This window comes from Platalea leucorodia, assembly GCF_965183815.1.
Source record: "Platalea leucorodia genome assembly, chromosome: W".
Lineage (NCBI taxonomy): Eukaryota > Metazoa > Chordata > Aves > Pelecaniformes > Threskiornithidae > Platalea > Platalea leucorodia.
In genome coordinates, this window is record NC_138859.1 from 3011182 (window position 1) to 3080579 (window position 69398).

The window sequence follows — 69398 nt, forward strand, 5'->3', positions numbered from 1 at the left end:
GCATCCAGAGATCAAAACGCAGGGTTCATCCCACCACAGGTCTGGATCCTGTCCTGGGGCTGGGTGGCCGAGCCGCCCCGCAGCGCAGCGGGGCTGGGGCAGCGGCAGCCTGTGCCGCAGCGGGGCTGGGGACGGACTCGCCTCCTCCCAAACTCCTTCTAATTCCAGGGTTCAGCAAAAACCAACAGCCCAGAGATCGTTTTCAATAACAGCCCCCTTCCATCTCTGCACAGAGTCATTAACATCCCGCTCTGCAGCAGGGCTCTAACTCAGCCTGTTATTAATGTCAGTTCCGCTGCAAACCTATTCCTGTGCAAATTAATCCTTCAGAGAGCGGAAACCTCCCGGGCTATGGATGTCTGTGCACAAGACGCGCTCCCTGCAACCCGGCCATTGCAAGCGCTCCCCGGTTTGCACTCCCAGTCCAGTCCCTTTGCAGAAAGTCACCCCAAGGGGAATGGGGGGGCCGAGCCAGCCTGCACCCATCTGCACGGCGAGGCAGAGCCTGCATGGCCGAGGAGGGGGAGCCAGGGGCCACGGACCTGGCTGGCAGCTGCTGTAAGTCAGCGTGACAGCCCTGGCCTCAGGCTGTGCCGGCCAAGAGCCTGACCTTCCTCCCCGCTGAGCTCTTCTTCCTCCAGGTCACCCCTTTCCCAGCACCTCCCCACCACCCCACCAGCCTCCGCACGCCCCCAGCACATCTGCTGCTGCTAGAGGACCTGCAGATAACTCTGGTTTTCCTTTTTCTGCGGCTTTTTGCCCCGTTTGGCCAGGACTGCATTTTTTTCACCGTTATGATCTGATGCAAGTATAATAAATTGCAGGCCTTCCATCCCTCCAGAGAAAGCCCAGAGCACAGCAGAAACAAAACCAAGTCCCCAGGCTGAGCAGAAGCAGCTTCATGTCACGTTCTGCGGCTGCATCACGCCGGGGTTTGGTCACAATGCTGGAGGAGGGTCCAACCCTGGAGGCAGGAGCAGGGAAGGGGGCTTAAGGAAGGGAAGGGAAGGTATAAAGACCAGATATCCCCATCCTATGACTTCTCCTCCACCAGGGAACGACCTGGTGGCACCAACTGATCCATCTCAGCATCTTCCTGGAGCTCCCCGGTCGCTGCTGAGCCACCCACAGAGCCACCATGAATTTCAGTGGAAAGGCAGAGGCTGGTGGCAGTGGTCCCTGGCTTCCAGCCCCCCATGGCACACGGACACCTCGGGGTGCTGGGGGGACCCCAAAGCCCTGCCAAAAGCAGGGGAGACCTTTCCAAGCTTCCCACCCACGCATGCAGAGGCAGGACTCTCCCTCCTGTGCTTTGCATTTACTTCTCTCTCAAAATAGTTCAGCAGATGGTCAATCCCTTTAAAACAATCCAAGCAATCCCTCTGAGGTCCCGACACTACAGCCGTGCCTTCCAAGAGGGTTATTCATGGTTTTCAACCCAACGTCTGCAGGACAGGGTGGTGGGCGAAGGGGAAGCCATGAATCTCTTCAGGTTTCAGTAGCAGGACAGTAATTTGGGAAGGCAACAGCTTCGCCCCTACTATTGCACAGGGATTGCTTGGGATAAATCACGGCTGTTGTGTCCTGCCAGCTCGGAGGCAGGGGGCTGCGGATGCTGGCCGGGGGTCGAGGACCCACGCAATGCCTTTTTGCCTCTTATTAATGCAGGGAAACAGAGGGGGATCGAGTGCAATTAGAAAGAAGGAACGAAAGAGGGAATGGGGGAGAAAGGAGGGAAGGAAGGGAGATTAACAAACAAACAAAAATCCCCAAATCCATCACAGCGGAGGCTACAAAACAAATTAAAGTTGTTATGGCAACTGGTGTGTGTGGGCAGCAACACACGTCTCCGAACGCACGGAATTAAAACAAGCGTCATGTTCAGCAGCTAATTAAATACCGCCGGCCAAGCCCGCTGCCTCGCGGCGCGGCCGGCTCGCCGGGACACCTCCGCGCTGCCGGGGCCAGCGCGATGCAGCTGGGCTCTGGCTCACCCTTGGGCGTGCGTGATGGTTTCCAGATGCCCGTCCTGCCGGGGTGAGCTGCGGGTTTGCTTCCTAAAAAGCTCAGCCGGCGGTTGGGTTAGGTAGGGTGAGCAACGTGCGTGCATCGACATCTCCCTGGGTACCTGCAGGGTACCCTCTCGGTGCCCCCCAGCATCGTCCAGGCACGGGGAGGATTTGGGAGCCACAGCAGACCCGGGTGGGAAATGCCAAGCCTTACCATCCCCATGTCCTCCCCTTCCCCACGCACTTGATTTTCTCCAAAAACGACCATGCAAGGTCACCGAAAGGACCCTGAGGCCGCAGAGCCCAAAGGAAACAGTGAAGCCCTTGTTCCTCCCGTGCCCCCTCGTCTGCACAACAAGCCGGGGGACGGATGCTCTGCAAAATGCTGCCTTTATGCGGTGAGGTCTGGGAATGGGGATTTCTGGGGCTGGAGCACCCAGCCCCATTTATCAGCACCCAAGCAAAACAGAGCTGCAACCAAGACACCTTAACCAGTTCACTGCCGGCCTGGGGGTTTTCCCTTCTTGGAAGCACCAGAAAGCGGAGCGGCCCGTGCTCCTCCAAGAGCAGCGATGGGGAGCATGGATGATGCTTTTAGAGCAGCCGGTTTTTGCTCCAGCAAGGTCCACCAACAGCTTCGCCGTGCACGCAAGGAGGGTTTGCAATTCATACTGCAACCACCTGTGACTTCCCAGCTCTCTACTTAATCCTCCTTGACATCCCAGTGGCTGCTGCTTCTATAATGAATATACAGACAGGGAATTAGAAGAGCCTGCACTCGGTTTTATTTTACCCACTGAGTCTAATTAACGTATGCAAAGATGCATCACTCGAGCAGGCATCGAGGAATAATTCACGAGGACGCGGCCGGGCAGGAGGGAACAGCATTGCTCCTGCACGTGCCTTGCCCTGGCTTTGCCCAGAGCAGCAAAACCTTGCAGCCACTTACTGCAGAGGATTTAAACAGTTTTTTCCAAATTTTACAGCCCTTGAAAATATCCCAGCTAAACCGAATGGATTCCTTTACTGAACGAGCCTGCCGGTTGTCCCACCTAACACCCTGGGGTAACGCGCCGTATATCACAGCTGTCAGAGAATTACTACAAGCACATTTCATAATTTGCTTTATTTAACCCTATGGAAAGCCCCGGAGCTTCTTCTCACGGCCATGCATTTCTTCCCAAGGCCGAAGGTTAAACAAAGGAGCTTTGGTGGTTGTAATTTTTCCTGGTAGAGGACGAGGGGTTTGTTCTTTCAGTACAGCCACCAGAAGGGCAGTTTTACCGGGATTTAAATCTCCTCTTCTCCCGTGGAAGGTTTGGTCTGTCCCACAAAGTTACCCATCTTGGGAAATAAGGAGGTGAAGCATTGGTGATGTTTCCTCCTAAATCTCAAGCGGCTGGAAAGCCTTGCATCCCTCCTCCACCCTTTTTTACCCCCGTTACTGCTTTCGCAGGACTCGGAGCTGCCCAGGAGCTGCCACATGCTGCCCTCCCAGCAGGGACCCCCCAGACCTTGCTGTTCTTCCCATAAACCACTCCAGTGAACAACGACTCTTCATAGAAAGTTAGTAAAACCAATTTTCTAGAAATTGCTTTTTCCCCCCGAGTTTGATGGTACCTTAGTTCTGTACATTCGTATTTTTGGTACAAACGGAAGCTATTTTTAAAAATGTCTCTTGAAAACACTTTTTCTTCTATTTTTTTTTTTTTTTCCTCAGCGCTCCCACCGGTTGGCATTTCCTGCAAGGAGCACAGAGAGTTTTTCACTGCTTAAAAAGCCTGTCTGCAGAAAGCCGCCTCGACCAGACCTCATGCCAGCGCTGAGCTGGATTTACGGCAGCGAGCGGCAGAGCATAGGTGAGTGCCCCAGGGAGGAAGAGAAAAAAAAAACCCAGCAAGCCAGGATGCTGAAGGTGAAATCGTTAGCGGGCACAAGGTTCCCATCCCCTCTGCCCCTGCCCTGTCCCCAAGTGTCCCTTGCTGCTCCCCGGGTGTCTGGGGGCACAGAGCAGTTGGCTGCTCCTTTGATGGCCAGGAGCAAAGAGCTTGGAAATTTATGCACAACATTAAGCAAGATGCTTTGGTCTCCAACTAGGTTAAATGGCTTTCTATATTTAAATTGCCTGCTAGCTGGTCAGATGCGAGGCACAGCTGTGAAATGGAGACTTCCATCCAGTAAATAGAGGAGGAAATCCTAATGGATTAATCTGTTATAATTAGACGATTTGCGGCAATTTTGACGCTGCTCTCGCAGGAGCGCTGGGTGGGAAAGTCAGAGGAGCCGCTGCAAAGGGCGATGCATCGGGTGCTGGGTGCCAGCCCTGGGTGAAACGCAGAAGCAGCCATCGCACACTGATGCTCCCAGTTGCAAACTCTTCCTTTAAGCCCACCTTGCTCCCCTGAAGTTGCAAACAAGCCAGCACAAACGCTGCATTTCACAGCACGGTGTTTCTTGTGCTGCTATTCAGAGCAAACCCTGCTTTGCCAGGGCAGCGTTGCCTCCGGGCCGTAGCCGTGACGTTTGCACCCTGCCTCTGCCAGGCTTGCTAAGCAGCGCAGAGCACTATTTCCACCCCCTACCAAGATGCAACGCACAGGAGTGTAAGTGCCAAGCTGTACCCTGTAACTCTAGAGCAAGAGTTAAAATACAATTTATTCCCTGGCTCCTTATCCAAGGAAGGGGAGGCTCTCTCCGGGAAAGATTTAGCAGTTTTCTTCAATTATTGTTTTATGCAACATAAAAAAAAAAAATAGTGTTTTCAGCACTTTCTCATATCAAGGAAGTAATTGAGTCAAAATGAAGAAGAAATTATCTATGAAGTTAATTATCTAGCAGACATGTTTTACACTCAGTCATTTTTCACTACTACGCAGTAACTGGAAGCACAGGCATTTTTCTTTCCTGTAATTAATGTACTCGGAATATACTCGAGAAAGTATCGGGGGTTAGTTTTTGGTTGGAGGAGCGTGTGTTGGAGGTGAGCTATTAGCCACCCAAGTGGAGAGGGGACGGGGACGCCAGGAAAGCGGAGCGAGCCTGGCCAGGCTGTTTTTAAGCCTGGCTGGGCTGTTTTTAAGCCTGGCTTGGATGACTCCTGCGCCCAGGCAGAGGGATGAGATCGCCCCAAACCCGGCCGGGCTTGGTTTCGGAGCTGCCTGTCAGCAAGCGGAGCGAGTCCGTGCGAGGGGCCAGCACGGGGACCTCTGCTCCAACCGGGAGCTTCTCCACGCCAGGAAAAAGGAAACCTGGAGCTCTTGCCAGCCTGATACAGAGTGGCCCTTAAATTTGCACAAGCTGAAGCGGCGGTTTGCTTGCTGGCAGCCTGTTTGTGCATGGTAACTGGTCTGTGCTTCCAGCAAGCAGAAGTAGCTGCTGTCATCGGTCCAGAGTTTCCAAGCATCTTCCTGAGTCAGGGGGATACGAGCAGCCTCCTCGACGCCTTCCCTCCCTGTGGCCAGTTTCCACAGAGGAGATTTTTCCAGCACGGATGAAGTGACCCTTTCAGCCCCATCCCCGTGCAGGGGATGCCCGAGCACAGGCATGGCCCCTCGCCTCCCCGGCCGGAGGCCACCAGCGCCGGGCTGCCCAGGGTTGCTCTGCCCAGGCAGGGCACCGCAGGAGAAACCCAAAGCCGCTGCTAAACACACGTTAAAGTCCCCTTTCTCCAGCTTTGCCAACCGCTTGACAGCAAAAGCAGAAGAGCATCCCCGTGGCAGAGCCTTGTAACGTCCCGCACTCCATGCCAGGCATGGAGACCCTCAGTAAATACGGAGTGCATCTGTTCAAAGCAGGAAAGCAAACACAAGCAAGGATGCTAGCAAGCTTTGAGGAGAAAGGGGTTCCACATTGCTCTTCCAAAGCCCCTTTGCTCCTGCAAAGCTGCAGCCAGCGGCCCGAGGGAAGGGAGCACTCCCCTCTTTTTGGCTCCAGTGGGGCTGTCTGGGTACCAGCATGTTGAAGGGGCTGGGATGGTGCCTTGCTGTAGGAGCACGTGGCTATGAGTAAGTGAAATCTGCTTTAAAATAAAAATCACCTTCCACTTCCATAAGGTCCCACAGCAGAGGCGTGACGTGTCCCTCCATCCACCACCAGCTCGGAGCCACCAGCTCTCTGCCTCGCGATGGGCAGCCCGGGCGGCTGTCCCTGTGCTGGGGTCTCGCTCCAGCTGTGGATTTTGTTTCTGATCATAAGTACATTGGAAATCATCTCTGTGCACAGAGGCTGCTGCATCGCTCGAGCAGCTCTGCGGTCTCTAGAGGAGCTCGTGCTGCACCTGCATGGCAGCAGGGCGATGCTGCAGGGACCTACCTGGGTGCTTACCTGCACCTTTTCATGCTGGGGCTAGGAGGTTCCTCGCCATCCCTGCTGACATCCCTTTCCCAAAGAAGCAGCTTCAAAAGAGAAAAGCCTTGAGCAAGCCAGAAGGATTGCCTACCTCCAGAGAGACAGAGCTGTGACCCTGGCAGCAGCACACAACTGGTGTCTCGCCCTGCCTTTCTCCTTGATTTAATTCCTTGTTCATTTACTACGGTAATTATATCAGGAAAGTGTAATGCAGGACACAGGAGTCCCTCGGAGGCTGCTAATTGTTGCTGGAATGAGGCTGTTCAGGTGGTAATTGAGAGAAACGCGGTCGATCCTACAGCCCGGCTCCCCATGGGGAAACGCTGCAGCTGAGACCACTTGGGGCAAAGCCCCGCACCACCGCTGCGGCCCCGGGCTCCTTAGCCACCTCCTTCATTGCCCGGCAAGATCAGGGGGTGTCACTGAAATAAACTTTCTTTTTTTTTTTATGGGGGGGGTTTAGAGCTCACTCATGCTGATGAGAAAATCACATTTTTATATGGATATGTATAGCAGGACCCCTCCGTGATTTCAAGCCATTCCCCATGAGCTTTGGGGTCTTCTTGGGCACCCCCTGAGTCCTTCTTCTCCTGGGACAGTGCTTGAGGACAACGGCTGCAGCTGGATGAGTCCAAGTTCCCTTTTGCCTCCCCAGTGTCCCCAGCCCCGGCAGCACTGGGATACCGCTCGTGGGGCAGAGCCCCCCTTTGCCACCCCCCAAAGCACCTCTCCAGCCGCTCCCTCAGATTGAAGCTGAGGGTCCTGGTTTTCCTGCTGCGTGGCATCCCGCTGCCCCAAATCCTTGAAATCTCACGTGGTCATCCGAGGCCCCAGGACCCGTGAGAGTCTCCTGAGCTTCACTTACAATATTAAAGATAAGAAAATAAATAAATTCTGCTTTCCTCTCCTTGTCAGAGACCTCACCAAGCCTCCTGCTGGCTTCCTGCTCTGGTGAGGTTATCCCAGATAACGATGATGGGTGATCTGAGGAGATGAGACATTTGGTACCTCACTGGAATTGCTCCTATTTAACAAAAGGGACCGGTTTCCTACATCCTCCTCTTTCTTTTTCTCTGCTCACTGGAACAACATCAAATGAACTTCTGGGCTCGAGGATCAAGAGGTTTCTAAACTTGAGCATCCCGGCTCCATGCACATCCCCATCCCTGACCCGCAGCTCCGCTCATCTCCACGCGGTCGGCAAGAGGTTATTTTTATGTCTTTAAAATTAAATGCAACACAATGGGGGGAAAAAAAGTATTTCTTGTGAAGCGAAGCAGCTCGGGAAAGTTAATGAGGCAAAAGTACCTGCTCATGAGAAACCTGGAGGTGTCAGGAGTGCCCAAGGTGATAACTTATTTAACGGAGGATTAAGAAGAGGGAGGAGGAAGACGACACTTGCCCGACCACGCTGGCTCGGGTGCTTATTAAAGCCTAAAGGAGAACATCAAATTAATTATAGAGGGCAAAGGTGCCATCCCACCTATTTTTAATCACCTTCCATGTTGGAAAAGTCTTTCCGTGCCACTGCAGCTGCCCTTGCCGTGAGATACGGGCCAAAATCCAACGGGTTGTACCACGGGTGACCGAACCCCCAACCAGCGCACCAGAAAACTTGATCTTAGAGAAATGAACTGCCCTTAATCCCTTTTTTTTCTCTTTTTTGCAAGTGAGTCGGAGCGAAGGGAGAGCCGTGGAGAGAGGATGGGAACGGATGGGGGGTACCACAGAATCGGGCAGGGACGGAGTTAGTGCACACCGGCTGCACACGGGATGCTGGCTTAGGGTATTCCCCAGGATTTGGGAAGCCATGGCAGACACCTCCTTGCAGCATCTTGCTTGCGTATCTGGGTTAGTAGAGGAAAAAGAGAAGGAAAAATCCCCTGTTTGCAGCCAGTCCTGGTCCCCTGCACTTTACAACCCTTGGGTAGGTGCAAGTCCTGCAGCTGCTGGACCCCACGCTCAGCTGGGACATCTGGAAACCATTAGATCCATACAGCTTCTTGGGGCTGTGCCCACAGGTGGATTTTGCAGGCTGGTTTCTGTTCCTCTGGTCACACCAAAGCTGCAATTATCCCAAAACCACCAGAGCATCTCTGCTGCCTGCATACCCGTGTCCAGCACGCGGGACCCATCCTTACTGCAACGATTTGCATGGACAAGGGTTGCAGCGGTTTGGAGCAGAACCGTCCATGCTGCAGTTTGCAATCCAGCCCCGGGAGAGCCTGCACGAGGCCTCCAAACACCCCTCCGGTGTACAGGGTCTCTCCAAATCCAGACGAGATGAGGCTTGGCTCTGGTTGAGAGGGGCTGGAGACCCCCAGACCCACACAGCTCCTCGAAAAGGACCGTTCCCAAAACAACGCCATGCAAATGAAATCCTCGTATACATCACATAGCTTCTGCCAGCAGGAAAGGCAGCGATTTAGCACGCTGCATTAGCTCCGCTGCATCCTCCAGAACAATTTCCCACAGCCTCCTTCAGCCGCTTCACACGCAGATAGTGTCTCGTCCCCTTGCCCTCCTTCCAGGAAAGGCTTTGTGTTTGGAGAGAAAGACTTAGCCAGGCTTTGGGAGGATAACTCACCAGGATTTTGCTTCTCAGACTCGGCATCCCCAGCCTCAGGATCAGCACTTCCACCTTGAAGAGCTTTGCTTTCAGCAGCTCGAGCTACGAGGCACCTGGATGAAGGCGGCATGCTTATCAGCACAGCTAATGCCTTCATCCCGAAAGTATGAATATTCAGCAGCTCCAGCACAATCTCTGCACCTAGGACCCAGCCGGGGGGGGGGGTACAGCCAGGATCCGGGGTGCTCCCAGCACAGCAGCTCCCCATCCCTGCTGCAGCCGGCAGCTCCAGGCGCTGCCCTGCCTCTCACCCCACGGCCACGGCCACGGATGCTCGGGGAGGGCACAACACTGCCACCCCCCCCCCGAGAGCAAGGGGGCAACTCTTAACTGAGGTTTATTCGAAGCTCTTTGCTTTCTGCTGATGCCTCCTTAGCTGGAAGGCCTGAGGAGCTCCAGGGAGCGGGATGGACATCTGCGGATGGGGTACAGGTACCCAGTGGGCAGCAGATGTGGCATCAGCTACTGGATGGAGATGTTTTTCCCTGACCTTTCCTAGCAGTGGAAGCAAAAGGAGTTCATACTCCCTTTGGAAAAGCCCCAGGTGTTTCTAGCCTTCTCAGGGAAGAAGGAAATCAAACCACCACCAAAAAAACCAAACTCCACTGTATTTTACAGCCCTTTTCCTAAAGAAACACAGTGCCAGTGCTCAGACGGTCCATGTACCTCTGCCAAAACTTCAAACCCATGGCAGAAGCAGTAGGATGGCTGGGAGCAGCCGGGATTTCGGCTCACCCCATGCACGAGGGACCCCAAAGTTGGCTGGAGAGCCCCTCGAACGCCGCCCTCCACGCCTAGATGCTTTTTTCAGTGCCAAACTGCTCCGCACATCTGGCTCTCTAGTTCAGAGCTGTCATTTTCCTGGCTGTTAGAGGAGAGAATATGGTAAAGAGCAGCCTGGGTTTGCAACGTGACTCCTGCGAGAGACGTGACATGTTTATTTTCCCTGCGCCAACTTCCACATCAAACGTGTTTTCTTTTTCCGTGCTGCAAAAGGGAATATATATCCATCCCTCCCCTATCCACCAGCGCCCAGCTCCCTGCAAGCAGCCCAGCCGGTCCTTCAGCTCAGATTTTGGCATCCCCAGGTCCCCAAGATGCCCCTGACATCCCATTTTCCGTGGGCAGAGCTGGATGGGGGTTGACACTTCTGCTGCCTGACACAAGCAGTAAAGTGGGGGGAAAAATAAAAAAGAAAGGAAAAAAAAAAATCAAGAAACTTGATGTTTTGTGTGACCCAAATCTCAATGTTTCCTTTTGGTTTTAAGCGCTGTCAGGTTGCTTGGGGGAGAGAAAAAAAAAGACATTAAGGAAAGGGGATGGTATTTTCAAAAACAAAGTTATTGCACATAAATAAAAACCCTGCCACATGGGAACTTGTCAGCTCCTTTGAAATGTTTGCTTGTTTGCTTGTCTCCCAGAGCAAAACAGTCAGGGAATTGTTCGCAGCATTGCAAAATATTTAGACTGACCCAAATCCCTGCGTTTCTGCAGCTGAAGGGCCACCGCGTCCCCCCCGGGCTCGGGATGCTCGGGCGGACACACACCCCGGCACAGGTGGATGCTCGGCAGAGCTCGGCTTTCGGTGCTGCTTCGTTCCTTGGTTGGTTGTTCTTGGTTTATTTTTTTTTTTTTCCATTATAGACATTATTAAAAAAAATAAACTTTACAATAATACATTTTTAAGTTGTTGTTGCCATTTGAGCATTTTTTTTTTAAAAAGAAAGGAAAAAAGGAAATTAAAAAAGCCACACTGTAGATGTATATGGTTATGTATATACATACATATATGTAGGTATAGGTGAATGGTATATACATACACTATATATGTATATATAAAAGAAAGAAAACAGAGAGGAACATATAGAGGTTTCCGACCATCGATGGGTCGGATCCCATCCCAACCCAAATTCAACCAGACGAAGATTAAAAAAAAAAAGAAAAAAGAAAAATCTCCCCCTCCAAGTGACAGATTGAAAACATCAGGACAACCTCACAACGTTTGAACAGTAGTTTCTTTTCTCTTCCATTTTAAAACTCTCGCCAACCACGGGAAAGAAAAAAAAAAAACAAAACAAAAACCCCAATAACAATGTCAAGAGCTCGAGCGAGTCCCCTCGAAGGATGCAGAAGAGCCTCCCGACAGCAAGTCCATCCTCTGGGATGCTCCGATGTGGAAACCTCGCCGTCCCCACGGCCACCCCAGAGCAACCTGGGCTGATGGGTCCTGGAAAATAACCTCTGCCAAAGCTCTGCTCAATGCTTATTTTCCCTCCCCAGTGCTGCTCGCAGCTCTGGATCCCCTGTTGCAGGGCGCGTGGGGGGGTTTCGCCACGAGCCGTGGGCTCCTACTTTAGAAAAGAAACCCAACGCACGATAAAAGACAAAAAAAAAAAAAAAAGGAAAAATGAAAATAATAGGAAGAAAACCACCAAAGTTTCCCAGCGTGGTGAGGGTCCTCTTGCCGCCCAGCGTGCCCGGGCTCGGCATTCCCGGTGTTTCTGAGCGTTTCAGTCTCTGGCACAAGGTGGTCCTTCCCTTCCCCATCGCCTCAGCAGGAACCGAGGCGAGAGCGAGCGTGCCGGCAGGCGCTGCCGGTGCGCGCTTGTGCGCGCTCAAGCGTCCCCGTCCCGCCGGCCGCTGCCTTCCTCGCCCCTCTATAACGCCAGCTTCAGCAGGAGGATGGGCACAACGGGCAGGATCCGGCCTGCCCAGTGTCGGCTGCCGCCTGCCTTCTGATCCACGAACGTCTTCTGGTCTGGCATGATGTCCGTGGTCAGCTGGGTCTGCGGGCGAGGGGAGAGAGAAGGGTTTCATCAGGGTCCTTTTTGGAGGAAAATCATCCAACCTTGCAAAACACCTATTTTTGCCCTCTGGCCAGCAAAGCCAGCGGTCCCCAGGACGGCACTTGTCTGGCACGTCCTTCCCGAGCCATCTGCAGTGGGAAACAGCTCCCAGCCCCAGGACCCCCCTTCCCGTGCTCCCCCTCCACCCCAAACGTACCTCTGAGTAGCACAGACTCTGCTCTTTGGACTTGTTTAGCTTCGGTCCATGCTCCTGGAGAGGAGAAAGGAGAAAGGAGAAAGGCTTAGGGCAGGTATGTGCACCCAGGACTGCTCCTGCCTGGGGTCGCACCCCAGGATTTGGGCTCCTCAAATTCCCCCGGGAGCTGCGGAGCCGCCCTGCAAGGGCACGGGGTGATGCCTGCAGCCCTATGCATGGGGCACTGGAAATCACGGCTCAGAGCAGCCGGCTGGTGTTGAAGCACGAAGTCTCTCCATGCGCTTCTCAAACACCCAGGGCAGTCAGAAGAGCTTTGTGAAAGGTGAGAAGGAAGAAAAGGGGCTCATCCCTTCTCCCCGGGCAGCTCAGGCTCTTTGCTGGGCTCCCACCTGAAGCAGGAGAGAGTGCAAACAACATAACGCTGCAAGCACTCGTGCAGATTCATCCCAGCCCCAGGTTCGCTCCCCCCGTGCGCCCTGCTGCAAATGCTCCCGCCGAGGACCCTGCCTACACCCGTGACACCCACCGGCCACGGTCCCGCTGTCCCGCTCCTCTCCCGGCAGTACCTTACCTCCCAAGGAGCAAAGTGTGAACCCACAAGCCCAGCACAATGCAAGAAAACATGTATTTTTCAGATTTCCCACAGGGAATTCAAGCTGTTTTCACCCCGAACAAGCCAGGGGCAGAAGCTGGGCTCGGGGCAGCTACACCAGCTCACCCTGCCCTGGGCACAGAGCTGTGCCAGGCAGGGGATGATGGGGACGATGCCCCAAGCGAGGGAAGGGGATGGGCAGGGCATGGATCCCTCCCTTCCCCACGCCAGGCCCCCGGGCACTGCCCAGACCACCAGTTACCAGGGATGCCCGGATCCTGCTGGGCACCTGGGTACCAACACTGCATCCAGACCGAGATGCATGCACTGAGCAGGACTTTTTGCTGCCCACAGGCTGCCGTCGATCTCCTGGCTGATGGACCCATCGAGGGTCCAGACCAGTACCCCCAGTTTGCAGCAGCAACCGGGCTTGGGTCCTACCTGGATGGAGGTGCAGGTGGTGATGACGCTCGTGTCGTACATGGTGTTGCTGTCGTTGATGTCATCTGGCAAGGCAGGGCTCTTCTCCGTCTTCGGTGGCAGGGTGACGGGGGGTGAGGGGTTCTTGGGGGCGAGGTTCACATCGGTGCCGTTGCCGAAGGCTTGGATGGCATTTCCTGGGGGCAGGAGATGTTTATGGGGGGCTGCACCCCAGCGGTGACAGGACAGGGTGAGGAGGGGGACAGGGAAGCGCCTTACGGAGACAGGGGTTTTCCGTGAAGTCTCGGAGGAACTTCTCGCACTCCTCCTCCATGTTGCCGCTGCCTTTGCAGGAGCACCAGGGTGAGATGGTGATGCTGGTGGTGCTGGCGTCAACGTAGTTGGGCGTCATATCAAAGCCTGCTCCCGGGCGAGGAGAAGGAAGAGGGATGAGGGGCCACGGTGGGAGAGACCCTGCACCATCCCGACCCCCCGGCACTCACCGATGAGCCCCGCGTAGGAGCCCAGGCACGCCTGGTAGTTGTCCCCGGGGCAGCTCGTCAGGGACTGGAAGGAGGCTTGGCAGTTGGTGTGGAAATCAGCCAGCCGGGACCTGGGTGCAAAGAGCAAGAGGGAGAGGGACGGGATTTCACCGCTGCTCCCGGCACAGAGCAACTCAGCAGCAAGGAGCATCATTTAAAAAAAAAAATAAAGGCGGGAAAAGAGGATAAATGGGATAGAGAGAGATCGAAATGAGATCTAGACTCAGGAGGTGCAACTTCTTGTCTCGCCTCCGGTCGCCCCAGCCTGGCGGAGAGTCACGGGCAAGGGAGGGGTGCCTGCCTGCGGCTGGGTACCCCTTTGGGGATGAGCCCCCGAGCGTGGGACCCTCGTTCCTCCGTCCTTTACTGCTCCCCACCTCCCCAGCCCTTTCCGAGCGCCGCTCGACTGGCAGAGCACACCATAAACTTCACAACCTCATTTGGCCGCGCTGCTCCCGGCGTCATTACACGACTGTAAAATTTCACTGCTTGTTTTTATCTTCCCCTTGAAACGTTAAAGCTTAGAGTGCAATTAAAATGCCTGAGCTTGGGGGTTACATTTTCCTTTCTTCTTTTGCAGCTGAGAAGGGAAAAAAACCCAAAAGGAAGCCTCACAGAGACCCTGGGGACCGAGATGCTCGTGCCCTGCCTGCCCTCCTGCCAGACTCGGCTCTGGGGGCAGAGCGGCGGCAGAAAGAGCAGAGATGGGGAGAACGGCAGCAGGACCAGGAGGAATAAAGAAGGGACAAGAGGAGCTGATTTCCACTCCTAACCCGATTACTGGCTTGGTTACCCCTTCTCATTTTCTCTCGCCGCCCGGTGTAACGCACAGAAAAAGCACAAGGAGCAATGGAAGCACAGTTATTTCCAGGTGTATCGGTAATCAGGCTCTGCTGACACAAACCCACGCTTTCCATGCGATGCTCTGGGGATTTTTCTTGCGATGAACCGAATCAGCGAGGCAGAAGGATAAAGAAATGGGAAGGATGTAGAAGAGGATGGACAGATGGACCAGGTGGACAGATGGATGGGCAGCAGTTTTCCAAACTGACTCAGTCATTAAATGAATAGACACGAGGCTGAATTGTGGCCCAGGCTGGATCTCAATCACAGGGAGGAATTGCTGCGAAGCAGCCAAGTTGCTGACACTGTAGATGAGACCTGCATTTCACAACAGAAAATCTCCTCAGCTCTTTTTTTCTGCACTTCATATAGAAAGAAGAAGGCATACATTATTTTCTTTAGCTTCCTTTTCCTTCCTTCTTAATTAAATGTCATCTTTGTCCAACCAGTGATTGAATCATCCAACAGTACCTGCCTAAAGCCATAAGAACTGACGAAAATAAAGGGTAGAAATTGTGTTATTTTTTTTTTTAATAGGAATGATTTGTTTTCAGGAGGTTTTGATCAAATTAAACGGAGCAACAAATGAAGCAGTGATTGAATGAAGTAGAAGGGATCTGCAGTGATACCTTATATCCAGCCAGCACTTTTCATCACGCTCCATCTCTAGCACTAAGGGGAGCAGGTACCACCGAAACGCAGCCAGCACCGGGGAGGAGCAGAGATGCTGCTGCTGAGCCCACAGCCTGAAGGCCACTGCGGTTTCATGGGCTACGTACTGGGGAAAGGACAGAAGAGGGAATAAAGCCCAGCTGCTCGGGGCTGGACCAGAGCACTGGATGCTCCATGGGGGAATGCCGCAGTTTCTTGGAGACTTTTAGCTGTTTCCAGCCATCCGTGACTGGGGCTTTTTCCAGGTCAGGGGGTCTCACAGCCACCGATGCAACCATCTTCTGTGGAGCAGCTGAGCCTCTTCTGGGGACTCCCGGGTCCTTTGGGGACCCCAGCATCACCCCACAGTGAGTTTGGCAAGGTACCACTTGGTACCTTCTTTTGGCTGCTTCCCCGCGGCCCGGCATGCAGGTTGCGCTCAGTTTTTGCCTGCTGACGGGCTGCCAGCAGTGTGAACTGGATTATTTTCCCACTTACACCAGCTGCCTGACCCACTTACAGCCTCCCGACAGGCTGCAAATTTCCAGGGCAAGGTCAGCCTCTTCAACTGGGTTATTCAAGCACTCCCGATGAGAAGACAGGACCCCTGGGCACCGCTGTGCTCTTCTACACGTTGGACACTAATAAATAGCAATAACACAACTGCCATCACCTCTCCCTCCCCTTCCTCCTGCAAATAAAACTCACCCAGCCCATGTGCAGGTTATTTTGGCCAAACCCACATTTATTTTCCTCCCTAGTGATTTAGAAAGTCCCCAGGCCAGTGGTGCAGAGAGAAGCCGGGGGCTCCCATCCTGCACCCATTCCTGGGGCTGATGCTCAGCTCTCAGCACATGGTCTCCCTTGCTGGAGCTGTGTCCAAAGCCCAGCATGTGCAGAAAAGCTTTGCCAGGGGACTTTTGCAGGGCTCAGCCCTCCCTGCAGCCAAAACCAGCCTCGGGTCAAGGGGTGTTGCTCCCCACTTGCAAGGTGGGAGCAGAGGGGGAGAGCCCAGGGTGGGCGTTGCAGAGCAGAAAAGCTCTCATTCCGCTCCTTTCACACAATCCTCATCACAGGAAGGTATTTGGACTCCCTCCTCCTCCCCTCCACGGGAGATAAATAAAGTTTCCGACAGCATTTCCCCTCTCCCCAAATTAGAGGCGAAGGCACGTCAATTCTCTTAAAGAACTGTGGCAAGTTCATCACCGAGCGCCACAAAAATTTGTCACGCTGCTCCCTGGGGCCCTGCTCCTGGCTTGTAGCATCCTCTAAGGCAAATGTTATTCTTCTCATAATACATGACAAGCCAGCTGGTAATCTTTCCAGAATATCCAAGCCAGATGTCACTCTTTCCGTTGTACACAATGAGTTTGCAGTCGCTGGATGAGACCTCTCACCGCCAGGAATAAACCTTACTGGAGCCGGGCCATAGCTTCTCGGATTTCTGCTTTTAAGTGCCCGGGCAAAAAAAAAGGAGAGGGAGCCAAGTCCATCTTAGCAGAAACAGGAGGAATTGGTGCCAAATTGCTGGCTGGCAGCTCGAGGCAGCAGGTGGGTCTGGCCAGTCTCTGCCTGCAAACGCCAGACCTGGGCTGGGAAGAGCTGGGCTGGCAGCTGGGTCAGGGATGGGGAAGGAGGACGACGGCGCGGGGAGCTGCAGAGCACAGCACGTTATTTTCCTGAAAGGCCTCCAAGTCAAAAAAAAAAAAGGAGTGAAAAAGGGATTAACAAAAATTAGTTTTATATACATACACATATATCATATCCCAAAACCGCTCTGAGCGCTGGATTTCAAAGTTAGGGGTTTCCAAGCTGTTTCTCTTTGATGCATCCAGAAATACGTCTGATTTCTGGGTGAAAAGACCAGGACGACGCCAAGGGAAGGCAGCTCCAGGGATCCGGGGGCTTTAATACTTCTCTTTCTCCCTGCCCAACTCCAGACCCCTCCCAGGGACCTGGGTCCCTGCAGTGCACGTACACCCCTGGTGCATATAGCCCCTGTTTAGGGGACTTTGTGCATCGCTGCAGGGACCATCCCATCAGCTCCTGGCTGCTAACTCATCTCCTAGCCTTGTTATCATGCAGGAATTCAGAAGCAGCTTGCCAGTGCCAGCAAGACACCCTCGCTCTGACATTAAAAGTTACCTACACAGCAGAGGATTTGTGATTGGTTTTTTTTTCCGCTTGTTGGTCCGTTGCAATTTTTTAAGCAGAAAAATCCCCAGAACAGATGCAAGGTGCCTAATTGGGTGCTAATTGTTCCCATCACCGCATGCCTATGAGAAGTCCAAGCCCGGCACTGGTAATAACTCATCACCCATCAAAGCGAACAGTATCAGGCTCTTGAATATTTCATGCAGAAAACGTCCGAGATGCGGAGATTACTCAAGACGTGTTTTTCACAGGCAATTTACAGGGACCAAGGAAAAATGGCTTTAATAGACAGGAGCGTCGAGAAGCAGCTTGGAAACGCGCCTCTCCCCCCTGCAGAGCAGCGGATGTTCAAGAAGCTGCGACAACATGCAAAATCTCAGCAAGACACGAAAAACCCGCGGGCCCGCTGGGCATCCTCCTCCCAACACTCGCTCTGCCTGCTCGTCCTGCTGGAGATGAATGCTTTCGAAGCCAGGAGATGCTGAGATAAAAAAAAAAAAATTAGCCTCAAATACCAAGAACAGTGGCCAGGTAGTTCAAAGAGCCCTGGGGATGGGGATCAGCTAAAGAAACGAGGGAAGCTGGAGCAAAACTCCACTTTTCTGGATGACCCTCTACCAAAGCTAGTAAATAGTTCACAAGGGAAAAAAGATCAGTGGAAATATTTGTTTTATCCAGGAAAAGTTATCTGCCACCTCTGGAGACTGGAGTCGCCTGTTCTGGTATGAGCCAGGAGGGTTTTATTCCTGCTTTTAGTGAAAAGCATATCCCTGCAGTAGCACAGCATCTCTCTGTAGGATGAGGGCTGGTCCCCCATCCCAAAGCTGCCCCTCGCCCAGGGAGATGGGGGCAGCAGAAAAGAGGTAAAAAGAGAACGAACCAGAGAGAAGCAAAGGCGAAATCCCCAAATTAGAGTCAGCAGAGCTAAGCCAGCGAGAGGAAAAAAAAAAAACCGAAAAGAAACAGCCAACAGACCAACTGCTAAGTTAGAAGTCGTTAATTAAGAAGTTTAGTTACCCGTATGTATTTTTAGGACACGGCATTTCGATTCATCACAGATAAGAGCAGTTGAAAGACTCGGTTTTGTCATCCCCTTGCCTATGCTCAAACCCTATCATTACCCGGTAAGAGAAGGGAAGAATTAAACGCACGCATCATTTGATTTTAATTGAAGGACTGTTCTATTTCATTGAACTGCTAACTAAGCCGAACAGGAGATTGTGTTTACATAAGCAAACCCTGAGTCAGTATAGACTTGCTGTCACATTAAGTCAATACTTATGAAGGCTCTCTATTTAATTATTCAGTGCGAATTGACTTATTATTGTGTTAAGAGCGCGGTTAGCCTTGAGCAAGGTGGCCGCCGAGCTGAGAGATCCCTTCCAGCTGCCTTTGCATGTGGGTGCCCATGGGGGCCCGGGGGAGAGGTACCCGGGGGGTGCTGCCCCACTGGCCCCCTCCCTCTGTCCCCCCCCATAGTGGGAAGCCAAAGCCACCAATTTTTGCAGATTTGCTAATTTAAGGTCGGATTCAGAGGCTTCCCCCGGCGGGTTATTGCAGCCCCGGTTGCCCAGCCCCGGTGCGGCCACCCACCCTGGGCACCCATCAGCCGTGCGCTGTCCTGCTCCAGACACAAGCGTTGCTCCCCTCCACCAGCTCCCAGAGCCGCTGTTAAATCCAGGAGCATTTTTCCCTCCTCCTTCTTCTTCCCCGACAACTACGCGGACAGCCGAGCCGTACTTCTGAGCCACTCTCATTACACCACGTAATGAGAAAGTTGAGCTGCCGCTCCACTGTTTATCAAGGAAACATCCATTATAGATGGCATTTTGTCTGTGCTAAACAAAGGGCGTGAAGACGAGGACGTGGGTTTAAAAAAAAAAAAGCGTTTTGTTCCCATGTTTGGTGTTTAATCAATACCAAGCCAGCCTGGATCCGTTCCTTCCCTCGCACACACCCCGAGCCAAGGCTCCCTGGCGGGAGCAAGGCTTCCCCTCCCCGGAGCATCGCTCCTGCGTTAGCATCCCAACCCCAGCCAAAGAGAGATGCTTTCTGCCGTGCAGAAATGCACCTCAGCAATGCACACAGACACAGGGGTCCTGCGAGGAGCTGAGCAGGATCCGTCCCCCTCCCAGCCACAAATAGACTGAAAACAGGGAGAAAACTCCGGCAAATGAAACATCACCCTGCTTTTGGATGCTGAGGAGCTACAGCCAGTGGAGGCTGGGAAATTCTTCAGCACCAGCATCACTGAAGCATATAAGACCAGATTATTTGTGTTCCTGACTTGCTGATGCAAGATGAAAAATACAGCAAACTGCAGCTGCTGAAATCAGCTCTTTTCTCCCCTTTCCTTCCCTTTCCCCTTAGCTGAGGTTAGTGTTTTGCAAAAGGGTTTTATATTCTGGGAGCTAAAACCTGTCCATTGCAATCAGACACAAAGCTCAGGGAGTTTGTCAGGCTCCTCCATCGCGCTGGGAAAAGCTTCCCAGCACAAAAAGCTTCACAAATTGCAGCGATCTGAGCCTGATTGCTCCTGCTCTCGCGGCCGGGAGCTGGGCAAAGGGGCTTGGCCATCTCATGGGGGATTTTTAGCAGCCTCACAGGTCAAGGCCATTCAAATTGCTTTGTCCAGAGCAAAGCCCAGGATTTGAGCCCAGAATAACCCACATTCTGCACCCTTCTCCCGGGAAGGGAAGGACCTGAGCCCGGGCAGGGATGCACGGGAGCTCGGGGGCCGCATCCTGGCCCCTTCGTGTCCGCAGCCTCTCTGTGCAGTGTAGAACAGAGGGGCTGCACAGCACCCTCCTCCTAGCCGTGAGGACCCCCGGGTGACCCGGAGCCCACTCCGTGCCGGTATGCAGCCCACTGGTTTAAATACCCCAGTCCGAAGCATTCAGAAAACATCACCTTCCATTCCTGGTGATGGAAGAACTGGTGGCTTTTATCTCTCCAACTTTGTGATCACTGATGGGGCAGGGGCTGGTATTCAACAGCCATTTAACCACCAGCCCTCAGCAGCTGGAAAGCAGCAGCAGAAAGCCACAAAAACTTCTAGAATGACTGTTTTCCATGCTGGACCATTAATTTGCCCTCTTCCCCAACTCCTCTTCTTCTTTTGGGAAGGAAGCAATGCGACCTCAGCGTGGGTTGTGTCCTGCAGGAGCAGCAGCCCCTCTGAGGAGCAGCCCCGTGCACCCAGCTCAGCACCGACCGCAGCGAGATGGCAGCAAAAATCTCCCTGCAAAGTCCTGTCCTGGTACCAAGGGCTTTGCCATTCATTAGGCGTTCAGCCAGGAGGCTTAATTACGTGAGGGAACATTATCTCATCTCCTGTCACCGCTGGGTTTCGGAGCAGCTTGCCGATCTGCTTCTGAGTTCAATGCCCTTGCCAGTCCTGCATTCAGATAAGGATGAGCATCGGTCCGTGATGCCAACCTGATAAGCGCAGGCATCAACGGGGAATCCCACAGCAGACCCCAGCCTTGCCTTGCCCACAGGCAGGGGCTTGGGATGACGGGACACGGAGGGGTTTCATGCCCGGTTGCTCCTGGGTGGAGGCTGGTGGGTGCAGATGCCACGGGAAGGAGGACAAAGCCTGCACACTCTATTTATACACATTCCCGGCACCTGGTGATGATCTTGGCAGCGTCTGCCTGCCAATGCTTTGTTATTTATAAACACAAGAGAGCCTTGGAGAGGCAGGAGAAGGAGCGGAGAGGCCCCCCAGCACCAGGCAGCCCTGTAGACCACCCTGTCCCTGCAAAACACGCCCAGAGCCGCTCGGCAAAGGGGATGCCAAACAACCAAACTTACCCAGCCTGCACACGGATGCAACTCCCCTGGGCTTTTGCAGAAGAGCAGAGCAAGCTGCTTGCCAGGAGCAGGACCAGCAGCATCTCAAGGGTTCCTGGAGCCCCGCACCAGAGTTGGCAGGTTGGGTGCAGCCCTGTCTGCACAGCAGCTCCAAGCACCAAGCCTGCAGCAGGGACCTCTGCATCACTGCTGAATGAGACCCCCTTGCACCAAGCTGAATCCACCCTACACATGGCACCTCCACGTCGGTTAATACCCTCCGACAAAGCCCAAACAGCAGCTGCCGGAGGAGTTTGCGTTACCCACATGGTGCTAAGACAGCCTAGATTTCATTCAGCTCCTGAGCCTTTCCAGGCTCGCTGGCTGCTCTTGGCCTGGAGCAGCTTGGAAATGCCGGGAATGCACATGGAGGAGGAGACGAGGCTGTGGGAGAAGGGGTTCAGCTGGTGAGTACATCCATGCCCAGCTTTAATTTGGGAAACTAGACCCACAGCAATGGGAGCTGTGACTCCCTGCCCATGTTTGGGGCAGCGCCAGGGCAGACAGACTCACAGCCGCTGGACAGTCAGGCAGCTCGTGTCAAGCAGACAGGGCAGCAGGCTCTCCGACAAGTCTCTTGTTAACGATGGTTTTCCTTGACCACCTCTCCTCCACATCCTTTCCCCATGGGCCAGGGGACACGATGCCCATGCGTGCATCAGGAACAGCATGCAGGGCCCTTCCTTCATCCCTGGGGAAGACGTGCCAGCAGGAGACCTCCAGACGGAGATGGACGGGAGAAAACAGCAGCGAGGACCATAAAATGCAGCCTGCATGTGCACACTCGCTCCCAGGGAAAGCACAGTGCACACACAGCCCCTGCTAGAAGGCTCTGCCAGAGCCATCTCCATCCCAAAAGCCAGGGAGAAAAAAGCCAGACCCAATCTCACTTGAAAGGCAACATCAATAGAGAAAAATTGTTATTTTTTTTCCCCTCTCAGCTCAGGTGCCAGGCACGGCTCACCCCAGGTAGGTCACTGCTTCTAAACACTTTCGCAGCTGCGAACACAAGGAGGTCAAGTGAGCTGCTGGAGCACGTCGGCATCTCAGAGCATCCCCAGGCACCGGCTCATCCCTGCAGGCTCTTAACCCTTCTTGCACCCTGGTGCCACAGCCTGGTTAATGCAACCCCTTTTAACGGGGGGTTTGGAGCAAACCCGCCTGCCGGAGCCTCGGGAGCGCTGCCGGATCCCTCCCAGGGCAGAGCCGTGGGAGGGGAGCGGCTGGGATGCGACCTTCTCTTGCAAGCCCAGATCTAAGGAGTGCATCCATGCACAGTCCCGCAACACCCCATCACGGGGAGAGAACAGCCGAGGTTAAGGCAAAACTCTGCAAACCAATGCCCAAAGCTGGATGCATAAATAAATGCCGGATTCGGGTGCTTGGCAGAACGAGAGCCCCCGGCCAGGGCTGCCTCTCTCCAGCCGGGCAGCATCCACGCTGCTGCTGAAAAAATGCATTTCCAACTCGGAGCAAACAGCCAAAGCAGCTGCCACACGCTTCCCCCTTTGCTGCTTCACCTCTTTCTGGTGGAATTTCATTTCAAGCAGGAACGGGCTTATAATTAGTGCTCGGCAGCTCCGTGGCCTCTCCGGTCCCCCCCAACGCGCTGCTAATGCAGGTTATCCCCCTCCGTGAGTGGATGTATCTGCAGCATTTAATGTCTGAGCAAGCATCAGGCCTGCTGACGGAGAGGTGCTACCATTAATTTGGCCACGACTCAGCGCAGCCCTGGTATCTTTTATTCATAGACATTGGCTTATTGTATTACTTTTTGATAAAAAGCCACATTCCCACATTTCAAACACATTCGCTTGCAGCCAGAGGAGGACCTGAAGCTGCGTTATTTATTTATTTCGCCACCAGGCTCTGGGAAACTCCATCACCTCGATGGCAAAAAGACCCTCCTCCTTGTAGGAAACATATACTTTATGAGGTTGATCCAGCCCCTGGAGGGCGACAGGAGGTTTTTTGCTGTATGAATAATGAGTTTCATAACGGAACAAAAGCCTAGCTCCCAACTTCGCTCTGCCACGGGGAAAAGAGCGGATTTCACCAGCCATGAAGTTTCGCTGGGGATGCTGAAAGCACACCGAGGGATTTTGCTGCTTGCAGGGCACGGGTGCCTCCGCTACCACGGTGCCTTTTGCACATTCATCCCCTCCACAGCTTGGGGAGATGGAGCAGTGGGGAATACAGACGACGTGGCCCCTGGGGACTCAGCTCCACCGTTCATAGCAGAAAGGCAGCTCCGTCCCTGCTGCTCTGGTTCTGCCCCGCGTCTCTACCCCACCCGAGCGCTGCCGGAGGGCATCGCCCCACTGCAGCCTCCCGGGCCAAGCACGGGGAATGGCAGAGCTGTGGTTTTGCACTGGGGGTTTTGGAGCTCGGTGGGGGGCTCGGTTGGCAGCCCCCCATGCTTGCAAACCACACGCAACCCCGCACAAACCCACGCGTTCACCCCACAGCAAGGGGGGACCAAACTCAAGGCCACACCTCAGCCTCTCCATGAGCAGCCAAAAACCATTAACTCTGCCCCATTTTACGCACAGACCCAGCCAGCAAGTGCCACGTGGCATTGGGAAGATGCAACCGATAAACTTGGAATAGGATCATGCAACAAGAGAGCGCTGCAAACCTGGCCACGGCCCCACAGAAACCTCCTCTACGGTCTGCAGGTCTCCCCCCGGCACCGGGAACGGCTGGGAAAAGCCCACACAGAGCTCGGCACAGCCCTTACCGGCAAAGGTGATCCGTCCGGCACGTGTTGCGCAGATCCAGGCAGTTGGGTTTCTCCTTGTCCTCGTAGGAGCAGGAGGGGACGATGGTTTGCCGCCGACGCTCGGCACAAGCCTGGTCCTTGCAGGAGCAGAAGAGGAGGCGGTAGGTGTACTCGCTGGGGACGCGGTCGAAGAACTGGCGCAGAGCCTTGTGGCATTTCCTCCGGCTGCAGTGCTCGGTGGCCGAGACCTTGCTGCAGGTGGAGATGTAGCCCGAGCGCAGGCGCTTGCAGTTGTCGTTCAGGTTGCAGGCTTTGGCCGCATCAAGGCAGTGGTTGCTTTTGGAGTTGGTGGCGGGGTCCATTCCTGCCCAGAGAGCAAGAGGGAGAAAGGGTGAGTGTGACACTGAGGGATGGGGAGATGCCCCCAACCTGGGGAGATGCTACGGGGAAGAGGGCTGGCATTGGTGTCACCCCCTGGCATCTCCGGCACGGCCTGTCCCTGCCCTGCTAGCAGCAGGGACGGGGCTGGATCCACTGCTGCTGTTACCCCTGCTTCATCCCCATCCCGCTGCACGATTTAGAGGTCCTCCTCCAGCACGGAAGGGGTTAATGCACACCGATTACAGTGGGGGGGACCTGGGCAAACAGTCTTCAGTGCATAATTCATGCCATGAATTTGCAATATTTTTTTCTTGTCAATTATTCAAAGAATAATTATTATTAATTATTCAGCCTGCTCCAAAGCAGAATAATCTGCTAAGCTGCACAGGGCCCCCCAGCCCCTACATCCTCTCCGGGGGCTCCCCAAAACCAGGTCACCCCCAGCGAGCCCCCCCCCAGGCCTGAGCACTGCCCAGGCAGGGATGATGGGGACAAGGCTGCCACCGGAGCTGGGCACCGGCCACCTGCCAGATCCCGTATCCGTCCTGGGAATCCCAGCCATCAGCAAATACAGCAAACGGGGAGAGGACGGACGAAGCCAAACCACCCCACGGGAACAAATGCTGAATTTTCTCTTTTTTTTGTCAAAATGATGGATCACCCTCAGCAGCCCAGGTGTTATTTTAGAAGCCACCTGACTGCACCAGCCATCGCATCCCTAATTTCCTCCCCTCCGCAGCCCAGCCAAGTCCATGGATTCCACCATTGTCTCCCAGCTTCTGCTGGCAAAGAGAAACGACAGCATCGAGGAGGGTTTCCTAACAGACACATTTGTAGGGCCCTGCTAATTAGCAAATGGCAAGCAGCTGCCTGGGCCAGGATCGTCCCCCGCCTCCCTCTGCTCCCCCAGCTGCTCATGGGGGCCGCCCTGCAGGCGAGCAGCTTTTTGGGGTGTCGTTTGCAGCACAGGACCCGACTTCATCTCATTTTCCCATGGTCTTATCCAACTCGGCATGAGCCTCCGAGCCGGGAGCCACCAGCACGGCACTGCCTACGTTAACTGGTCTCAAATAAAGGCGAAGCTGGAAGCCCCCGCCGGTGCCGAGCCATGCAAATCCAACCCATATCTCACTGCCCTTGGGGGACGTTTGCAGCTGCTGGGGGCTCGGTGCCACCAGTCCTGACCCAAGCTGTGACGACTGTGGGGTCCCTGCAGCATCCTTCACCCAGGGCCAGCACCCCCCGGCTGGGCTGCGATGCCATCGGACCCCAGAGCTGGGCGGGTAAAGCTGTTTGAAGAGAGCCCTCCAAATGCCAAATGTGTCATCCCAATGATGAACACCCACCGTGGAGATCTAGCAAGGACGGGGGAGTTCGATAAGACATACGTAAAGTGAATACTTCTTATGATATATGATTTATAAGTAGATCTGCCTTGAAAAATAGTGCAAGAGGCAAGAAGATTGCCTGAGCTAAGAGAGACGTTTGAGCTGACGGATAGTCAGAGCGTGAACCGGCGCTGCGCTGGGGGGGAATCCTCCTCCCGGCTCCTCGTGGAGCCCTGTTTGGAATAAAGCTGGGGAGAAAGGAGGTGAAGACCCGTCCTTTGGGGCTTCACACCCTCCCCAAGGATGGGACAGGGCAGAAATTGCCATTTCACAGCAGGAACCCCCCAGCCCTGGTGATGCTACAGGGTCCCTAGGGCTGAGGATGGAGACAGCTCATGACACTGATGTCAGAGGAGCAGAAGGGGAAAACGATGCTTGAAGAGGATGGGGGACACATGGCTTGCTTTTCTCCTTGCCCAGACCAGCTCCTGGTTTTGGGGGGATGCACCGAGCACTCTCTGCACCCCGGTGTGCTGGCAGCCGCCCCGGCTCCGAGCCCTGCGAGCGGTTAACAGCCAGTGTGGCGGCTCTCCAGCACAAGCGTGGGATCTGTGCAAAGTGCCAGCTTATTGTCTAATCCTCTGGAGCATCGTTCCTGCCCTGCCTGAGACCTGCAGGGACCTGGATGCATTTTAATAGAGCCGATGCTTGAAAGCGCAGGGTTTCTGGGGAGCTCATTAATAAAGCGCAAGCATGAAAATTTCATGAGGCAAGAAGGAAATCGGGGGCCAAGGAGCCAGGGAGGGGACGGCGCTGGGAGACCTGGTGCCACCAGCTGTCCCCTTGGCAGGCTCTGCCTGGCCTCTCGGTGCAGGATGGGGTCAGGGGCAGAGGAAGAAGAGGGCGATGGGGAAGGCAGTGCTGCTGCAAGCTCCGTGCCGTGCAGCGGGGGCTGAGTCTGGGGGTCTGATGCCCCCTCGCCTCTTGGGTGCTGCTGCCCCGTGTTGGCGCCCACGTGGGCAGAAACACAGCGTGGGGCTAGTTTCCCAACTGGAGCTTCTTCCCTCTTCCCTGCAGGCTGTGGTTTCCACAGGGAAGGCTCCAGCACCCTTTGGCACGGCAGAGCATCCTCACCGCCGGCCCGGGATGCTCTGCTCCATAGAGGGGTCTGGGAGCCCAAAGCTCCATGCACGGGGAGGGCTGCGGTGCTCGCTCGTGGTGCTCGCTCGCGGTGCTCGCTTGCGATGCTCGCTCCTGGTGCCGCCAGCCCCCCCCGGTCCCGGCAGGCTGCCCATCGAGGGCGCGAGCAATCAGAGCGCGGCAGCGTGCATCTCCGGTCTCCTCACTTACACAGCCCCTTCTTTCTAGAAAGGTAAGGTAATCCCTCCGCTATCCCCACAGGCAATTAGCAGCGCTCTGCCTCAGCCTTGTTATCGAGAAACAACACTAACAGCTCATTTGTTTCAAGGGCTGGGGGTCCCGGGGGGCAGCCGCTCGCCGCTCCCACCACTCCAGCCCCACATGAGGGGGACAAGGAAGGAGCGGAAGAAGAATTGAGGCCACCCCGATGGCCACGGCACGTCTCCAGAGCATAACAGCAGCCAATTCCCCCTTCCCCCAGCCCCAAAATTGCCAGACAGGCTTCCTTCTCCTCTCGCTTCGCTTTTATGAATAAATCAACCCATGAGCGTTTAATCCCCCACTCCAGACACTTTGCTTTTCATACTTTCCAGCAGCTAAAATATTTCCTTGACGCTAATGTAATCCAAAAAGGCGTGCGGGAGACGGGAGGGGGTGGCATCGTCATCCCGAATCGGCGCTAAGCTCCCCGGAGGGAGCCTGGCAAAGTCACTTCAGGAGCTAAAACCCGAGGGGTGACGGCAGCCAGGGGATGCGGCGTCACAGCCCTCCTCCGAGGTGTCCCCACGTGAGCCAGGGCGGCTGCAGGCAGGGCTGCACGGCCCAGGGGGGGCACGGCATCGCTGTGGGGTCCCTGGGGTGCCACCACCCTCTGCCCATGTGCACCCTGCAAAGTCTGGGGATGCAGGGACCCCCAAAACCCCGTGGTGGCCGGTGGCTCTCGGGGAAAGGGTTAAGAGGAGAAAGAGCAAGAAGCCAAGGCATTGCTGACCTAATTTGAAAAGGGGGGGGGGGGACACACAGCACGAAGGGTTGTCATGGAAATAGATGCCAAAAAAAGTTCCTGAGGATGATGGTGGAGTTTGGGTTGCCGAGAGGAAGACGTGGAGGCAGAGAGATGCTCCGAAGGGCTCGGCGTCCTTCTCCCAGCAGCATCCCATAGCTCAGCTTGAGGCCGGCTGCCCTGGGGAGGGACAGCAAACAGGGTCCCCCCCAGCGTCCTGCCGGTCCCAAATCTTCCAGAAGACAAAACACTTTATGTCGCGATGGATGGGCAGCAGGAGGGTCTGGTTCTCCCCGGAGCCCGGGCTGTGCCTGCCGAATGCCGTGACACTCGCCTGCTCCAGGGGACACACTGGCAAGACAAACGAGGGAATTCCAGGCTCTCCAGCCCACCTCAGCTATTTGATATAAGCCCATGGTTGGAGGCAGCTGAGTCCAAAAGGTAAAAACCTAAAAAACAGCCTGGGGGGAAATAGGAAGCCCGAGGAGGAGGCTGCTGCCCATGGCTCTGCCTTCACTGCTGGGCAGGGGCTCAAAGCAAGCCCCCACCTCAGCTGGGCCTCACCTGCTCCCAGCAACATCTGATCCCGCCGGGAAGGTTTGAAACAGAGAGGATCTGTTGCAAAGTGCATCAAACCCCGGCAGCACTTGGGAACCAGCCCCTCCATCACTGCCCTCCACCAGGCACCGGCATCCCGGCCGGCTGCGGGGGGCACGTGTCACCCCCGAGGATGCTCACGGCATCAGGTCTGGGGTGATGGGGAGAAGAATGGGCAGGAGCGCGGCCACAGGAGCTGGAGGAGCAAAGGACCAAACCACGGGGGAAGGAGTTGCAGGTTTTCCTTGCCAGGGAGCTCGGTAGCAGGTCTACATTCACGGGCAAGAGAAGATAAAACAGCAGAAGCACATTGCTTTTATTACCTGAGAAAATTGAAGCAAGTCTGAATATATCAGAGAGACGAGAGGTGACCGGCTCATAGGGGGAAGCTTCATAAAATTCTTCTCCTACAGCGAGAGGGAAGAAAGAGAAGGGGGAGAAAAAGCAAATTAAAACCAACAGCAAATAACCTCAGCGACCACCGAGGCTACGGCTGGGCGCGGGCACCCCCCCCCTCGGCGTGGTAATCTGCGATTTGGGAAGGGAAAACCAAAAAGCATTTAAATCACTGCCCTACAATGAAAGAAAAAGCCCATTTTGGACCAGCTCAGCTTAATTCTTGCTGACTGGAAGTTTGCGGCTGGGCGGGCAGCTCAGCTCCTTGTGCAAGTCAGGTTTGGCAGCGGCCGCGTTCAAACTGACCTCAAGAGTTGAGGGAATTCAGATTTGAAAGGTCAATGTTTCATGAACACATCCACAGCGTCTGGGCCAGCTGCAAGCTGAAAGTTTTAGGGTCTGTACTCAACACTGGGTTATTTTTTTGTTGTTGCAAAAAAAGCATTTGCCTAAAAAAACACTGTAAAGATTGCTTTCCGCTCCACTCTGCCTCTGATGCATTTTGGGAAAATGGAAATATTTCAGTGGGGGAACACAGACCCTCATCATTTGAGCACCAGAGCATCCCCACCAGTGATCCACCCACGCTGCGCTCCTCCAGGGGCTCATCCATCGCAATCCGCGCAATCCGACCGTTCCCGAGCACGGTCCGTCTGTCCCCAAGCTGGGAGCAAACCCCCTCTCTCCCATCTCAGAGATGGAGATGCTTCTTCTGATGCTTTTGCTGCCTGCCCTTCGTGTATCTCCAGAAGATGCTGATTTCAGGAGAGCTGGCCATGGCTCTCGGGAGAGGAAACTCTCTCCTCAAACCCCAGCAGCCACAAGAAAAAACAAGAAAATCAATGGCTGGACTTTGAAAGCCCCAGTCAGAGGCTGACCAGCAGCCCGGAGCATCGATCTCCGCTGTGCCTGGCAGCCCTTTCGGCAGGATCCCTGCCCGCACCGGGTGCCCTCGCTGCGGGTGAGCCTGGGCTGCCCCGGGGACGGACCCCGGACCGCTCCAGCCTACGTGTGCCCTACCGAGTTATTATTAGCCCAAAGCGGCAGCATTTATCCCATGTAATTAAGGAGCCACTTGAAACCTTGTGCTGGAAAACAAGCTCATTAAAGAGGCGGGGAGCAATGCGGGAGGGCTTGCTCCAAGCTCAGCAGCTCCTCAGCGCCATTCCTTGGAAATTTGGGGGGGCAGAGCTGGGTGGCTGGGCAGGGAGACCCTGGTGGGACGCCAGGTTGGGCTGTCTCCAGCGGCTGCGGGTTTTCAGCCCATCACCCCGCGCCTGGCCTCGCCACCAGCCTCAGGGTGATGCTACAAGGGGGTAACAGCCCCGGCGGGGGCCAAGGGCAGCTCCCGCTGCTGCTGCTGCTGGTCACCGGGAGGGAAACACGCTCGGGGCAGCCTGCAGAGTCCTCCCGCACCAGGCCAAGCCCCTTCTCCTCGCGGGGCTTCCTAATGCTCCGCTGACAAATAGCACCTTTATTAAAGTGCATTTAGGAAACACTGTAACCTCCCGGTATATTGCTTTGCCAATGCAATAAATAATTAAATACTAGCTGAATCCTGCTGCTTGCTAGGAAAATTATGGAGCATTAAAAGGGCAGTGGACTTTTCTTGAGCTCACAGAGATGCAATTAACCTCCAGAACGGAGGCTGGAGTGAAAGCAGTCCTCCTTAATGGCAGGGACAGGTTAGCTCCCGCCGCCGAGGGGCTGGATGGGAGGCCACCGGGCACGGCATGTTTGCCACAAGGCAGAAGATCACTGTCTACCTTGGGCTCCTCATTGCTTTTACACTCACAGGTGTATGCACGTTAAAGCTATGAGCTGCTGGATCTCCCCAAAGCTTCTGCCTCTCCTTAAGACTTGGTATAATCACTTCTCTTCCCACCTCCTCCTCCTCCTCCTCCAGGTACAGGTCCCGGAGTACCCATCAAGCAGCAAAGCATGCTTCATTCATGTTTGCAAAACCCTCTGAAATTGCTGAATGAAGGCTGCTAATGAGGGGTAGAAAACAATTAAGCAGTAATTCCTGCTCTGGGCTGGTTTTCGAGCTCGCTGACCCAGATTTGAAGGCAATTTCACCCAGGGGGCTGCATGCTTGGGTACAGCCCCCCACATTCTCGCCGCTGACACCAAAGCCCTCCTAGCACCACCACCACCTCCTCTGGCTTCAATCCCAGCTCAGGAGGGAGGTCAGAGACCCGTGCCCACTGCGGGGACGTGGCTGCCGGCGATGGAGGCTCCTCCGCAGGCTCCATCAAATGAACCCCTTTAGCTCAAGCCGCTAAAGGAGGTGGCTTTCAGCCGGGGTAATGAAACAGCAGAGGAACAGGCATTTTTACAGGCTCAAATCATTGGTGGAAGCGGGTGGCCGAGGGTCCGTCTGCTCGCAAGCTGCCACCAGCCGGGGCACACGTGCCCCTGCGAGGACTGTGCCGCAACTCGAGGGCTCTGCTACGGGCGGTTTTGCACAAGCTGAAGGTGGATTTAAGAGCTTCCATGTGCAGAGCCAGTCGTAAGCCCATTAAAGGGATCTATACTGTTAAACTGATGCTGGCTCTGCTCCTCTCCAGTCTGGGGCCAGCCAGGCGCTGGCAGAGCTGCAGAGGGGTGGCAGGAGGGGGTAGAGCCCAGAGGACAGCAAAGCAAACCCCACCAGCACTGGCACCAGCCCCAGCTGAGCCCCTCACAGCCGGTTCCTTCCTCTGAGCCCAGTGAAGTGCCCCTCGGCAGCCCTGGACCAGCAGCACGAGGCCCTGGGGCAGCCCCAGCCCCGCTGATGCCCCTGCAGAGGGGCAAGGGGCAGTGGGCGAAGCCCGCTGCCTCCCCCTGCCTTCAGGCAGTAGATAAACCTGCCTCCAACGGACAAACGAGCCCTGGGCTAGCAAAATCCAATTTCAATTACCTGCACTGCTCCAGCCTCTGATTTACTCCTTCACCAGGCTGCAATTACAGCAAGCTCTGGTGCATCGCCTCTCTGCAAGGCGAGACCCCAGCGAGCCCTCGCTGCTGCTCCCCAGCCCACAAACCCCACCGGAGCAAGGGCTAGCAGGGGGGACTGGGGGGGGGGGGGCGAGGAGGCAGCAACAACCTCTGCACCCCAAGAGATCCCCACAGCTGGTACTGAAGTGCAAAGCCATGCCCCAGCCTTGCTTCCCTCTGCACGTCTCCCGCTCCAGGGCAGGCAGGAGGGAGGGAGCCCGGCTGGAGAGGAGCCCTGCCACGGCTTGCAGGTGCCCGGACAGCCGGGCACAACAGCTCTGCTATGACAGCGATCAGCTCTTGCTGCAAACGCAGCCCCCGGGCTGTTTCTCCCTTGCCCCGCGCCCACGTTGGGCAAACCAGCTCTCAGCCCCATCAGCATCCTCTGAGAAAGTGGGGACCATCTGCCCATGCAGCCCAGGGCACCGCTCAGCTCATTTTCCCTAGAGCAGCGAGGTGCCCTCGGAGCTTCCCAACCGAGAGGTGTGGGTCAGGACCCTCTCCTCCAGCACCCTCCACCCCATTGCAACCCCACAGAGCCCTGCCCCGTACCTTCGGTCAGCCCGAGGTGTATACTCCAGTAGATCTGAAGGCACTGAAGCTCCTTCTTCATCCCTCGCTTGCAACGGCAGTCGTAGAGGGGGCTCTCCTGCAGCACCTCCAAGGCTGCCTGGCATTCCTTGTTGGCCAGCATGGTGTTCCTGTCGCGGCCGGCCAGGCATTGCCGCAGCGTGCGGTACCGGGAGCTGCAGCTGGGCTCCGCCGCGCACAGCTCGTTGGCTCGCACGCAGTCCACGGGCACCCGCCAGCCATGGGGGTCCTGCCCCGGTGGAGACGGGGGGCCAGCCAGCGAGCAGAGGATCTCATCTGGGCGAGGGGCAGGGGAAGGAGAGATGAGGGCAGAGAGAGGTGAGGGAGGGTGACTGGGTGGGGCGAACCCCTTGCATCCCCTCCCTGGGACCCCACACATCAGCCCGTGCCCCAGCCACGGTCCCCGACTGGTCCCTGGCGTTAGAGCCACCTTCGGGCTGCTCTAGAGAGGGAGAGCATCCTTCCACCGTACCTAAAACAAGTCTGGATGCGTCCCCAGCCATAACCCCCACCAGGGGCTCTTAAATACAACTAAAATCAGCCGATGGCCTGAAAAAGCAAGCGGGATGTCACAGGGCACCCCGGCAGCGATGATGTGCCCCAAGGCATGGGGTGGGGAAGGCTCCCGGAGCCACGTGATGCCACAGGATTCTCTGTTTCTTATTAAAACCAAACAGGCAAATAAACAAACACAGCATGTTTCCAGCTCTGGTGCTTGGGGACACGAACCTCCACGCATGACATCTCAAGAGTCAAGGGAAGCAGAAAGCCCATCCAAACTCACTGCGGACGTTGCTGTTTGGTTTTTATTTTGCAGCTCATCGTTTTCAGGCCCGCCACGGGATCTTTAGGGCATCTGACTCATGGGTTTTGGAGCACTCAGGCTTGGCAGGGCTGCAGAACGGCTGCAGCTCGGTACAAACTCTTCCCCCAGGGGATTGCCTCCCGCATGCCTCCATGCTAGCCGCCCCTCGGGGTGGCAACCGTCCAGCTCGCCTGGCTCCTGCCTATGCATGGCCACTGCCTGCTCCTTGGACCCTGCCTCGGCAAGCCCTCCCCTTCCCGCCCAGCACTCCCTCAGCTCTTGCTATATCTATCATTTGATCATTTTCTTTTGCTTTTTGAAATAAATCCTTGCCAAGCCAATCCCAGGCGAGGCCACTGGCCCGTCCCATCAGGGGTGCATGGGGAAGGGGGACAGGCTGCGGTAGCACGGCTGGTCCCCCCATGCCTGCACCAGCCAAGCAATGGGGACAGGGCGGGCAGGACCCCCTGCCACTCCTGACGCCCCCCCATCTGCCAGCTTTCAACCGCAGGCAGGGAAAGCCCTGGAGCAGGCAAAGACCGGTATGACAGGACCTGGAGGGCGTCCTCGGCCACCCCGGAGGGTGACGCAGGGGGAGACCCCACTTCGTGCAATGCCCACACCCGTTGCTGCCCCTGCGCCTTGGGGAGCAGCGTTCCCGTCCCCTGGCTGCCACATGCAAGGCACCAGACGGGCACAGCAAACCTCAGCCTCCAGCTCCCAGCCCCTTTCCAACCCGTGGCCGCTTGGCCGGGTATGGCAGGGGGACAGTGACACCTACAGGCATGTGACAAGGGCCACCCGTGTCCCCCCCACCCGCCAGGACACGCAGGCAGCTCCCACGCTTGGCAGGCACTCAGCCCCAGCAGCGGTTCCCCCACGCAGGCAGCTGCCTGCAGGCAGGGCTCGTCCCCGGCCACCACCCCGGGGCGGACACCCGTCCCCTGCCTCCTGCGTGCCATGGGAGCAAGCAGCCACGGGACCAAGTGGCCACGGGAGCAAGCGGCCACGGGAGCAAGCGGCCACCACGCCTCTGCCCACCTCGCCAAGTCGGGACATGCTCCTTGGGCCACGGGGAGAGGAAAGGGGATGCTCGGGGCTCGGACAGCTCTGCAGGAGGGACAGGGCAATGCCGGGGGTGAACAAGCACGATGGGCAGCAGCCTCGGGTGGAAACACCTCCGCTGCCTGCGGTCAGGCCAAGGAACAGATCCCATCCTCCTGGTCTTCAGCCGATGCCCCCAAACAAACACCGTTGGGTTCAGAGAGGTCTGGAGGGTGTCTGGGTAACCAGGAGTGGGTGCAGAGCCCCTACACCCACGTTAGATCCAATTTTGGGTGGCAGATGTCCCTTGGGAAGGCCCTCCTCAGCCTTTCAGGATTATATTCCACATGGGAGGCAGGCAGGATCCACAAGAGGTAGAGGCACACTCCTGACACACAGCCTGGACTGGTGGAAGAGAAACAGGCATCCCCAAATGCTCCTCAGCAGAAATGCCAGCTCTTCGCCATGAGATGGATGATGCTTTGGTGCTTTGAGTAGAAAGGGGCCAGCTCTGCACTTTTGCACGCTGAGAAACCCCAGCCTGAGGCACCCAGCGCAGCAGCTGGGACAACCTGCTCCTGCTGCAGCCATCGGCCCCAGGGCAATCGGCTTCCAGGCACGGAGAACCATCCCACAGCTCCACCGTGTGCCATTCCTCCTCCGCCGTCCTCTCCCAGCCCAGCTGCAGATCCGCCTGGTGCTCGCCTCGAGCCCTCTGCCCTGAGTGAGGCCAGGTCTCTGCTCCAATTCGGTCTTCTCCAGCCGATGCCATGAAGCCTCTTCCCGAAGCACCGCCCAAAGCCTCTCCTCCAGCCGTGATCCCATCTCTCTGCCGGCTCCATGGGCCTCCCAGACAGGCACTGGAGGTGCTGACAGGCAGGCAGGGAAGGGAGACAGCCTTGCCCTGATGCAGAAGGTGCTGGACCACATGGAGCATCCTTGCGAGGGGCCCCAGCACCCTCGGTGGCACACCCCAGTGCTGGGGCGGGCACTCGCTCATGCCGGGATGGGAAGCCCAACAGTAAATCCACCCGCAGGAGAGCCGGTGGGGATGCGTGGCGGTGAGCTGGCCCCGGCCTCCTGGCTTTTGCTGCCTTGCTTCCAGGGCCTCGCAGAGAGCAGGGCGCTGCGTGCCCCCTCGCCAGCCCCGGGAGGGTGCCTGCAGCATCCCGCACCGCGTCCAAGCCGGGAGTGCCAGCAGAACCCGTGCAGGGCACCAAGCTGTCCCGCTGGAGGAGGAAGGGCAGAACCAGCCCTTCCCCATGGTTCACAGCCTGCACAGGGCAGCTCAGTCCCCCCAAATCCAGCAGCACGCTCAGCCCTGGCTGCCGGGTCGGTGTTTTTTCCCGGGGCCCTCCTCTCCTCCCGGCTCCCGGCGCTGCCCAGCCAGGTCGAGCTCCGCAGACCCCCGCAGAGATGCAAGGTGGGGAGTTTGGATGGAGGGGCAGGCTGAGGGTTTTTTTTTTTCCTACCCGAAACCAATCGCCTCACAGACACACACTCGCTAAACTCATATCAATAAAACATCTGCAGAGAATTTAAACCTAATCCTCAGCAGTCTCCAGGGTGTCGGAGCACAGCAAGGATTTGCAAGCAGATGCACAAGCCTCCGACAGTCAGCCAGCAAACAACACGATGGCCCGCTTTCCTCTCGCTCCCGCAGCTTCCCCAGCAGCATCAGGCTGTGTTGCCTCTTTTCTAGCTGTAATACATGTTTCCTTTTACTGGTCCTGCCAGAGACCTTTGGACACAGGCAGCTTTAGAGGTAAATATTTATCCTCACAACTCGACTCAGAAAAAAAAAATTACTCAGGAACGTGCAGCCTCCCAGCCTGGCCGCTGTGGCAGCGATCGCGTTCTCCCAAGCAAAGGGCTTTTTTGGTTCATCAGAAAGAGGAGCCCAGATGTGAAGAGCTGGCCTTCCTCCACGCCAGGCCCTGCTCTCCCGGGCTCCTCGCCACAAGGCCACATCGTGGGGGGCTGCTTCGGGAAGCAGTAGGATGAGGTCCCATGGGCACCCCATCCCTAATGCTCGGTCTGGGGGTACGGCTTCCCGGTGATGACTGCTCGGGGCGTTGCAGCTCCTCTGGCTGGGGGGAGGCAGCCTCCCCGCCCGGCGTCCCCTCCTGCACCCATGAAACCTTTGGAGCACCCGGGAAAGGGGGCAGAGGGTCTTGCTTTCATGCAACCTCCCCTGCCAGGGCGAACAGACCATGGTTTGGATGCCTTAGGTGAAGCATCCTGGAGGTCCCTGTCCTCCTGAATCTCGCTCGTGAGACGTCCAGCAGCGAGCCAGACATGCGTACAAACAGCCAGCGGCCGCTGCCCCCCCCAGCCAGCGCTGGCGTGCTCTTCCTCTCCCCTGCCCAGACGTCTTCCCACTTGTGCCCCCCACCTTGCCCCCAGAGCATCCCTCCTTGCTCTCTCTGGCTCAGGAGGCAGGGCTCGTGCCCTCCTGCCCCGACACTCCCCGACACGCTCTGCTGCTGGCAGGTCATGGGGAAGGGCACCCCAAATTGGGGCTCAGCCCCCACCACCACCACTCAGGCCTGTGTCCCACCCCACACAAAGGCACGTGAAACACCAGCATCCCCCCACCGACACAGCACCCTTTCCCCTCACCGGCCGGGGACTGCCCCTTCCATCCAGGGAGCAGAGCCCTCCCCGGGGATGCCGAGCACCCCACGCACGGTGGTCCCTCTGCCTGCACCCCCAACCCCGCACAGAGGGATGCTCTGGGGGGAGGTTTGCCCTGCCAACCTTCAAGTCTCCCTCAGCAGCTCCCCGTCCCTTCTCCCTGTCCTCGCAGGCAGGGTGCTGCTCCTCCAGCCCAGGCGAGCTCAGCAGAGTTTTTCCGAGCGCTCGCTGGGGATCGCACAGACGCAGGCACCCGCGGAGAGGCAGCGGGGCGCGGGCGCTGCCGTAACGGCATCCGGAGCACGACACGGCACACGGCCGAGTCACGGTCCTGCGTGCACCCAGCCTCGCAGGAGGAAAAAAACGGACCTTTCTCATTTGCTTCCTTTTCACCCCAGCCCCACCACGATCTCCGATTTCTCCCCTTTTTCGGCTGCACCTTCCCGGTCTCCGTAGGAGGCTGCCCTAAAAATGCTAAGCTTTCTTCCTGGCAGAGACAGAGCTCCTAAATAACTCACACATGATCTAAAGCAACACGCACGAATTGCAACAGAGGGGACAGCAATTCCCCACGCACACACACATGCAATTAACTCAACTTTCCAAACCGATTCCAAGGAATTTTGGGGGGCGGGGGGGGGGGGGGGCACAACCACGGCACCAGCGGCTGGAAGGCGCTGGGAGACACGGGTGGGAGGGCAGAGAGGGGTAGGTACCCTCCGAAATGCAAATCCCTGTAGGTTGACAAGGAGAGAAGGGATCAGAGGACCAGGGCTTCGCTGCCGCACGCTGATCGCGGATCCTGCCCGCTTCCCTCGGATCGCGATCGGTGCCAGAGGCGGGGGCTGCCCCGATGGGGTGGCTGGGGTTGTGTCCCCCCTCCTCTTTTAAGTTTCATAGAGAATAGGAAAATAAAGTTGCCCCTAGTTAAAATCCTTGTCCCTCGCCTGATGCAGACCGAGACCCGAGCAGTGCCCAGCTCGGAGGAGCGGCGGTCCCTCTCTCCAGCCCCCGCAGCCCCTCACCACCCAGGGGAAGGACATGCCACCTCTGCCACCCTGCCCGGCCAGGCGACAGCCAGCATCCCCACCACCACCACCACCCCCCGGCCTGCGGGCATCCCCGCCGGGGCCACTCACCTATGAAGAGGACGATGCAGAAGGCGTTTGCCAAGATCATGTTAGTAAATCCACACGTTCCTTCACGTGTGCAAAAATTAAAAAAAAAAAAAAGAAAAAAAAGGGGTAAAAAAGGAAAAAAAAAGAAAAAAGAAAAAGGGAGGGGGGAAAAAAGGGGGGGAAGGGGAAAAAAGGGGGGGGGGGGAAAGGGGGAAAAAGGGAAAGAAAAAAAAAAGGAGGGGAACAAAAAAAAAAATATAATTCCCAAGGCGGTCAGGTAGATCCCAAATCCGGGCGAGGTGGCTGCAAAAGAGCGGGGGGAGCGCTCCGCCCGGCGCGGAGCCGGGCCCTCAGCCGCTGCGCCGGGCAGCGCGGTTCGCCGCCTCCCGCATCCCCGCCCGGGCTCCGCGCTCCGGGGCTCCGCGCTCCGCGCAGGGCGGGCACCGCGCTCCGCCGGGCTCCCGGCGGCTTCTGCCCAGCCTCTGGCTACCGGGGCGGGCGAGGGGGAGCGGCGAGGGGCGGCTGCGCTCCGCCGAGCCCCGGCGGCGGAGAAGGGGCAGAGCCGGCGGTGCCGCCCGTCCCCTCCCCGCCCCTGCCCGCCCTCTCCGCCCCTCCGCCGGGCCCGGCAGCCGCGCACCGCGGAGGGCAGCGCAGCCGCGGACGCCCTTCCACCGCCCTTCCGCCGGGGCAAGGCTGGGGGGGGGGTCTGTGTGCAGCCCCCCCGGGTCCCCATCCCTCCCTCCGACCCGCCGCGGCTGCACCTGCCTGGGCGCAACGGGGGACCCCCGGGGCACCCCGCTTGCTGCAGGGGCAAAGGCGAGACCCCCGCGTCCCCCCCTTGGGACCGGCCCCGGGCCCCCGCTCTGCTCCCAGCATGGGAGAGGGGGACCCGTCGGGCCGCAGGGGCACAGGGACGTGGGTGCTTCGTCGCCGGCTGGGTGAAATGCCACCGGCTGGGTGAAATGCCACCAGCTGGCGGGGGGGGGGGGGGGGGGGAGGGAGGCAGGGGAGCCCACCCAAACGGGGACCTACCAGCTGATCTGCGCTCCCCGCTGCCGGGGTGTGTGGGAGGAATCGCACAGGCACATGTGCAAACACACGCACATCCAGCCTGGGGGAATTATTCATTCACGGCTCCGCAGGCAGCCTGGCTTCCCCAGGCAGCAGCACCTTGCTCAGCCCTTCCCGGCACCCAGCCCCTTTGCCCCCCATCGGGGCTGGGAATGGGGGGTCACTGCTGCCTCGACCCCTCTGCCGCTCCCCAGCCCTTGCCAGCGGGCCGGGGCCTCACTGCAGAGGCATGGTGTGGCTTTCCCAGCCTCCTCCTCCTCCTCCCAGCCCTGCGTGAGGTGCTGGAGCCTCTCACCCCTCTCTCTGTCCCCAACTTGGGGTCAGGACCCTCCAAGAGCCAGCAATGGGCGGTCCTGGCGCTGGACCCACGAAGGTCACGAGCAGCACGGGGGAGGATGCTCCGCTCCGTTCGCCTCAATGCAATAAGGGGCCTGGGGAGCAGGAGGGGACCCGGGGGGAGCAGCCCCGCTTTGCTAAACCCCGTAGGCAGCGTGTGCTCTGCACCGCGGGGCCGGGGGACACCGTGCCGAGCCTCCCCCAATTCGCATAGCCTTGTCTCTGGAGCAGGGGCTTCGAGAAATCGGCTGGCACGTCGCCTTGGCAAACGGCACGCAGGATCACGCTGCTCTTTGAGTAAAGATTCAGACAGAAAGAAAGGGGGGGATGACAAACAACAGATCAGAGCAATACGCATTAGTGAGGCTTCCCATTTAGCAGCATCCTTCCCCGTCCTATTCTTTTCCTGCTCTTTGCTCTCCCTGGCTTGTCTTCTCTTTAAAAAAAAAATCAACACAGAGACTCTGACTTAGCAGGATGTTACCGTGCTTTCACAGAGCTTAAATGGAGACAGCAGTGAAAAGTAGTGTCCTTAGCTGCCCGGCATTGCTTTAATTTGTCAGGTCTCGCAGTGGCTCGTTGCAGTGGGTGTTACACTTGTCTTCCTGCAGTAAGGTTACCCAAAAGTGCCAGTCCCGATGCAAAGAAGCCGCCGTTCCCCTCTCCCCTTTGTGCCTGTGCTTATCCCCGCCTGCGCCGGAGATGGGATCCCAGCAGCAGGAACAACAGCAGCTCCAGCCCATCGCCAGGCATCTCTGCCTCTTCCTCAGGAAGGCAAATACCTGCTTTAATACCTGCTTTAATGCCATCTCGGAGCCGAGCAGAGGGAAAAGATTCCCTCCGCCAGAAGAGGGAACTGCTCTCCTCTTTTCTCTCCGCTCTTCGGCCTCACCGCTGTCTCCCTCTCCTGCCTTCCCAGGCGCAAGCCTGGGCTGTGTCGGAGGGGAAGGATCGCTCAGCCCCCATCGAGGTGACATCTGAGGACTTTTGTCCCCACAGCTGCTCCCAGGAGGGAGAGGCACAGCTTCAAACCTGGGTTTTCCCTACATTTTGTTTCCTTAACGTGCAAAGAGGCCAACAGAGCCCCTCAGCCCCCCAGTCCAGAGGCTGCTGTGGCTTTTAGCCAAGGCGGATTTGGGTTTCCCAGCCCGCTTTGGCCCCGGGTGCTGCAGGAGCCCTGCAGGATGGGTCTCCCCACCTGATGTCCAGCCAACCCCACCCCAAACCCTCCAGGAATCTGCATTCCCTGTCCCTGTTCCCAGGCGGGCTAGAGGGGCTCTGGGAACACATTAACACACCCAGCCACAGCTCATCCTTTGGCCCGTGCTGGGGACCGTGGGATCTAACGGGAAAGCATCCGCCTCTAATTGCCCGAGCTAAAGCAGCACGTTTATTAGCACGGCCACAGCAGTCACCTGACGGAGGGGCCGGGCAGGGGCATCGAGCCCCGCATCCCGTGGGATTAATCCCAGCAGCGCTCCCACTGCAGGCATTGATTGTGGCGCATCCCCGCTCCGGCGTTATCAGGAGCAGCCAGCTACCTGGCCTCTCATTTAGAATTTATTCCAGGGGAATTTATAGCCTGTGTCACTGGGAGCTCCTTAAATCAGGAGCTCGGCGCGGGAAGCATCACGCCGATGAGCCTCCCCAGCCCCTGTTTTGAGGGCAGGGGGGTTGCACCCTCCTTTAGGAGAAGGGGAGATGGGTGGGATGGCGGAGGCGGCTCTTCCCCCGGCAGCTTTGTGGGGGCACACGCAGGGTTTTCCCTTCCGCAGCTCTGGCAGCACAAAGGGGGCTCTGTCTGGAGCGGAGCTGTGCGGCCATTGATGAGCTGCTGGTCTCGGTCGGAGGGAGAAAGGAGGCATGGAGGGAGGAGGATGGGAGGCAGAGGTCTTTGGGACCACAGGACACCTGCAAGGGACCATCGTGCCAGGGAAGAGGATTGAGCACCAAGACAACCCTGCAAATATTGATGCTTAGGGGGGGAAAAAAAAAAAAACCAAACCCAACAACTTCATTATACCACAGTGCTGGGCAAATTCAGCCCCTTTGTGAAATGACAACGCTAATCGCCAAAGCTGATTACAGAAACACAGCGGCTGGGCCGGTGCCGGCTGCCTGCGCTGCTGCCAGTTGCTCTGGTGCTTTCTATTGCCTTCAGCGGGGCCGGGCATGCTTGGGGTGAGGGCCGGTGGATGGCAGACATGGGCTGCTGCTCCTCTCCCCAAATTGTCTCCTGCTTCCAGAGGATCCTGCTCCCGGCAGCTCGAGCATCCCCTTGGCAGCGGCGGGGAGGAGACCTCTCTGCGGGGCCCAGACAGCTCTCCTCCAGCTTTGTTTCTGAACAGAAATTGATAAATGTGACCAGAGGATTTCTCCCCTCCTCCCGTTTAAGTCCCATTAATATGAGTTGGATTTGCTTACCCTCCTGACTTTAGACTTTAATTCTGCAAAGCGTTATCACATTAATGGGAGTCAAGGTTGTTAAAGTGATGGATTATGCATTAACAGTGTAATCCATGGGGGGCAGGACCAGCCTCGGAGCTCTCCCCAACACTCATTGTCTTCTTCTAGCCCTGACAGCTACGAGAAGAGCAGGAGCACCTCCCCAGGCAGTGAGAGGGTGACCCAGGGTCCCCGGCTTTGTGCTGGGTTTCTGCCATCCGCTGGTGCACGGGCAGGGCAGGGGTCAGGCAGGGGGATGAGGACAGTCCCTGCCTGGATGTCCGGGGCTTGCAGGGATGCTCTTTCCCCCTCCTGGCTCTGCTCTCCAAGCAGATGCTGTATTTCAGGGATCAGCAGCAACCCGGGTCCCACGCAGGTGTTATTCCACCTCCAAGGGCTTGCAGGGTCCCATGGGGGTCCCAGGGACGGCTGGAAGGCAAGACCTCGCCTCTGCTCCCAGTCCTGCGGCCTCCTGCAGCCCAGGGGCAGAGCAGGACCGGCACATCGTCCCCCCGAGCTGCCGCTCAGTTTGCAGAGCCCAGCTTGGGGCTGCAAGTTCCCAGGTCAGGGACATGCAGCAAACCGAGTTCCCTGCAGCACAGCACCAGCCGCCCACCCCGGGGCTGCCCGCGACCCCCAGCCCACGCTCAGCAGCTCCGGTAGTGCTCGCTGGAGGGTTTTCCGTAGGGGCTGTGAGTGATGGGAGCCAGGCCCCGCGCCGAAGCGCCCCATAACTCAGCCATACCGCGAGAGGCACTAAGTTACGGCAGGGCGGCCGCGCAGGTACCGCCGGCACGTAACTTCCCAGGCTTTGCAGGCGTGCTCCATTTGTTTAGTGCCTTTTAGCTCCAAGGCCCTGGGATTTTGCCCATTTGTTCTCCCCCCCTTGCAGATGGGACTTTATTTTATATTATTTTTTAACAAGGGGAAAAGAAACTCATGCAAGAGGCTGCCCGAGCCCTTGCTGTGGAGGGAGCACGGCTGCCGTGTCCTGGTTCACTGTGGGCACATTTGCTGTGTGCACATAGAATTTGCTCGTGCAAAACCATGCACGTAGCACAGGGCACCCATGGGGAAAGGCAGCACTGCTCCTCGCTGTGCAAAACATGCATCTGCAGCCAGCTTGCTGCTGCTGGGAAAGCCCTGCATCTCCATCCTCCTTCAAACGCTGTGTCTGACCAGGGTTTTCCAATTCAGGGTGCCCCCAAAGAGCCGATCCCCAGGGGCTGAATCTGCTGATGCCGTCGGGGCTCACCCTGGCACAGACAGTCACATTTTCACTCCCTCCGGGTGTCTCCTTGGGGATCACGTTTGCAGGACTGCTGACAGCAGCCAGCTCGTAGCCACCGGCTACAGGAGTCCTTACAACACCCCGACACTGATGGACCCCGACAGCTACATGCAAAGCAGAGGCTATTTTTTCCTTCGCTGCTGTTTTCCCAGCTGATTCTCCCTCTTTAACCTCTGCTGGGGAAACCAGCCCCTTCCCCTGCCTGCCTCCCTGTCGACCGATGTCTCAGGGGGGAAAGAAGCGGTACCTGCAGAGGCACTGAACAAAAAGGAGCCCAGCCGATACCAAATCTCCCTTTGACCCCTCTAAATAAACACAGGACTGGTTGTCAGCTCCTCCCGTACCCCGTCCTTCACTTGTTTTGCAGCTCTCGCTAACGAGAGAGCCTTGGTGACAGCCATCAGCCCTATCGATCCCGTTCTCAGCTCTGTCCTGCCAAAGAGAAAGCGATAGTTCAGGGAGGACATGATTCTCCCTGCTAATTGAATGCTCCGGCGCGGGGCCCCATCCGGCACGCTGACGGCGCTGATCGATACCACGAGCCGCCGTGCAGGCAGCGGAGCTGCCTACACGCCCCGCGCACGGGCAGCGGGAAGGAGCAGGTCCCGCTCTGCCAGGGATTTCCAAGCCAGAGCCAGGTTATCCCTAAAATGCAACCTCTGCATCGAGGAGGCTGGGGTGGCAGTGTGTCCGGGGATGGGGGACAAGTCCCACCGGTGCTTGAGGGTGTCCTAGGGCTGGGGAGCTGGAGGGTGCCATCAGTGATGCTGGGTCATCATGCATGGTCTGCCCAGGGGATGCTGCAGCCGTTCTTTTCCTCTCAATGAGTTTTTCAGAGTTTGCAGTGACCTGCACGGGGCAGAGCAATTCAGCTGGTGGCACTCGGAGGGACGGATCAGCCCAGCCAGCTCCGTTCGGGACGCACGGAGCCGAGCTGTCAGGTCTCATGCTCACACACTCATCAGCCTCCGCAGCCCCAAATTACAGCTGACATTTAAATAAAACCCCACGACACCTGAGCGAGACGCCGAGCTGAAAGGGAAGCGGTTGGGGATTTTCTTGTGAAGGAACATATTTGCTTTACTCCGCTCTCTCCTGAGTGTCTGAACGGAGGCTCCCAGCCCTGCAGCCCCACAGGGTGGATTTGCCGGGCACATCAGCCTGGGGACACCCTGGATTTTAGCCTGGGACCCTCCTGGGACAGAGTGACAGACCCCTCCATGGGCAAGCATCTCCTCGTTCCCATCAGCCGAAGGGTGCAGGGATGGAGGCAAAGGCAGAGAGGAGAAAAGGGGCTTTTTGGATGCTCTGGGAATGACGTGGGGAAAAGCAGGGTAATGAGGGCTGCTTCCAGTGTCACGCACTCAGCCCTAATCAGGCAATGAAGCAAATCGAGTTTTACTAAAAGCTCAGGAGCCCGGGCTGGGCAGCCCCCTCCCACCCCCGCGCTCCCTGGTCCCGGGGAATGAGATTTCCATCCACTCCCTGGACGTTAAATGAGTAATTGCCGTGGTCTGCACTGGGGCAGGGAGCGCTGGCGTGGAGACGGCATCCTTGGCTGACGCTTCCCGTGCCTTCGCTGCTCAAGCGGATTAGGAGGACTGGGGCCCGCGTCAGGAAGCAGCATTAAATTCCTATATATCAGTGCACTCGCCGTGCAGGCAGTGCAGGCAGTGCAGGCAGCAGAGAGGTGCTCTGGAGGGGGTGCTGGCTGCAGGCAGGGCAGGGGTCCCTGCAGCACGTGCCCATGCATCCCTGGGGATGCGGGGAGCTGCTGCCAGGCTGGGCTCAGCCTCGGTGCATGGCACGGATCCCCTTCCCTCCTCTACCTCCCCTGCCTGGCACCGCGCTGGTGGCCGGCACGCTGGCAGCCGACCCTCTTGGGCGACTTGCAGGCGGGCAGATGGCCCCGCATCGGCCCGGGCACGAAGGGCGAGCTAAGCATGCAGGCGCCTGGCCAGGCTCTTGGCACGGGCAGCAGTGGCGATGCACGGCTAACCCCATCCTCCCGTGCTGCAAGCAGGGATCTGGGAGGTGTCACATCCCCGCCACGTTCCCATTCCCCTTGGGGGGACCCTCTCCCTGCATCCTCCTCCAAAGACGCCCAGGCTTCAAGGCAAGATGGGTAGTACGGGAAAGGGAAGGAGGCACGGGGAGCGCTGCTGGTTTCTGTCAGCAAAGGGTCCAGCACGCAGCGGCGGGGCTGGAGATGGAGCCTGGAGCCCAGGGCTGGCCACGGAAAACCTCGGTGAAGCTGCTGATAACCACAACCCGGCAGCGCCGAGGGCAGGGGAGCAGAGCGGCTGGGTCAGGGTGCTCTGTGCCATGAGCCATCTGAAATTTTGGGAATGTCAGCTCTTCCCTGTCCCCCCTCCTAATTTCTGGGGACAGAATGGCTTTGCTAAAATGCAAACAATGCTCAGTGCATCTCTGCAGGCATAATCCCCGAATCTGGTGTCATTTAAAAGGGTATTCTTCAATCTTTGCTCCCAAACACACCCTTTTGTAAAGCAGCATTGCCTGCTCCTCCCTCCATCTAAGGCGAACCTCTGCAAGGTTCAGCTGGGCACTGGGAGCTTGAAATAGCAGCTGGGTGGCTTTAGGAACTGTTAGGATAATTTAAATCTTTGGAAAGAAGCAGAAAAGGGATAAAAGCAACCGAAGGGATGGCAAGGAGGAAACCAGAGACACGGCACATGGGATGTCTCCCTTTCTCTGTGGTATGAGGGAGGGCAGGGAAGCCAAAATGGTTTGATCAAGGAGAGGGAAGAGGTAACTGGGGGAAAAATCAAAGCAGCGGGTGGAAAGGGCAATGAAATCTCAGCAAGCCCACTGCCGTCACCGGATATTTCTAACTGCCGGCACAGCGCAACTCTGCTGCAATTCCCACGGCAGGAAAGGAGAAATTGCTCCATTAGGAAAGCCGTGGTGGTGGCGGTGGGAGGCGTTATCTTCTTCAGGAGCGGCTTTGCCTTCTTTCTGCCTGGAGCGGTGCAGAAGTTGTGGGACGCTCCCCTTGTCACATCTGGCACGCGATTAGGGTGGGATGCAGGGTCCTTTGCTGCCGACGCAGGGGGACGGGGAGGGATGGGAGAGGACAGGCTTTGCTGCAGGTGTGCGCCAGATGTTTCTGCATCCTCCGGAGAGTGGTCCCTGGGTGCCAGGTGAGGCTCCCCGTCCCATTGCAGACATGGGTGCTTGCTCCCTGCCAGCATCTGGCAGCCCTCCCACCTCCCTGGTAGCCTGGCACCGAGAGGCGAACGCTGCCTCGGCTGTCGGGCTGGGAAGATAGCGAAGAAACCCCACATATTTAATTAAATAGGCTGGGGGATAGACACGAGAGCTCAGATCGGCGTCCCCGCCGCGGGAAAGGCTGCGGCAGAAGGTGCAACCCCACTGTCAGACATCGGAGCACGTACAGGGGACAGACCCCCGGGAAAACATCGCAGGAGATGTCCAAAGCCATTCCCTGCTCCGCTGTCATGACTTGCCCCTCGGGTCCCTGGCAATTTCCTCAAGTCCCTTGATTATTTTTATTGTCTCTCTCTCTTCCACTCCGAGCCCTGCTTGCTGTGTCAGCAGGTGTATTTATAGCATCGCTCTCCTCCCAGACTGATGTCAAGAGCATCCTTTCCCAGGCTGATCACTACCTGTCACTCCAGGCTTTTTCACGCTGGCCAAGGCACTTGCAGCCACTTTTTCGCTGCAGCTGGCTTTTGCTCCTCATGGGCACCATGTTTCACATGCAAACACCTTCCAGATGTCTGCAGGCAGCTCTCAGGTGACAGGGAGCCCCAGGGGACATTGCCAAGGGGCTGTCTGTGCCCTGGGGGGCTGCGGCAGGGGTAGGGGTGAGTGTCCGTGCCCCCGAGGCAGCGACCCTGAGCACGGCTCCAGCCAGCTGCTTCCCCCTCCTCCTCCCTGGGATTTACTGCTTTCATTTTCCTTGGCATTGGAAGCCGAGCTTAATTATGGATATTTTTATGTGCATTAATAACATTTGCAGCTCTGCAAGCCAGGATAGCGGGGCGAGGGAAGTGAGGACCTCTGCTCCGGGTGGGAGAAGGTGATCGCTTCCCAAAGGCAGGCAGGAGAGATGTGTGCTGGCCCCAGGGAGCACCGGGGGCTACCGCTGGTCCCAGCCTTCCTCTTCCTCGGTGGGACAAATCCCTGGTGCTGCTGCTCGGCTGCTGGGAGCTGCTTCTCCTGCTCCTTGGGGTTGCTCTCAAAGGTGGTTGCAGGGGCAAATAATCCCCATGCAACTGCCTGGGAGAGCCAGCACAGCAAGGGAGGACTCGGCCGAGCACAGAGGAGCTCCAGCTGCAGGCTCCCACCCTGGGGAAAGAGCCCGAGGCACCCATCCCCATCTCCATCCAAGCAGGGCACCCTGGCCCAGCATCACCAGAGGCACTGGGCAGGGGATCCGTTTGACAGAAAGCCCTGGAGAAATGCTTCCCTTTTAGCGGAGCAATGCCTCTGCACCCCGGAGCTCGTGTGCGCGGGCACAGACACACACGGTGTCTGCAAACCAGACCGAGTACACGTTTCACTGTCATTTACTCCTTGGTTCCTCCGAGGAACGTCAAGGAGGATAAGAGGGTGCAAAGAACAATGATAATACTCCAAATAATCAAAACCCTCTCTGAGAAGCAGATCCTGCCAGCTCAAAGCAAGCCTCCCTTGGGAAAGCTGTTTCAAGCAGTATCAAAAAAAAACCACCTCTCTCTTCCAGGAACCCTGCTACCTCTCTGCAAAGGAGAGTACGCATTTTTTATTTATAAGCCAAATAATAATAACAAAATACTAATAAGCTGTGAAGGCAGGGAAAGGCAGCCGCCTCCGGCGGAGTGTCGCTGTCTGCCCCAGCAGACGCGCAGAGGAGAGCCCTCGTGTTCGGCGCGGGGAGCACCGGGGAGGGGAGGCAGATGCAAACTTGGTGTCGAAACCAGAGCTTATTAAAAGCACGTCCAGCAGCGCTGGCAGCAGCATGCGGAGGGCTCAGCCATCTCTGCAGAGCGGGCAGGGTTAGCTCGTTTTTTTTTCTGGGTTGCTTCAGTGGCAGCGCTCCAGCCTCCTGGATAACCGGGGCACGGCAGCACGCCTGGCTCTGTGGGGGCTCGTCCCGCACCCGAGGTAGATGGGAGAGATCCCCCGGGATGCCATGAGCCCCAGCTGCACAGGGATGCAGGGTGAGGGGAGTTGGCCACCCACCACCCAGCAGCAAACCGCTGCAGCTCCGAGGACCTGGTGGAAAGGGTTTGCATTTCATAAGCGTGCACAAAGTAGCAAGCCCATCCCAGGGGATTTATAAGGCTTTGGTGGGACAGATCAGCTTAGCAATGCCCAGCACCTTGCTGGGCTGGTCCCCAGGCACCAACCCACATTTCTGAGTGGAGTAAATCCTCCTGCCCAGTGCCTGAACCTGGCACCGAGCAGCAAAACTGCCTCCATCACCCATCAGCCCTGCATGGCAGGTAGAGCCGGCAGCCCTCCGCCAAGACGGCAGGAGGGTCAGTCTCTGGGATGGATGGAGGCACTCGAATGGCCGTGAAGCTGGCAATGCCACCCCGCAGCCGGCCGGCTCAGGGTCTGTTAACCAGCACCGTGCATCTGCCGCTCCCCATTAAGCCCATGGCGGGGAGGGAGCGTGGCACTGCACGGCAGAGCTGCGTGCACAGGGCCCCCCGAAATGCCTTTCTCTCCGGCAGCAGAGAGCTTTCCCTTTTGGTCCCGATGGCAGCTCCTTGGTGGATGTGCTGGATTTTGAGACATCTAATGTGCCTCTGCTCTTTCCTTGGGGCTTGCAGACCCCACAGCGTGGGCACAGGAGCTGGCTGAGCATCCCCAGGCTCGGCTCCGAATCCCAGCCTCTCCGTGGAGTACTGCAGAAGCGTGTCCCCATGCATGTGCTGGAGGAAAGCTTTGGCTCAGGCACCTCGGAGGGCCTCCCTGTGTCCTCTTCTGCTTTGGGAAGGGGCAGCGTGCAGGAGGGCTGAAAGCAGGGAGAGAGGCTGAGGATCCCCGGAGCCACAGAGCTGGGTATTTCACAAGCCAGGCAAGTCCTTACGTGGCGTTTGCCAGGATCAAACCAGCTCAGCAAAGCGCTGATCTGCCGTTGCTCCTCGGGAGGCACAGGGCACGCTCCCACGATGGCATCTCCATCCTGCTGCCGGAGCCAGCGCCCAGGCATGGCCCCGCTGCCCATGCTGCCTGCGTCCCCCGCCCCAGCCCCGTGGGGAGACGGGGGTGGGTTTGATTAGAAAAGCCAGGGACGGCTTAATTGAACTTCCCAAGGCTGCTGCAGGCACAAATTGGATGTGCCCAGCTCCAAAAACAGGCCATTCCCCAGCTCCTCCTGCGCATACTGAATCTTCATTTAGGCAGCCGCTCCTGCCAATTAACTCAGGGCCTCTCGTTAGCGGCCTGGCATTGATTGGCCTGCCGGGGCTCCCCCCGGAGCTGAAACAAGCCTGGAAGCAGATTTAGCTCCTCCAGCTTCAAGCCATGTCAAGGGGCTTTGGCTGGGGAGGGCCAGTAGCTCCCCTCTCCCATCCTCTCCGTGCCTCAGCCTCTTCTCCTCTCCCCTTGGCTTGCCCTTGGTCCTCCTTCTCTGGGCATCTGACCCTCCTGCCTGCCCCAAAAACCATTGCAATGGGCTGGTTGGGAGCAACTTTCTTTGCAGCAACGTCACCTCCCTTCTCTGCAGCTCAGCTCCCGCTCAGTTCCAGAACTTTGGTGCCCAAACCCTCCTGTTCGACCTGAAATTGAGACACCAGCATCCTCCGGAGCGAGCTGTGGGTGCCTGCACCTTGGGTGTGAGCTGGCACCTCGCTGAAGGGTGGCTCTGGCAGGAGCCCGCAGCTTGCAGCCCGTGGCTGCCTGGGCAAAGCCTGCTGATTCTCTGCAAACAGGTCATTACACAAATGAGCTCTGTGCTTAGCGGGTAGGTAATGCACTCCGGGAAAGGCTGCGCTGATGGGCTGTAGCAGCGAGGCTCTCCTCCCAGGCTGCTGCGTTTCCGGGCTCTGTTTCTGGACAGATGCAAGGGCAGAGGCGAGCAGCCACGGGGAGCCAAGGCTGGTGGCCAAAAAGCTCTTTTTTCCCCTGTGCAGACCCAGGGCCAGGCTGGTTTTGCCCTGCCAGCCGCTGCCAGCGACCAGGGCACACCAAATACCAACCCAGCCGCTGCTTCACCCAGCCCAAAGTCCCAAGCACCAGGAGGGGACAAGTCCTGGGGTGCAGGTTGCAGCGTGCCGGGAACGGCTCAGTTTGCAGTGAGATGGGTGAAGGACAGAGGGCTGTGATGGGACAGACAGACAGGGCGACAGGCAGGCTGTGATGTCTGGCCACAGGGAGTCCTTGCCCTTTGCGCTGAGCACAGCGGCGGTGGGGACAGGTCCCAGGGCTGTCCCCAGCGTCCCCGAGCAAGGGCGGGCGCAGAGCCCCGCGGGCGAGCTGGCTGGGGAGAGAAGCAGCTGGAAACGTGGATCCAGTTGACTTGCTCTGGGTAATATCTCCTGATTATTTCACTGCAGCATGCTGAGGCTGCAGAGTAATCGAATTAGGCAAATATTATGGGGAAGAAAATGGGCAGATAAGTAGCTTAAAGTGATCGAAATGACCTGGAGGTGGCCATGCAAATGGTCTGTATAATATCCTGTAATAACCCTATCCAGGCAGCTCCGAGGAGGCTGAATTCCAGTAACAGGGCATCTGACCAGGCTCATTTGCAGCAGCAGGCGAGGGCTGGGTGCTGTGGGCAGCAGAGGCTCCCCGGTCCTGGTCCCCTGGGGGGGGTCAGCCCTGGACCCTTCTCTTCCCCAGCACCCGGGCAGGGGGGAGCCTCCAGCCGGCTCTGGGAGATGCCTTGGGGTGCGGGTGGTTTTGCTGCTGGGGGAGGATATGCCTCCCCATGCACGCAGCCGTCACGGACCCGCACGCTGCTCCTGCTCCGTGGAGCCTCCCCAGGGATGCTAAAGAGGGTCAGGCTCAGCAAGAAACACCACATTCCCATCTCCAAACCAGCCTGATAAATCACCGGGACAGAGAGACTCAGACAGGGGCAGGAGGGATCGATACGGGATGGCGCACGCTGAGAGCTGCAGAGCCCCGAGACATCCCCAGGCAGAACGGGGCACATGCCCTGGGCACGCAGCCGGGACAAGGGAAAAACGGGGTGAAAGGATTCAAAGCACATCCCGGAACTGGGATAAAAGCCCTGTTTAAAACCCCTCCCGTCCCTTCGCACAGGTAGGGAAGCTGGGAGCCGTGAAAGGCGATGATAAAAATAGTTCTCCCAGCATCGAGCAATGAAAGAAGACGGAGTCGTCAATCCGGCTGCCTCTCCCTGGGGAGGCTGACACCGCCAGCGCTGGCTGGGGAGCAGAGCCGACCCCCCTGGGATGCGGGGCTGGCAGGCAGACACAAAGGAGGCTTTATTCCCCCCCCCTTTGCCTACATTGAAGGAGATCAAGAGAAAACACCCCTCCATCACTGGAATTGAGAAGGGAGCAAAAATAGTCCTGGCTGGAGACGTGCGTACAACAAAGTCCCCTGTCACCCATCCGCCGCACACACGGCAGGTAACGAGAGGCTGCCGCCGGTGCCAGCCCTTGCCATGATCAATTAAACTGACAGCATCCGCTGGTCCGTACTTCTTTGTATCTCTGGAGCAGGCAGAAGGCGAGCGAGAGGCTGGCAGGTCTCCCAGGTGGGAGCCTGGAGCTTTGCCTGCATCCCAAGCCGGCAACGCCAAAATCCCTCTTGAGCAAGGTGCTGTGCAGACACAGCCGGGGCGGCAGCATCCCTCCACACCCCTGTTTTTGGGATGTCCCACGTTCCCAGCACAGCCCAGGGCTTCCCAGCCTGTGTCCCCTCGCTTGCCAGCTGGCTGGCTCTCCATTTACCCAGGAAAGATCCCGGTCTCTTTGCTGCTTGTGTCTGCACCACACCAAGTGCGAGGAAGCCCTGATCTTTTCTCCGGGTTTCTGTGCATAGCAATAACGAGAATTAATCAGAAATAGCTTTCATGAAATGGGATCAGTTTGTGCCACTGGGTTGCTTTCCTGTTAGGGGAAAAAAAACAAGATGTAAACCAAAAAACCCACCCAAAACTGGGTGCCCCAATAGAAAAGGCATAAATGATACATAATCCGATGTGCTTGGGGAAGCAGCTCTTGAAAGAGATTGACTTTGACAGCCTAATACATGTCAGCTTCTGACGGGCCCCGGCTCCGAGATGAATCCTCCAAACTTTAATTGGAGACATGATGCTCCCATTACCCAGAACAGAAAATCCCACCTCCCTGCCTCGGATTTCTCCATTGATAAAATTATCTTTTTTTATGCCTCTAATTGATTGCAGTGTTGCTCTTCCCCTGGAGAATTTGCTCCTGCAGTCTGGCAGGGCTGGAGAGGAGCCTCGGAGAGGGCTGGAAGGGTCCCTGTGCTGTACAGGGAGGGGACGGGGGGCACAGGGAGACCCCCAAGACCCGTAGCATCCTCGGTGAGCCCATCTGCTTCCTCAGAGGAGGAGGAGGAGGAGGCAGGGACTGCCAGGGAGGGATGGCAAATGAACTGGGAGGGGGAGAGAGGGAAGGGGACCACAGAAATTAGCTGATAGTCGTCTCCCTACCTGATTTTAATTATCCTGTCGGATTTAGCAGGCAGATTTCAGCCCTGCTCGCCGGCAGCTGACAGAGCCTCGGCGGCACTGACAAGCAGAGATTAGTGGGGCTAAGCCGGGGACGAGGCTCCCACCTTGCCTCTGTCTCTGCCCGCCAGCAGGTCTGGGGCACAAGGAAAAGGGAGTTTTGCTTCCAAAGTGGAGCGGGAAGAGGGGTGGCTGCCACCCTGAGCAGCACAGGGTGCCCGCGGCCACCTCCAGCCCTCCCAGGGGCACAGCAGGCACTGGGGCACTGTGCTTCAACGCAGCCCCTCTTCTCTACCATCTCCTTCCCAAGCAATGCAAGAGAAACCCCGATCAGGCACCAACTAGCTATGCCAGGCATTAGGAGGGGAAAAACGGCCAGTGTTACTACAGGCTAATGGTGCATATTTTATTTACACTTTCCACTTTCCCATCTAATAGCTGCTCCTGGGCTCACTGTCATTTTTCTCTCCTTGCTGCTACTGCCAGCAATTACTCCTCAGCATTTGCATTTAATGATAAGGCCAGGGCCGGGTGTTTTGAATGGATGTCAGATGATCGGCGCTTTAATAGCGATGCTGCTCCCTGTGTTGGGGTGAGCAGAGCAGGAGGGGAAAGAGGGGCACAGAAGAAGGAGGAGCAGGAATCCGAGGAGGCAGGACCGGCGTGCACGCCCATGGAGCGTGTCGGGACCTTTGCAGGCAGCTAAACCAGTGCCACGTCCCTCCCCAGCGCTACTGGCACGGAGCAGGGCAAAGGCAGCATTTGGAGGAGCCAACCTGGAGCTTACCCCTCCCCTTGCCAGCAAGGCAGGGCTCATCATTAATGATTTATTCTTAATTAGGTTGTTCTGTCCATTGCAACCATGCTCTGGCATCTTCGGCACCAAGGTGTCTGGGAAAAACAAACATATGGGCAAGAGAATGAATTCCCCACCTATCGCTTAGGTAGCGTGGAAATAATTACATAGCAACTAGGTGAGCTCAGATTTCATGAAGATCTTTTGTTCACCGGGCACCTGATCCCAAATGTTGCCGGTAACGGATACGGCAAACACACGGCTACACACGCATGGCTACGCGGAGAGGGATTAAGGGGGGAAGAGCAAGGCATAAGCCCCGGCACAGGCTTTTGCGCACCCCAAACGGATCCTCTGTGGGAACCGTATGGGTTCGGCGTCACCCGAGATGGAGCCGCCAGCAAAACAGCCCTGGCTGGGAACTCAGGGGGAAGGTTTAAACACAAAATGCTTGAAAATAGGGGAAAAAAGACGCAGCCACGAAGAGAAATCCAAGACACCTCATTTTAATTGTCTGCCGCTCTCGGCTCACCAGCTAACGCCTGGCAAGAGGAACGGCAGGGGCGTTTTTCCAGCTGATGAGCAGCGGTTGTCTTCATTTACAAATAGCTCCTCTGATTAATTGCAGGGAGGCGACGCTGTTTCTGGTGGCATCGCTGATGAGCCCTTCGGGGACCAGGGTCACATTGCGAGCTCTGCTCCTGCCCGGGGAAGGGCTGGAGCCACGCAGAGGGGTTTCTGCAGCCGTGATGGAGGAGTGGGACCCCTCGAGCTGCTTGCCTGACACTGGGCCACCCAGCACGGCCATCATCTTGCTGGTCTCTGCTAGGGCCCAGGACCTCCCCGCCAATGTGATGGGGTGCATGGGGACCTGAAAGTGGCTTTTGACTTTGAAGCAGGGGACGCAGGGACAGGACGCCAGCAGCCTCGCAGGGATGGATTGTCACCCTGCTGCTTTTGCATGGCAGAAAGGCCCTGGAATCGGGCATACGTTACTGCATTCAGCTTAAATCCCATGTGCAAGCCACTGGAGCTGGGGGACAGGTCCTGTTCTGTGTGAGCACCCAGCGACAGTGCTTGATCCCGCTCTTGGAGGCTGCGTGCCTGCACCACAGCCCTCAGGACGCTACATCTGCAAAGGGAGGACGAGCAGGAATGAAGAGATCTGGGAAAAACCCTCCCTTTACAGCGGAGGGGTGGGGAGGGAGCTTTGCCTGCGGAGGCATCCCGGTCCCCAGCGCAGGGTGCAAGGCCAGTGGTGCCACATGTCCCTGAGCGGAGCCGAAGCCGTGTGGCAGAGCTCGGGAGCCACCGTGCTGCTGGAGGCAGCAGCTCTCCGATGAGCCACGCACAAAAACCCCAGCCCACGACCAGCAAACAGCGAACTCCTGCCTGTTTGAAGCCATTAATGAACCCACAGCGCTTTCTGAAAGAGTCCCCGTGCTCACCGCAAAGCCCTGGCCCGGCTCCAGCCACGGTAATTACATTCTGCCTCCTAAGATCTCCTCTGCCTGTGCAATTAGGATGGGCGAGAGCATTAGCGTGCGGCTCAGCGTGCCCTGGCCCCGGCCCCGCTGGGAGCTGGGTTCGGAGCAGGTTGTGTTTCGCTGCACGACCCCCTCCATCCATGACTCTCCAGCAAACCCGGGATGCTGGGGAGCTCCGGGGGCCTTTCACCCCTCCCAGACCTGCGACATGCCCCTGGAAGATGCTGCCCTGCCAGTGTAACCAGTCTACCATCCCATAGCACCCACTGCACGGGAACAGGCTGCTCCAGAGGAAGAAAAACCTCCTTGCAAGGATGTGAGCCGGAGGGGGCTCAGCGGTGCGGGGATGGGGGAGGACCCAGCAGCGTTCGTCCCCCCTCGGCCACCCCTCATCAGCATGCAGCGGGGCTGAGCGACGGAGCAGCTCCCGCCGGTGACAGGTTTATGCAAGATGAGTTATATAAGCCGTGCAGAACCGGAGTCAGCGGTAATGAGACGCTTGTGAAATCTTGCACCGATCTGTGTCAGTGCCCTAATCGCAGGCGACAGCTGGGCTCTGCGGCTGGTTGGAGATGATAATATTAATGTCAGGAAGCATCAAGCGGAGGATGCGCCTTTCAAAGGGGGGATTACACTCCTCACGGAAGAAAAGGAAACAGCCCTAATCTTGGCTGTTGGATCCCTGGGTGCTGGCGGGGGCCTGGGGAAGCATCTCTGAGTGACCCGGGCTGGGCTGGCTGTGTGCGTGCCGTGGAGGCAGGCGGCAACGTATGCGCACAGACGGGCACGGGGTAGAGCCAGGCCGTTTGCAGCGTGAACGCCGTTATAATGGTCCAAGTCCCATCACCTGCTTCTCTTCCATCCCGCTCCCTGCATCCCACCTCCTGCCTTCCCTGCCCATCCCCTGTCTCTGCCACCGGCCGCAGCGGTCCCAGGGCACGGCATCTCTGCCCCGAGAGAGGAAACTTGGGCTGAGAAGCAACTCCAGGTGCAGAAGCAAAGCTCCCTTTGTAATTCAAGCGGCTTTTCCCTGTCTCTGGGTGCAGCTGCCAATCCAGAATTTATTAGCATGCAATCTGCTCTCATCTGGGATGCCGGTGGAAAGGGAGCTGACAGGCAAGCGCAAACAAACAAACAAACTACAAAAGCAAAGGGCCGGAGATGCTGCGGATCCTGATGGATGCGAGGCACCCGGGTACCACGGCTGGGTGGAGGCGGGCAGAGGCGCAGGCCGCAAAGGCTCAGGTGGGAAAAAGCCCTTAATGTTCACATTTTTCTTAGTTATTCACCACGAGCAGTCTTCACAGCTCACAAGCCTCAAAAAGGCTGGCAATGCCTTTTTGGTTAGCGGAGTCTTTCTCCTGTCCTAGAACTCCTTGCATTTATGAAAGGATGACTACAAAAGCCTGGAGTCATTAATAGATATCTCTGCTGTAGGTACATCAGCTCGGAGCTGCTTTTGGGCTGGGTGCACACAGTAACAGCGGCCAAATCCCAGCTCTGGGCAAACAGTTGCCCCCCAGCTGGGACCGATGAGCTGGGGAGGCAATAAAAGCCCAGCAGGGAGGTGAGGGCTGGCTTTGGGCTTTGCTGGGGCATGATAAGGTGGGTTGTTTTTTTTTTTTTTCTCCTCTTTTGCAAGGGAAAAAGCACTTCTTACTTTTCTCTCAGGACTGAGCTGAAGCAGAAGCTCACAGCTTGCACCGTACAGGTAAAATCCTGCTTGCTACCTGCCCAGAAGTGCTTGTTTTTCAGCTGTCCCTCCTCAGCAGCTTTGTGTTTTGCTTTTTGCTGTTCAGTTTGCTTTCGAAAGCCTGGTGTTCCCAGGCCTGGCCCCTTGTGCAATGCACGCTCCTGCGTTTGATGCAGCGTAGATGGGGAGCAGCATGGGGTTGCTGGGGCACAGGGGGCTGCAGAGAAGCAGTAACAGAGCAGCTGGGGAAAAAAATGAAGCAATAAAAGACCAGGTCCCCCCTGGGGGGGAATTAGGGATCAATAACCCAGGAGGCAGAGAGTGCAGCAACCCTGAAACTCGCTGATGAAAGCAAAACGGGGGAGCAGTTAGCCCAAAGGAGCGAAGGTCCTAAAGTGCAGGTGGAGGGGCCCGGAGCTAACGGGGCTTTGGGGGACGGTAAAGAGATGATGGCTGCAATAATGTGCCATAGGTTACAGCACATGGCGGAGAGGCTGTGGGGTGAGATGAGGGGAGCACTGCACTTACCGGGGTGGGGGGAAGGCAATCAGGTCCTTGGTAATGGGTCTGAAAGGGGAACAGGGGGGTGCTGGCCCTCAGGTGCTGTGCACTGTTTCAGCCTCTGGATGCCAAACGTCTGCTCCCTGCCGCTGCAGAGCCTGAGGACGAGGGTTTCGGGGCAGGAGGCAGCAGCTCTGCATGGGGCAGAAGAGCCCAGGTGTAAATGGGACAACATGGCACAACTGGGTAACTCCACTCCCTTTCCTGGGTGCTCCTTATCCCCATGGAGCAAGAGGAGCTCTGCCCATGGGTTATTCAAAGCCTCAGCCGTGGTATTTCACATTTTCCCTTAGTGTGATGCTGCTGGGGGAGAGAGGCGAAGGGGCAGCAGCTCTGTGTGCTGGTAGCAGCCAGAGCAGGGCAGGTCCATGGGAGGATCGGGTCCTACACATCGATCGGGGGCTGCAGCCGGGTGTGCGTTTAGGGGATGGGATGAAGATGTGGTCTCAGCGAGCAGCTGAGAAAACAGATTATATTGGCAGCAGGGCCAGGAGAGCCAGGCTAATTCGAAGCAGAAGGGAGTCTGGGGTGCTCGTGAGTGCAGAACTTGTGGAAAAGTGGATCTGTGACTCAGTGATTGACTTTTTAACTCAATTACTCTTCAGGCTGTTGCACAGACCGACTTCTTATTAGGCTGGCTCTCTCCTGAGCAGATCTGCTGCTGTTCAGCAAAGACAAAGCTGGCGCTGCCCTACCTGCACTGCTGGGCTCCTCCATCTCCCCATGGCACTGGGTATGGGGATCTGCCCTGGGTGGCACCTTCCCGGGCCCAGCTGGGTGCCGGGATGGGGAGAGGTGAGCGCCGAGCCCTGCGGGATGCGGGGGGACAGCCCGAAAGGTCAGGCGAGCCGGCTGCACTCCATAAATCCCGCTGAGTGCTGGCGGAGAGGACAGCTTTGCTTCGTCTCCATTATTACCTCCTTATGCATAAATACACCGTATCGATGGGGCCATGAATCAAACTCCCCGGCTGGGTCAGCAGGAATGGGAGCTGCCATCAGCTCTGCCTGCGCCAGGCTGATCCTGCCCCGTGCCTTCTCTTTCTGTGCCCCACCAAGGGCTAAGGAGGCCTGGACTCAGGGATCTTGGGACTCCAAGCCTTGGAAATTTGGTGCAATGAATTTTTTCCCATGCTTAGCCCAACTCTGCAACAGGGCAAGGAGCAGAGTCGCACACCCCTCACCCCCTGCTCGCTCCGAGCATTCCCGCTGCCTCCCAGGATCCCACTCCGGAGGGCAGGGATGGGGATGGAGGGCAGGGGAACCCGCTGCCGGGGAAAGGCCTCCGCCGCTGCCATCTCTTACCCAGCTGCAGCAGCTTCTGCTATCTTTTAATGCACCAATATTTCTTCGAGATTGTGCTCAGTTGCTTCTCGCCCCATTATCACTCAAATGTATATTTTATGTGACTGCAACAAAGGCAGGTCATTCCCGTTATGCACTGAGGCAGAACGGCTTCGCCGGCACAATGCCAGGGTGAGGGGCAGGAGGCAGCCGGGGCTGCCCCATCCTGCCCCACAGATCCGCCCCTCTTGCCTGTCCTCCCTATAGGCACCAGCCCCACATGTTGCCTCCTCCCAGTCCCTCTTCTCCCTCCTGGTGCTTTATTCCTGTCCTTGCTCCTTCCTCCTCTCTCCATCCCTCACTCTCCTTGTTGGAGCAGCCCCAGAGGGGGAAAGCCCCAGGTCTTGGCACTCTGCAGGCAGCAGCAGGCAGCCTGCCTGCACATCTCCGGGGCTAACCCAGGGAAGGTGCAGGAGGGGTGCAAAGGGCATAGGGGACACAAGAGCTGGCTTTTGTCAGGTGAAGATCCTCCCTAGCAGAGCCCTTGCCAGCCATTGCCCATGCAGAAAACTCAGGCAGCCATGGCCACAGGTTTTAATTAAAATTAACTGTTGCCCGCAGCTCCTGGACACAATTACTCAGTCACCAGGTATCGGCTCTGTTGACAGGGAGTGTAATTAAGACGTGAGCGTTTCTCCTTCCCCAGCCACCACCTCTGCCCTGGCACGAAGCAGCCTTCCTCCCCGCGATGCTCCTGCCCTCCCCGGCACTGCCGTGTCCCCAGGGACACGCAGCGATGGCACCCCCTCCTTCCCGGGGCTCCTTCGCTCCCATAAGGCTTCGGGCCATGGTACAAATCGCTCCTCCACCCCGTGCTGGGAAGCATCGTGCAATCACAGTGCTGGTGTCAGCCCAACCCCTCATTAAGTGCCATGCCCCCACTCAAGTAATTACTCCTATTTATAACTGAGCGTTTGCAGCCTGCCCTCGATAAAACCCCCGGCTGCTCCACCTCCCGCGCTCCTGTCGCTGACACAGAGCAGCAGCTATTTTTACCCCTCTCCCCTGGAGATGCTTCGCTCCCGATTCCAGTTGGGGGATTTAAAGAAGCTCTGCCATTCCTTCCACCCCATTCCTGGGGTCCCTGGGGGCTGAGGCGGCGATGCTGGCACCCTCCTGCCAGGGCAAAGGCTCGCTGGGTCCCCCCTGGGTAGGGGACTGAGAGGCTGAGCGTGATCTCTTGTTATCCCTCTTCAGGCAGGAGATGCTCCGTGCTGGCAGATGTGGGATCATGTTAATCCAGCGGGATCTCTGGAGCCCTCCAAGGACTTTGATCTATTGATCTTGCCAAAAGGTGGAGTAAAGCGTGATGCGGGGGGACCCATGGGAACAGCTTTGCAAACCAGCTCTGCCCAAGGACCAGGGTCTCGCTGCAAGCTGAGGCTGGACAGACCCAAAAGAGAAACCTCTTTGGGGAGGATTTGCATCCAAATGAGGCCCCATTGCTGCGAAAAGACCTTTTTTCCTTGAATATCTGCTCCCGTCCATGCTCTCCAGGGCAGGGTGCTGGGCTGAACCCACCCAGGGTCAGCAGAGTCGAGCAGCAGCTCCATGCAAAGGCAACCCATGGCACTGGCTCCCGCTGCTGGGTAAAAATAGAAACCGTTCTTTGTTTTCACACCAGCTATTTCAGATGCAATTGCTGTGTTTCAAAGAGGAAACGCTGCTCTGAACTCTGCATTAACACTTATCAGTGTAATTTCCCACGGCAAGTTAAGGAAGCAAAGCAGCACTTAACGTGCTCCCGCTCTCTGCAGTCCTGGGTGCCAAAGTGCTCACAGATGGCTCAGGCCTTTGCAAACCCTCGAGCCGAGCTGAAAAATGCCTTCCCATCCGTCTCCGCGTGCAGGCCAGGCTTGGGATAGAAAGGAAAATGATTCATCTTCTACTCCAACATAAATCCAGCAAGGGAGTCTGCTTGCGGGGAGCTGAGACCGGGCAGGGAGAGCGCCAGCTTTTAGCATCCCACGGGGCTGAGCAGCAGGAGCTGCTTCACCTCCGTCTGTCGGGACAGCAGGTCTCTCGCCAGCCTCGGAGCTAAACCTTCCATAATACACTTAGATTAGTATATTTATACTTCCTTAATATATGTATATCATCTCTGGGGGAGCTTGCTGCTGGACCCGCAGCTCTCCAGGGCTGCCAGCATCCCTGCTGCCTGGCCCTGCGCGCGGGGACACTGGGCGGACGTTAGCTCAAGTGCACAGGGGTTTTCTTTGATTATAAGCGGCGATCGGTGCTGCTGGTGACCCTGTGCCGAGCTCCCGCTGCCGGCTCACCCTGTGCTGGGCACGGCGGGCACCGCGGCACGGCCCCTGCCCTCCATCCCCGTGCACCTCCCGGCGAGGCGGCAGAGCCGTGCATTAATCATTCCCGCTGCACATCGAGCCATCTGGATGGTATTGGCCCTTCTGCCACACCACGGAGGATTGTTAACACAAAACATATGCTTTGTTTGAAATTAATAATAATTTTAGGCTCTCACCAGCTGCTGGTAATTGGCTCCCCTTTCGCAGAGATAACTGAGAGCAGCAGGGTGGAAATTCAGCCGCTTCCTGGCTCCTTTTCTAATGAGATGAGTCCCCGGGAAAGGTGGCTGTTCTGCAGGGGACAGCGTGACACCGGACGGGTAATGGCTTTTAATAACGCGCTACACGTGTCCCATGCCACGGTGATGGTAAGACACAAGCACCGGGGCTGCTTGGGGACGCCGGGGTCCCCTTGGCAAACCCGTGCAACAGCCACAAAGGGAGCAGACCCTTCCTGGGCACCGACCTGGCCGGGGAAGGGCAGGTTTTAGCAGCCTCGCTTGCTGCTTAATAGTTGCCAGCAGCAGCAGGTTAGTGCGGAGGGTGTATTTTTACATTTTCTTGCTTAAGCATCAGTCTGGGCAGGTGGGTGTTGGGAGGCTGGTAGGGATATTTATATGGCAGTCCTGACAAGATCTGCATGCGGAGGAGCTCTGTAAAATATACAGAGCGTTATTTTTGTTCAAACAGTGCGTATTAAGGCAAAGGGAACGTACTAAACACATCCGCTGCAGTAGAGACATATGGGAGCTGAGGGCTTTTAAAAAAATCTCTGGATTCAATTTAGGCTTTTAAATGCAACCTGCCCCGCGACGGCTCTGCGGCTGCAGGGGAGTGAGCGGGCAGGGACACGGCAGCAGCCGGCAGGACTCTGAAACTGGGGCTCTGGCCACATTCCCCCCCTTCAGCATCATTAGGGTCCGGCAGATATCTTTAATGGGATTCCCATAATGAAAGTGTAGGAGTAGCATGCAATATCCAAAGAGCTAAAAGGCTCTCCTGGGCTCCATGCAGTGCTGCTGTAATACAGTTTATTGGTATTTTAGCCTTCATCAAATATTCGGCACTGGAAAATGACACAGAGGGAATTTCGGGCTCATGGCGGGGTGTGGGAACCCTTCCCCATGTTCCCATTACCCTCCACAGCCCAGCAAGACCACTGGCACTGCAGAGATCACCATCCCATAAGAACAGCGATCCCCTGGACCAAGACCAGCAGCGAATTGCCTTTCCAGAAAGCAATTGCCTTTCCAGACCCTTGGTCACCAGCCCTCCTCGTCTTCTCCAGGCCCAAGCAGCAAATTCAGCTGTTCCTTTGGTCCAGGCTTTGCATACATGCTCTCCCTGGAGCATCAGCATCTCCAGTCTCATGGGGCATCACGTTGGCCTCAGCACATTCCGGTGGGAGACTCCACCCGTGCCTTCCTGCATCCCTCCATCCCGCAGAAGGATGCTCCCCAAACCCTGCCTCCAGCCAGGCACCCCTCAGTGCCCTGCCCCGGGGCGTTTCAGTGCTGCCGATGCTGTGATGTGCCCCTTGCAGCTGCAGCTATGAGGTTTTTTTCCCCCACAGCAGGCATCATTATAAATATTGCCAGATGGGTAGGAAGGAGAGGGAGGACAAGTGACTCCTCTACGGGCTGGCACCAGCCTGGGAATTTGCACCCAACGCTAGCCGGGGGCCAGTGATGATCCCGGCTGCACGGGGGTGCGGGCTGGCCAAGGTCCCCGGGATCGATGCGGGTGGGTCTGCGGGGACCGAGCACATCGCCCCGCAGCGGAGCCGTGGCCAGCAAGAGGCCACGGGATCAATGTGGAGTGAAGGAAATACGGCTGCGGACGCGTGGCTTTTACAGCTTCCTTCCCCAAGAAAGGCTGGGGTTTATGGATTTCTGGCAATTGCCAATTAATTTTGTCGAAGCCAAGGGCAGGAAGGCAGCCCAGCTCTTTCAGGGCACCCATGCAGGGGTGGGCGAAGGGAAAAACAGCCTCCTTTTTCCCCATCTATTTTCCTGTACAGTCCTCAGGAGAGTCTGGACTGATGCAATCCCTACAAAATCCCAGCAATGACTAGTCCTGCACTTCTCGAGCCACTGAAAAGGAAAGAAAAAGCAGGCTGGATAGAGTTAGGAGTTGGCTGTAGCTCCAACCCGTGGCCACAGTCACCACCTCCCCGCTCCTCATCCTGCACCTTGTCATCAGCTTCATTTATTCCCCATCCCGAGGAGGCAGCCGGGATCCCCAGAGCTCCAGAAACAAGACAGGCGAAGAGAATCCAGACCCTCCCAATTAGGCAATTTTTCTGAATGAAGGGCCCTGCTCCGCCCTGTGCAGGGAATGTGATTGACATAAATCCCGGGGCTGATTAGGGGCTTGTCATTTAGCACCTATAATGCCTCCCTCCTAATAGTATTAGGGCCTCCTTGGCGAGACACTAATGCAGTTTGCAGCTGCACCGTGGCGCCTGGGATTCGGCCGCCGAGCGGCAAGCGCGCTGCAAAACGAGCACATCTCTAATCCGAGGAGACAGTAATGAAAAAAGGAGCTGCCTTGACAAGGTGCGCAGAGCAGGGGGGGAAATGGGGTCCTGGTATGCCTGGCCTCCGGTGCATCGTCTCCTGGCCATGGGCAGCATCCCCACCCCGATGGCTCAATGAGCTCGCTCCCTCCTTATTTCCCCATCCTCTCCATCCCGGAGATGCCCGTACCCCTCTTTCCTTGCTCTGCCCCTCCAGCCTTGCCAGGGGATCCTCCCTGCTGTCTCCCCGCCGGCTGCATCCCTGGTCCGTGCCCCTCGCCCCGGGATGCAGCCCTGCCTCCTCTCCCGGAGGGCGGCGGGGAAGAGGGGTAGGGGTGTTTGCTGGAGGTAGTGACCCTTAAAGCTCTGAACAAATCTCTGTTTTGATTAGCTGTGCTCCTAAATGATTTATAATCAGCATAATACAATAATGACAATAACTCCCTAATCTGATTAAAGCGCTCTCCATTTGTCTGGGGCTTTGCGCTGTAATCTCTTCCTCCCCTCTCTGCCATCGATTTTGTTTTCTCAGCCCAGCCCCTCTCCCAGCTCCGCCGAGGGCTTTTCCAGCCTTTGCATCCTCCTTACCTGGACTTGATATTCCAGGACACGTTCCCTTTTCCACCCTAAAACCCTGTCCACGCAGACGGGGCAGGCAGGGAAAGCTGTGAGCAATTTATTCTGGCAGCAAAACCCCCAGCGCTTCACCCGGCCCGTGCTGCTGCCTCTGTGAAATTTGATTAGTGCCATTCGCAGTGACTCCCTCGTTAGCCTGACTGGCACGGTGCAAATCTCGTTAGACCCATAGGATCTTTAAGTGAAGTCCGGAAGGTGTTTCCATTTCTTTGGTTAATGAAGAAAAATAGTGGTGGAGGCGGCTGGAAGGAGCGGGGATTGCAGCAGGGAGCCGGGCTGGAGGACGGCGAGGAGAGAGGACTGTGTTAACACTGATTAATAATAAATAACCACCATAATGAGCACTAATTAATAATAGCACACGCTTAAGTAATTGATTCCTGGTGAATGGCATTGTGCCATCAGGAGTCCCCATCGCTCCACCTAACCAAGCCGGCGGTGCTGCTGGATGCTCCTGGCCGTGCCTGGGTTGTCCAGGGTCCGGAGATGGGAACCAGCCCGGTTGTGGATGGGGATGATCCCTCGCTGCTGTCAGAACAGACCCGGGAACGGACGGGGAGCCACGGGCCAAGGAGCATCCCCCATCCCTCAATGCACCCTGCTGCCTCCTAAACCTCTGCCCGTGCCAGCCAGCAGCTCCCAGGGCACGGCAAGTTCTCCCATGCTCCACGCTCTTCCTTCATCCGACATTCGCTCACTGGAAAAAACTGCTAGAGACTTGGGTTTTATTTTTTTTTTTACCAGTTTGAGGTGTTTCTGCGCAGGGAGCAGCCCTGTGCCCTGCGTGAGCCCGGCCAGGGCAGGCAGCGGAGCCTGCACAAGGGGAGCACGGCTGCCGGGGACCTGTTTGTTTCCCGGCCCCTTCAATTCAACATGTGATAGATAGATTGATACGGAGCTTTAATCAGTGTAACATATAAAGCACTTAATTTGCCTTATTAAAAGTCTGCACTTTGGATTTTCAGGATCCAGGAAATTAACTCAAGCACCTAAGCATTTATTTGATTGAAAGAGATTATAAATAATTCATGCCTTTTCTTTGCCTTCAGTGGCAGACCTGCCGGGGTGGTGGGGGACCGGCAGCGGTTCCTGAGGTCCCTCCGTGGTGGTGATGGAGCCGGTGTGCCCCGGAGATGGCCCGTCCAGGGTGATGGGCACCGATGGAGCCTGGGGCAGCCCTGGGAGACCGTTGTGTGCTGGGGGACCATTAACAGATGGGGAACTGGGGCCAGTGCCTCTCACCGTGCCCGGACGAGGGGCTGGATGTCCCCTGGCAAGGGCTGGATGTCCCCTAGCAAGGGCTGTGCAGGGCTGGAGGTGGCCGGGAGGAGGAAGAGGAGCAGGCTGACCCAGAGCAAGTCAGGCTGTCTCAGGCCATGTACTGGTCTCACTGTACTGGGAGGAGAAGAGCCAGCCACAAAAATCACCATGACAATAAAGCTGAGTTTTTCATCTATAATTCAGAGGAGCGGGAAAATGGTTTTATAAAAAAGAAAAATTAAAAATAAAAACGTGGCTGAGATAGTAGAAATTTATGCCACTGTTCTTGCTGAGCAAGGATGTGCCGTGACCTCCAGGCAGGCACGGCACCCAGCCCCGGCCGCGACGCTGGCTGCTGGGGCTGGGGGCTGCGTGTGGCTGCGGTGCCGTCCCAGCAAGGCTGAGCGGGCAAAAAGAAATCTGCAGGCGGGGTGTGTTTGCTGGGCAAGCTGTGCATCGCCTGGTGGCCTTTGAGGTGTGGGGTGTGCAGCCCCAGGGCAGTGCATCGCCAGCCAGCCCCTGTAGCATGGGCTGAGCATCCCAGGCCATGCATCGTTTGGCTGCATCTCGCAGTGTGGGATGTGCATCCCTGGGGGTGTGCATCACCAACCAGCATGGGCTGAGCATCCCGCAGCCAGGCATCATCCAGCTGCATCTCGTGGTGTGGGATGTGCATCCCTGGGGGTGTGCATCACCAACCAGCATGGGCTGAGCATCCCGCAGCCAGGCATCATCCAGCTGCATCTCGTGGTGTGGGATGTGCATCCCTGGAGTGTGCATCACCAACAAGCACGTGCTGAGCATCCCGGGGCCGGGCATTGTCCGGCTGCATCTTGTGGTGTAGGATGTGCATCCCTGGGGGTGTGCATCACCAACCAGCACGTGCTGAGCATCCCGGGGCCATGCATTGTCCAGCTGCATCTCGTGGTGTGGGATGTGCATCCCTGGGGGTGTGCATCACCAACAAGCACGTGCTGAGCATCCCGGGGCCGGGCATCGTCCGGCTGCATCTCGTGGTGTGGGATGTGCATCCCTGGAGTGTGCATCACCAACAAGCACGTGCTGAGCATCCCGGGGCCGGGCATCATCCGGCTGCATCTCGCGGTGTGGGCCGCGCATCCCTAGGGATGTGCATGGGGGTCCGCAGCACGTAGAGCTGGGGTTCCCAAGATTTGACTGGGCGAGGAGCGGGGGGGCTTGGGGTTCTGTCCGCAGGAACCCCCGAGGCTGCGGGGTGCGAGCCGGGGGTGCTGGAAAGGCCGGAGCGGAGCAGCGGAGGGGCTGCGGTGGGGACCCTGCCCGGCCGCTGCCTGCCCTGCCCGTCCGGCGGGCGCACACTGCCCTCCAGCGGGCGCATCCCGGCTGCCGGCTCCGCAGCTGGCCAGATGTGCCCCGCCGCTCCGGAGGGATGCCCGGGCGGAGGGGAGCGTTTCACCCCCTTCAGCCATGGGTGCGCTGAGCTGGGGGGGGTCTCAGCTCTGTCAGGATGGGGGGATGGCGGGCTGGGGGGGGCTGCCAGCCGCGGGATGGGGTGGGGTGTCCTCCTCTCCTTCCCCATCCCGCTCACTGCAGGTTCCTCTTCTTTGCAAACTTGAGGCCCACATTGTCATACTCGGTATCCCCCAGCCACTCCTTGCCCTGCAGCAGGAAGGGCTGCCGGAGAGGGACGGGTCTCTTGGGCACCGCGTAGTCGTCCCGCTGCGGGTTGTAGGGGTACTCGTGCCCGGCGGGCTCCTCCGGGGCCGCCTGCAGCCTCCATGCCTCTCCCTTCACCTCCTCGGGCTCATCGTAGACGATGTAGGTGGACAGACCCTCGGGCTCGTCGTAGATGTGGTCGGGCTTGGTGGCGGTGGGGCACGGCAGGGGCTGCTTGCCCGTTTGCCCCCCTGCCTCCCCGATGCTGTCGTAGAAGGGGTCGGGGAAATTCTTGGGGCAATGGGCCAAGCTGCTGAACTTGTGAGTCACGAAGGCCTTGGCAATGGTGTCGAAGGGGACGGCGTACTCGGATTCGACGGCTGCCTTGGCCGGAGCATCCTGCCTCCAGCCCTTCTCCAGCACCGGGGGTTTTCTGCGGTGGAGGGAGTTGCAGGGCTTGGTGTAGGGGCACTCGGCACCACGGGAGGGCAGGAAGGCACCCGATGGCTCCCCGGTCCCGGGGGAGCTGCTGGGGGCCATCACGGGCTTGGCTTTTGGCACCTTCCCCTCCCAGGTGGGCTCCAGCGAGAGGCACTTGGTGCCACCGGTCTCCTCATGCCCCTGTGCCCAGCTGGACATCTTGGTGTGGCCGAGCGGCCGGGAGGCATCGTCCCCGGGGCCACCCCGCCATGGCTCCTCAGCCCCCCGACCCCGATGCATGTTGATGGCCGACTCGATCGCCTGGAAGATCTCGTTGCCTTGCCTGGTCTCAAACTCAAAGTTGCCTTCTCCAGATGTGCAGCGCCGGCCGGCCTCGAAGGAGAAGGTCACCTGGGGAGGGACAGGATCAGGTCCCCGTGCCACAGCCCACCACCAGCCCACCCTTCCCAGATCCCACCTACCTTATCCCGCCCAAAGCGCCGCAGGAAGCGGTAGGGCCAGCTGTAGAGGATCTCCAAGGTCTGGAAATCCCGCAGCTCCAGCACCTCCTCGCCAGCTCGCAGGATGCAGCGGCCCCAGAGCCGGCAGCGCTCAGAGGACTCGGTGGCCCTCACCATCACCTCGAACGCCTGCTCCAAGCCGCCTGGGGACGGAGAAGGGTGGTATTTGACACATGCAGGGAGCAGAGCTTGCTGCAAGAGCAGAGTTGCGTCTCCCACCACAGAGAGTTGCCGTGGGGCTCATGACTCCCCGCAGCCGGGGCGGCGGGGAAGTGGCGTCCGGCTGATAAGGGCTCGAGGGCTCCGGCTGCGCGGGAGCAGCCTGATAGCGCAGCGAAACCCAGCCCTGCCAAACCGCAGAGCAGGAAGAGGCTATTTCGGGAGGAGACTTTCCACCATGCAGCCTGCACGTAGCCGAGGCGGGGGCTGCTCCCTGGCGCAAAACAGGCCAAGGTGCCTCGGGAAGGGGGCTGATGAGATGCTGTGGGATGTGCGCTGCCTCCGGTGCAAGCAAACCCAGCTCCACTGCACCTTCCCCACCTCCTGGTGCCTACCTTTGCCCCGGGAGCTGTAGAGGGAGTTTTCCTCCATGGAGAACCCGCTGTCGGTGCCCAGTGAGCTCTGCTGGCCATCCTTGCCTGCTGCCTGCTCCTCCCTGCTCCTCTGCCCGGGAAAGAGCAGCGGGTGAGCGAGGGCAGAGTACAGCATCCCCCCAGCCTCCCCCGTTGCAGCAAACCCCCGGGATTCCCCCAGTTATCCCTGTCCAGTGCATACCGGGAAAGCCAGCTCGCACAGCTTCTGGATCCAGCTGGCCACCTCGGTGCCATCAGTGGCCAGGAGGTACCGCTTGTCAGTGGTCTCCAGCAGGAAGGGGACCGTCTCCTTGGGGCAGCCAGCATCACCGCTCGCCTCCACCACATGCACGCAGTCGCTCAGCTTGACCAGCCGCTTGCTGCCCTCGCCTTTCCGCAGCTTCTCGGCGGCCGGCGGCGCCGAGCCCTCGAAGAGCTCCAGGCGGGCGGTGGAGCAGGAGCTTTCCCGGTACAAGACGCCCCAGAACTTCTTCCATTTCTGCCGTGGGGAGAAGGAGTGAGGGGAGTGAAAATCCAGCATTGGCCAGCTCCGCTTTCACCCTTCCAGGGGTTTTTATCCCTTTGGGATCATGCATGATCCCAGGGCAGGACATTGGAGTGAACCCCTCCAGGGTCCAGGCAGGGACTCACACCCTCGCCCAGGAGGGCTGGCCAAAGCGGAGGGTGAGGTAAACTGATAAAGGATAAAAAAAGGATCCCTGACACACAGCATAGCTGGCAGCCTGTCTTTTCCAGCCGGGAAAGACACCGGCAGCACCGCAGCGTCACCCAGCACCGGGATCCATCCCACGCCTCCCCCACCCTGCAGCACCCCAAAGCCGTGCCGACGGCCCCGCGCTGCCCAAGGACTTTCAGCTCCTCATTCCCTCCATCTTCCCCAAAACCACCAACTTTCGAAGCGATTCCCGACTCGCCCTCCAAGAAGGCAGCAATTCACGGCATATCCTGCGTGGGAGGCACTGGCTGTGGCGGTGGCGGAGGGGAAGCGGTGGGAGAGGAAGTCTTGCACCGAAATCAGAGCATCCTCCGCGGCGGCTCCCTGCAC

At 57.4% G+C, this 69398-nt stretch overlaps 2 protein-coding genes across 2 annotated transcripts in view; both read right to left on the reverse strand.

Annotated features, from left to right (window-relative positions):
* Window positions 1-11642: 11642 nt before the first annotated feature.
* Window positions 11643-37847, reverse strand: LOC309601656 (GDNF family receptor alpha-2; the record flags this gene model as incomplete). The annotated part of the gene is made up of 9 exons (XM_082334814.1): window positions 11643-11771; window positions 11989-12042; window positions 13022-13197; window positions 13280-13420; window positions 13504-13613; window positions 23786-24131; window positions 28540-28623; window positions 32144-32458; window positions 37808-37847. The coding sequence occupies 9 exons, from the start codon at window positions 37845-37847 to the stop codon at window positions 11643-11645; spliced, it is 1395 nt and encodes a 464-aa protein (XP_082190940.1).
* Window positions 37848-64961: 27114 nt separating this feature from the next.
* LOC309601614 (docking protein 2-like) overlaps window positions 64962-69398 on the reverse strand; it is a 5325-nt gene continuing 888 nt past the window's right edge. Inside the window, exons 2-5 of the mRNA XM_082334750.1 lie at window positions 68535-68831; window positions 68315-68423; window positions 67722-67903; window positions 64962-67650 (exon numbers count right to left, since the gene is read on the reverse strand). Coding sequence (XP_082190876.1) covers window positions 66748-67650; window positions 67722-67903; window positions 68315-68423; window positions 68535-68831 — 1491 coding nt within the window. The 3' untranslated portion in view covers window positions 64962-66747. The remainder of the gene's footprint in view (window positions 67651-67721; window positions 67904-68314; window positions 68424-68534; window positions 68832-69398) is intronic.